At 42.3% G+C, this 66120-nt stretch overlaps 1 protein-coding gene across 2 annotated transcripts; it reads left to right on the top strand.

Annotated features, from left to right (window-relative positions):
* Positions 1-10296: 10296 nt before the first annotated feature.
* On the top strand, positions 10297-48413 carry KCNK5 (potassium two pore domain channel subfamily K member 5). 2 transcript variants are annotated; one of them, XM_035108135.3, is made up of 6 exons: positions 10297-10655; positions 10983-11230; positions 40693-40804; positions 42649-42815; positions 44214-44382; positions 46895-48413. In XM_035108135.3, exons 2-6 carry the CDS (start codon positions 11045-11047, stop codon positions 47710-47712), a joined length of 1452 nt encoding a protein of 483 aa, XP_034964026.1. In that variant the 5' UTR covers positions 10297-10655; positions 10983-11044; the 3' UTR covers positions 47713-48413. The 2 variants fall into 2 exon arrangements, with proteins under 2 accessions (XP_034964026.1, XP_088522709.1); XM_088666583.1 differs by having other exon boundaries at positions 10402-10842.
* The last annotated feature ends 17707 nt before the right edge of the window (positions 48414-66120 follow it).

Here is a 66120-nt window from a genome sequence, read left to right as displayed (position 1 = left end):
GTCTGCATGGCTAAAATCTTAAGAGTTCTCAGATGGTCTCGCACCAATACCATCTTCTAAGTATTCACTAACTGTGTATAGAAAAAATCCTACTAAATAAATTTTCATGTATGATTTATTTCTATTGTTTCTCTTTGGCAAAAGAAACAGAGGAAATTAGAAGTGAATTATTCATTGGATGTAGACAGCAACCTTCTAACAAGAGCAGGAGCGGCTAAAATGTGACTAGTCACCCTCCAAATGTTGATGTTGATATAGGCAAAAATCTGCCTTTATTCCCTTATTGGGTTCTCCATCGGTTGGAGAATATAACAGAGGCCAACCAGAGAAGTTTGAGAAGCAAAGCCTTTATTTTCGCTGTTGCAACAGGGTCCTTCCCCTCACGCAGGAGAACAAGGAAGGAACCCCAAACAAAGGTGTCTTGCCCTTAAAAAGAAATTTGAAATTGGTTTCAGCCCACCCCCCAGAAGCATCATCCATATGTCACAGAAGGGGTGTAGCCCAAGACCCCCCTCCCTAGATTCATCATAGGTACATCATGAAAGGGGAGGTCTGGTGGCAGTAATCTGAGCAGTCTGGACCCTGCCCCCTGCCCCCAAAACTAATCAACAAAAAAGAGAGATATTTACATTTCCCTGTTTCCCAGCCAAGTTAATCACACCCTTTTGTCTGGCACTCAGGTATCAGGATGCCAGGGATTATCACTTTAATTCCTGAGACAATGAGAAGGTTCCCCCCACCCCCCTTCTTCCTTGCAGAGGAACACCTGGTCAGAGAGAGAGACTCAAAATGGTGTCAGTCAGGCCTGTCTTCCTGTGCTGCTTCAGACATGTTTCTGTACATTCATGTACATGTTTTATGAACACACACATATATATATATATATATATATATATATATATATATATATATATATATATATATATATATGACCTCAAAATTCTTATAACAATGTATTCCCATCAGCCCCAGCCAGCCTGGCCATTAATCAGAAATGATAGTTGTAGTTGTAGTTCAGCAACATCTGAAGAGCAATAGGCTGGCCACTCCTGAACTAGAGAATTAACCCTTTCCTTGTTATTGAGAATTATAAGAAGACATGTAAAATGATGTGAAAATCCCTGGGAGACACTTGGGATTAGCAAACCGAATGTCCCTAGATGTACAGTTAGGATATTTCCATGCCTATCTAAAGCCTAAGCATCTGAAACTTACTGGCTGCGCCTAAAATTCTCACAGCAAATGAGCTGGGGACAGGGAGATAATGCTAGTTAATTTTTGGTTAATAAGGTGTGATTTGGCAAACACACTCAAGATGTTTTATTGTGGGCTGCCTCTATTGTATGTTTAATAAGGCTCAAGGAGTAGGGAACTGTTCAACAACTTTCCCTGGAACTGTGTCTCTCTCTCCCCAACAAAGACAAGTCTCTACATGAGCTAAAACAGTGTTTACTGCAGATACTGCTGAAGCAATCTGCGTGCTGGGAAATAGAGGCAGATAAATCTCAGGACATCGTAGAGTATTCTGTATTGTGCTGGCAGTTTTCTAAAGTTCTTCCATGGCAAGAGGATGCCTTCCGTAGACAGAACTTCTGTTATTTTGAGGCATGTTTCAACCAGGAATTGCAGCAAAACCAAAATCTCGCCTGCTTTCCTAAAACCAGTGTAGGCAATCTGCCATGAAGAATGAATGTGGCATAATGTGATCTTAAGACCAAAAGACTTTCCAGGAGCCAAAGGAAAGTCTGCCTAAACACCATTTCATTGGGCAACACACTCCCCTTTACACAAGTGATTTATGACAATAGCTAGATAAAATACAGCTAGATGTATGCTCACAAGCCAAAGATGAAAAAGCAACAGAGCACACAGCTTCTAAATAATCATTACTGGAAATGGTGGTGGGATGATTCCTGAAGGACTAGCGCCTTCAATACAAACTTTCATTGTTCATTTTTCTCATTTGGACCATTTTTTTCATTTTGAACTTTACTTTTTTTAAAAAAAAAATGGTACTGCTGGCATGATCCTTCTTAAATTTGGCTGCAGCCAAGTCATTGACAGCCCTGAGGCACCACCAGTTGAAGTGATATAAAACATGGGCTGGCCATTCACCAAAAGAACTTGATTTAAATTTGTCCTCTACCATGAACACTTCCTGGAAATCCTGGGCCAATTTTCTTGCCATCAGCATCAGTGGCCTTTGTCAGGCTGAATGAGATAGGGGTCCAAAGTATTTCAAACACCAAAACACCCATTTAAGTTTACATCATGATTAGTTAAGTCTCAAGCCATTGCTTCTGCTGCACACCTTCCTTTGCTTGATCTAGAACCATTTTTTTCTGACATCTATTTGTTAATTGTGCTTGATCTAGGAAACATCTGTACAGCAAATATGTCTTAGACACAGACCTCAGCTGAAAGTCATTTCCCTTCTGGACTTGAAAGCCTGAAATTGATGACCTATGCAAATACTGTAGTAAGAATGATTGATAATTGTGGAATTGCTCACAACCATATTATCTGTTTCTACCTCATTGTATTTATAGATATATAAAGGTTTACTTTTAGCTATGATTTAAATGAACCCGACTTTTTCATTAACTCAACTAACAGGAAAAACTGTGGGGCCCATGTGACAGGTGTTGGGAGTGAACAATAAAGGCACTGTTTAAACAGAGCGGGTGAGAAGAAGGCAGGGAGTGGAAAAGGAGGATTAAAGAGAGAGAAGAGGGAATCGTTTATGAGGTAAAGCAAGGCATTTTAAAATCAGAAGACAGAAACAGAGGTGCCCTTTATGGAAAACCACTTAAAGAAAAGCACAGCTCTGAGAGCACCCATGGCTAAGACAAATTCTTCCTTATAGCATAAACTGTAGCAGCTAGGGAAAATATGCCTTGTAATTCGTTCTGCCCAAGACCAGATGAGTGAAGTGAAATTTCCAAAGTAAAAGGCTTTGTTGACAAGAGCAAGAGTAATTTCATGATTATGTCAACAATCACATTTTCTTTCGAAATTTCATGTCAGGAACCAGAGTCAGGAGTAGGTCAGCAATAAAAACATGCTGTTAGTGAAGTTAACTCTTTATTCAAAGAAACCAAAACAGTGCAGGCCTAGTGATCACAGATACTCTTCCCAGTAGGTCTTGCCCCAATGAGGCAGTTGTGAGGACTGAAGGCAGTTGCCACTCTATAAGGCTCCTCCCGCAGTTCCTTCCCCTGTAGTCCAAGGCTCTGTCACCTTGTATCTCATTGCTCTACCCTCTTCATACCTCTGTGTGTTCTGGGAGACCAGCAAGGAGGTGAGCTGGTCACAGCAGGAGGGGGAGACCCCCTGGATTCTTCAGCAGTCTGCCCCTTGGCCCCTCTCCTCTCCAGACTTCTCTTCTACTTCTGAGCCTGGACTGCTCTCTGCCACAGCCTCTTCTTGCTCACTAAACCCTGTTACCTCTTCAGCTTCCTCTTCAGCTTCCAACATTTCCTCCTCCCAGTCTGCTTCCTCTTCTCCCTCTGACTACGCATCATTGTCCCACCACCAATCCCCTGGCTCTGACCCTTCTTCCCCGAGGGGTTCCCTTGGGGGTTCCCCAGCTGGTGCTTCCTACCCAGCCAGCCAGCCTGTGACATTTCACTTCATTCTATCTTGCCTTCTGCAGAACAAATTACAAGGCATATTTTTAAAAACTAAAAATATTTTTTTTGCCCACTAAAATTATAGTTGTTGTTTTTCAAGAGCTGCTGCTATCCTGGGTTATAAGTTTTTTAAAACAACAACAACAACAGCCCTAAAATTCAAATGTTGTGCTATGGATAGTAATGTTTTAGCACAGAAAGAAGGGTATTCATGTTTTGTAGTGCAGATTTTTGTTCAAATGCCAACAGTCTCAGTTAATGCCCATCTTCAGGAAGAACACACCTATAACAGTTTATTTCTTCCATCCTCGAAACTTCCGGATGGGTGGGAACAACCAACTCCAGTTGGGGCTGAATCATAAAGGTCATGGGAGAGCCAAGGTCAAGTGTTAAGGATATGGAAGTTTTATGCAATCCACAACTCAGCTAATTTCAGAATACTCACCATGAAGTAAGTGGGCGCACCCTAATACCTTTTCCTCAGTGCGTAATGAAAGTTTAATATCTTGTGATGAAATGCATTAATAATTGTGAAATACTGGAAGTTCAAATAAACTAAGATAATCTACACCAGGGGTGGCCAACACCCAAGAGACTGCGATCTACTCACAGAGTTAAAAACTGGCAGTGATCTACCCCATTTGGGGGGGGGGTACAGGGCAAAAATGTTGAGCTTTTTTTAGGGGAGACAAAGTTGTAGAGATTCTTTGGGGGGAGCCAGTGATCTACCAGTGATCTACCACAGGTGTTCAGTGATCTACCGGTAGATCACAATCTACCTGTTGGACATGCCTGATCTACACAAAATTAAGCCCCAAGCTCCACAAAAATACAAGAAATGTTGTGGTCTCTCTGTTCAATATTCTGTCGATTTAGTTTGGCTCACATCAACATTTACGATCACACAGGTGGTCATATTTAGGCAATGGGGAGACTCAGCCAGATGGGCAGGGTACAGATAATAAATTATTATTATTATTATTATTATTATTATTATTATTATTAAGGCAAAGTCATAAGTCTTTGAAACCCATTCTGTTGGTGGGTTTTTAGGAGCTATTAAGATTTTAACTGCAGTTAAAAATTCTACCTGACACAATCATAATGCTCCTGACACATAAAGTTTTTCCCAATACCCTAGCAATTGATTAAATGAAAAGTCATACCCAATCACTGCACTAATCACAAAAACAGCTTCCTTCCAATATGTCTTACCTTATCATAATTCCACCAAGGATAAATAAAATTAACTGTAGTTTTTGATCATATCCACCACTTATCTTTTTTTTTTACAGAATTTTTTCTATGCCACTATGTCATAAAATATCAAAAAAATTCCTTCAGTAGCACCTTAAAGACCAACTAAGTTTTTATTTTGGTATGAGCTTTCGTGTGCATGCACACTTCTTCAGATACGAAAGCTCATACCAAAATAAAAACTTAGTTGGTCTTTAAGGTGCTACTGAAGGAATTTTTTTATTTTACTTCGATCCAGACCAACACGGCTACCTACCTGTAACCATAAAATATCAAGGTAGTGTACACTGCTAAAACATAATTTTTAAAATTTAATTTAAAAATAAATATAATTTCAAAATAAATATTTTCATGGATTTTAATATCAATTAACAAAACATACTGACAAAGGGAAAACAGAGCTTGACAGTTGTTCAAGAAGGAAAGGAAAATAACAGCTGATGGTTTTGGTCTTCAATAAAGGCAATCAAAAATATTTGCTTTGTTAGGACAACATTCTTACTGACATTCTTTTCTTTCTTTTTTTACTAGGCAATTGTCCACTACATTAGTTGCTGCATGCAAGTGGAGAGGAATTCTGATCATCAAAATGTACATCACATGTTTTGTTTTGCTACATCTTGGTGGCAGGGGAAGATATAGGACAGTTGTCTGTGGCAAAATGTGTTTGTTTCCAGGAATGTCTCCAGCTCCACCCCGACTGAAGGTCTTCTGTTCACCTGACTCAATTCTTTCTTCTTTCCCTTCCCCGCTTATGCCTGGAACACCTTCCTAACACCTCTATGTGAAGCTGCTTCCTTTTCTAAGTCTTCAGCACAATTTTCATGGCCATGCCCTACTGAATCTAAGCTTAAAGGTAAAGGGACCCCTGACCATTAGGTCCAGTCACGGATGACTCTGGGGTTGCGGCGCTCGTATCACTTTATTGGCTGAGGGAGCTGGCATACAGCTTCCAGGTCATGTGGCCAGCATGACTAAGCCGCTTCTGGCGAACCAGAGCAGCGCACGGAAACACTGTTTACCTTTCCGCCTGAGCGGTACCTATTTATCTTCTTGCACTTCGTGCTTTCGAACTGCTAGGTTGGCAGGAGCAGGGACTGAGCAACGGGAGCTCACCCCGTCGCGGGGATTCGAACCGCCGACCTTCTGATCAGCAAGCCCTAGGCTCTCTTGTTTAACTCACAGCGCCACCCACGTCCCGTGGGTGAATAACTGATCTGAATACATATTGTTCTCCTGTTTACCTTTGCCACCTTCTTGCTCACCTGTGTGAAACCAGAAACTCCTTGGGGAAAAGACCTGCCTTTTTATCTGTTACTCCATAAACTGGCACATTGGTTGCACTAAAATAAACCAGCAAACTTCTCATCCAGATAAGGATCTGTGCATGAAAGCATATTCCAGGCATGTTAGGTCCCTCTTGCTGCTGTAGTGAGTGAACAATCTCACTTGAATCCACTTCTTTCCTGACTGGCTAACCACTAATGGAAGCCTAACACTCTAGCTAGAATTGTTTTCCAGTAGTTGTTGCATTACTTTACAGTTATCAGCACTGAATTCATCAGTCGATTTATTTCCTGGTGATGTCATTTTGCAAGATCCTTCTGCACTGCCTGCTTTGTACTTTAGTTTTTTATGTAAACTGTGGATAAAGGCTGGTTTTTAAATGTGTCACAGAAAACCACTGACAAGAGTTTCTCACTTGCACGCTATTAAGTACGCACAATGCGCTACATGCAATGCCAGGATTTATGTGGGGGTCCCTTGCAATGAATGCAGACAAACATACAGACAAAAGAATAGTTCAAAGAAAATGAACATATTTTCCCATGCTACTTGTCAGTTTCTGACTGAGGCTTCAATTCCATGCACATGGGAGTAAGTCCCATTAGAAAAAGAAGAAAACTGTTTTATACCAAGTCGGACCATTAGTCCATCCAGATCAGTATTTTCTATAGCAGTAGTCCCAGTTCCATTGGGTCCCTGCAGCCACGAAATTCTTCACTGTTGCCCACAAGCAGAGGAAAGAAAGTTATGAATCAAAATGTGCAGATACCCTTCTAAGTAATGCCTGTGAAATGAGTCATCCTGGCTGGTCATGCCTATCAGTCTTTTTCCAGTGAGTGAAGTCAAACCGCTGATAGATAATTGATTTGTTTGGACACTGGGGAATAGGAATCCCCAGGGTCCTAAAGAGTTTTCCCCCTCCTCTTTAGTGCACTTGCCCTGCTTCTGCCTTATATTCTAGTAGTCCATGGAATCTCTGTAATTCCATCTTCCCCCCTAGCAACCAGGATGCATCCTTCCTGTGGTGATTTTGTCTGGGATCAGATACTGTGCTCCCAAGAAGTTGTTTCCAGCAAATACTACAACACAATAAGTGTGGTGCGAATTAAACAATCACCTCCTCGAATGGCAAATGCAAAAACTAAAAACTTTGCAAAACAGCTTAGCCACATACTATAAATGCCTATTTCAGAAGCAAGTCTGTGTTTAATGGGGCATAAAGGTAAAGGTAAAGAGACCCCTGACCATTAGGTCCAGTCGTGATCGACTCTGGGGTTGCGCGCTCATCTCGCATTATTGGCCGAGGGAGCCGGCGTATAACTTCCAGGTCATGTGGCTAGCATGACAAAGCCGCTTCTGGCAAACCAGAGCAGCAAACGGAAATGCTGTTTACCTTCCCGCTGTAGCGGTTCCTATTTATCTACTTGCATTTTGACGTGCTTTCGAACTGCTAGGATGGCAGGAGCTGGGGCCAAGCAACGGGAGCTCACCCCGTCACAGGGATTCGAACCGCCGACCTTCTGATCAGCAAGCCCTAGGCTCAGTGGTCTAACCACAGCGCCACCTGGGTCCCTTAATGGGGCATACTCCCAGGTAAATTGGTATAGGATGGGAGCCTAGGTCTTGCTTTAAGGATGGCATTGGGGAAATATTGTTCTTGTTACTTTAACAGCTGTATCTCCACAATCAGGACCAGCAGAACAGCTTCCAAAGGAAAAATTGAAGCTAGCTGACTGTGGTGATGAGAAGCCTGCAACTCTTTATACTGTAGCTTTCTTTTATCCTTAAAAGTGTGAGACCTCACATATTGGGATGAGAGTGCTAACCTTTTACTTTCCACCCAGGGCACACCTAGCAAAACATTTACAAAGGAAGTGTGGGGAAATCATCGACAGGACTGAGCCCATGCCTGGGGAGGGGGGGGAACTACCAGTACCCACCAAACCTTAACTGTAGTCACTGAGGTTAAAGAGGTGCATTTCAAGATACATCTGATGAAGTGATCTCTAGTCCATGGAAGCTTTTGCCATAATAAAACTGGTTAGCCCTTAAAAGTGCCACAAGACTCAGTTAGCTTTGCTGCTACAAACTAATATGATAACCCCTCTGAAAAACTGAGGTAGAAAAAGCAAGCATGTTTTGTTCTTTGAGAAAATATGCTTACAACCAAATGTTTCATGAGAAAACATTACTCTAGATATGCTCGTTATTTTTATTATGACCTGTGGGAGGGGGCCAAAAATCATTTGTGTGAGAGATTTTAGACCAAGAAACAAAACTGTGTTGAGTATACATATGTACAGGGATTTGAAGGCTCATTTTCTAGTCATTATGTATCTCTTAACACATTCAGGTTACCATCCAGACATGCTAAAGATATACTTACATGCTGTTCTAATTTGTGTTTACGCAGAAGTGCTGAATTTGGAACAAGACCATCTGGGTTCAAATCTGTGCCATCTACGAAGCTCACTGGGTAGCCTTGAAAAACATGCCATCACAGAGTCCTGAAGCGAAAATGAGCCAACCTCAAAGCTCCCCAAAAGGGTACAAATAACTAAATTTATGGGACTTACTAACATGTTAAGTGTGAATAGGATTGTAGCCTTCTGTTGCTTCAGCACTGACTCATCTGCCAAAGTATGCTTGGGCTGTCAGTCTTTCTATGGACACTTGGGATGCTGTGTGTGGATCTGAGAGTTTTCTGCCACAACTGTGTTATGAGATTGTAAGCAGTAGCAGCTTGCCCACTGGGGCAAATGGGGCATTGCCCCACCAATCTCAGTCTGCGCTTAGCCAGCTCCCCACCTGCCTTCTTACTGACATCCAGTCTAGGGGGGTGGCACTGACTGACAGCTTCCTCCTCCTTCATCCCAGTGTTGCCATTTTAGAAGTCACCAAGGAGGAGGTTGGGGACAAAACTGGGGACCAGTTGTTTCTGCCTGTCATTGGTTCTAGCTCAACCTCCTGCTGGCACCCCTGCCTTCTATCCCACCAGTCAGGAGCGTAGCCAAGGGAGGGGGCAGGGGGCAGCTGCCCCCCCCCCAAAATGGGTAAATCAATAAATATACTTAACTAACTGAGGTTCTGCCCCCCTAACATGATGCCTGCCCCCCTTAGCATAAATCCTGACTACACCCATGCCACCAGTCTCAATGAGCACCAGCCATCATTGAATTTGTAAGAGATGCTGGGGAAGCAGAACCTTTGGGTGTCGGTTGCACTGATGCAACATGCCTGTCACCCACCACCTAGAGAAAGAGGGTGAGCGAGCAGCCATAGGTGATTGGACTCTCTCTTTGGAAAGCTGCACTAGGGCAAAGTCAACCCACTTACGCTTAGAGGAAGGCAACCCCACCCACCTGCTCTCCATTGTTCTTTAGCAGCTAGCATGGTGCAGTGGTTAGCGATGGACTCTGATCTGGGTGACCAGCATGAGCTCACTGGGTGACCTTAATCTGGCCGCGGCCTCCCAGCCTCACCTACCTCACAGGGTTGTGGTGAGGATAAAGTGAGGAGGTGGGAACCATGTACACTACCCTGAACTTCCTGAGAGGAAAGGGGGAAAGAAAGGGGGGAAATAGCCCTCTGTCATTTAGTGGTGGGGCAAAAAGGACTGGGGTGCAGCACGGAGGCCCCCACCAAAACGCACTGCTGCCAAAGGAACCAGGCCTGCCCACTACTTTTTGTGTTTTTATCTTGTATTTTTATGCCCTGAGATCTGTGGATAAAGGATGTTATACAATTATTCTTCTTCTTCTTCTTCTTCTTCTTCTTCTTCTTCTTCTTCTTCTTCTTCTTCTTCTTCTTCTTCTTCTTCTTCTTCTTCTTCTTCTTCTTCTTCTTCTTCTTCTTCTTCATTATTCCTTTTCCAGCACTGCATAAAGCGTACAGATGAGCTTCAGCTGCAGAGTAATCATTTTATCTGAGATAAGGAACGTGGCTACTCTTTTGAACTTTTAAATCCACTTTTTTTTTACCAGTGCTGAGCATTCCCTCAGCCCTAGGAGGGCGGGAATATGAGAGTGAAAGACAGACAGACAGACAGACAGACACACACACACACTCATTGTAGGCTCCCAACCAGGTCAACGTAAGAGCAAGCACCTCTCTTAATTGCGGAGGAGCGCAGCTCACCCCGCCCAGGCGGTGGCAGCAGCTAGCTCTGGCCATTCCACGAGCTGGCACCGCGCAGGGCGGGCGCTCCGCTCCTAAATAGCTTTTCTCAGGGCGGGCTGGGGCCACTCCGTGCTGAGAGAGCGGGCCGCCGAGAGCGGGCTGGGAGAAGCTGAGAAAGAGACGGCTGCTGCCGCACGCGGCGTGGCCTCCGCTGCCGCCGCCACCACCGCCACTGCCCCCGAACGCGCCGGGGCACCGAGTCCGCGCGCCACATGGGACACAGGCGGACTGAATGAAGCTTCCCCGCTGCCTCCGTCTCTGAGGCGGGAGAACGGAGCCGCCGCCGCCGCCGGCCAACCGGTAACTGCTCCGCATGCGCCGCTGGTTGAGAGGAGTGGGGGAGCAGAAGGGCACCAAATTCAAACAGCGCCGGAGCTGAGAGGCGAAAGAGACGCAGGCAGAGAAAGGAGGACCGTCGGAAGAACGCATGGTTCGGTGGGGGGAAGCGACGAGGAGGAGGAGACGGTGGGAGGAGAGCAGGAAAAAAGTGAGAGGCAAATAAAGAGAGGGGCTTCGGGGAGGAGGAAGGGGTGGAGAGCAGAGGCAGGCTAAGGCAAGCGAGCGCGTGAGAGTCCCTCGCATTCTCTCCAGAGGGAGCTCAGGTCTGCTCTCCGCTTCCCTCGCCAGGCACATCCCCGCGGCTGCCTCTCCTTTTCGCTGTCGCTGAGCGTCCCCCACTGGGCGCCGCCATGGTCGACAGGGGTCCCCTGCTCACGTCCGCGATAATCTTCTACCTGTCCATCGGAGCAGCGATTTTCGAAGTCTTAGAGCAGCCTTACTGGAAGCAAGCGACGAAGAGCTACAAGGACAAGAAAACGCAACTCCTCAAGGATTTTCCCTGCCTGGGCCAGGAAGGGCTGGACAAGATCCTGCAGGTGAGTTTGGGAGCGGGGGAAAAGCTGCTCTTCAGAAAGGAATCCCATGGAGAAGTTGCTGGGCTGGGCTGGAGTGTGGCGGCTTGTCCACCTTCTGTGAACCGACGGTCGCGTTTGAGGCTTCCAAAGTTGAGGACTTCAAAGAGTACTGTATTATAAAAGCCTAAGCAAATGGCACCTGAGGACATGAACGCACACCTCCAGCACACGAAATAAAAAGGGGAAATACCTCCCACCCACCCCCCACACACAGAGCCGTCCGTCCCCCCACTTACACGGGGGACATCATTGTGTTCCTCCTGGGGGAAGGAGCCAACCCTTTGAATGAAAGCATCGGTTATTGTTTAGCTCTGTCGGTGCGTTTCAAACCCTGCACCTCCTCCCTCCCTAAATTGCACAAGCTTAACAATGCATGAACAAAATTCAAAGTAGATGAACACCAGGAGCGATCCGAGGTTGGGAGTATGTGTTTGCAGAACAAATCGTTCTTTGAGGGACACACACACACACACACACACACACACACACACACACACACACACACACATTAAATGTGGCATTCAACGCGAAGCTCACTTGTAACAGCAGTCTTTATTTCATTCCCCCCACCCTTTCGGAGCCCTCTCATTGTACCCTCTCAACATACAAAGGCGCTTATCTTTTAAGCAGCGTTTAAGAACTGGACTTTCCCCAGAGTCCTCAGACTCAATTGGTTTGTCACACTCTTTCCGCTCTGAAACTCCTCCTCAGTCGTACGTTGCTGGTGGCTGTTAATGTGACTTTTCTAAGGGGCAGGCCCAGCACAATTCTGTGCTGTTTTATGTCAGCAGCAGGTGCTTAGTTTCTCGGTTCCTCTTTTTCAAATGTTGTGCAGATGTTATCAGTACAACATTTAAGCCTGTGAGCAGGTGAAAAGCGTGGAAGAGATTACAAAAAGAAAGGGAGTGCAAACAGGGAGAGAAGGGGAAACTTTGTGATGTGTCCTTGAAACAATGTGCAGGTTTAAGTTTTCTTTCAATATTTGAATGGCAAGGCTTGTATAGTAATAAGCAAAACACCTGTTTCATGCTTTGCGGCTGGATAACTGAGCCGTGTGCTTGTGCGTGAATGTTTTCCTCTTGAAAGTTCAAAGGTGAACATCTGTTTAAATTAATTCGCTGGGAAATATTCCTTCCTGCAACTTCTAGCTTCTCTAGAATGTTTTCTCATTATCAGCTCAGTCTGGATACTCTGGTAGATCTGAATGTGAATAGAAAGATTCCAGTCCTCAAAGAGCTCAACTTGCAGGAGCCCCATTGATTGAGCCACATGAGATCCGGAAACAAAGGATGATGCTGAATAGTTGCTGCCCTTGATCCTTTTCTTTGTTTGCCTGTCTCTTCTTATGTGCTTCATAAGCTCCATTATGTGGAAAGTTTGCCTGGCACTTTTGTTAAGCTCTGGCTTGCACAGAGTGTGAGGCCAGAAAGTAAAATAAAGAACTGCAGGATTCTTGTTGCAGCTGCATAAAATATCATTTAGGTTGAATCCTCACTGAACTTCTAGTAGTAAATAGCAGTGGACATGTTACTGATTCTGGAACAGAGTCTTGCAGCACCTTTGAAGGTTAATCTTTATTGCAGCATAAGCTTTTGTAGACCAGCTTTTGTTTGTCCTATGCATGAAACATTGTCAGTTTTGTAAGCTCCTGAAACTGTAAACTCCTCTGGGCAAGGACCTGACCCTTTCTGTACCCTGTAAGCACTGTGTGCATTGATTATGTTATACCGTAATAACTAGCATATATGCTTGTATTACATATACAGGTATAGCTGGAAAATTATAAAAGAGGGAGGCCAAAATGTCATGAAATACAGGAAGGTTCAAGCATTCTGTGGTTGGGGTGTGTGTGTGTGTATTTGTTTTGAAAAGCTTGTTCTTTCATCTGCTGCTGAAGTTGAAAAGGGCAACGGAAATGCTCAAGGGCCTGGAGACATTCGTCCTATGTGGAAAGGTTGTAACATCTGATGAAATGGTACAGAAGGGGGCACATGATAGAGATATATAATGGTGTGAAGACAGAGAAGTATTTCTACCCTCTCTCCTAATATGAGAACCCAGGGTTATCTGATGATGCTGATTGGTAGGAAACTCACCAGGGCTCTTCTTTATGTTCTTAGTGTTTGTGGGTGGAATTAAACGTGCACTATTACAAACGTTCCATCTGCACAAGCAGAAGGTTTACCAGATGGAATGATTCCACCCCCCTGCACTGTTCTGGAGGTTCTTCTGACACACACACCCAAGCCAATTGTGGGGAGGTGAAAAGCCTGTGTGCAGGGCTTCCACTGAAAGGATCATTGGTATATATCTTATTCCTCCTGTGCTTCATCACTTTGAAGTTAATATAACTGTAGAGGGTTATGCAATAAGGGTCAATCAATTTATACAGCCCGGGCTGTATGACTGGAGTATTCCATGGTCTGTCTATCTGTTTTCACTTGTTTTGGGGATACATGGAATGGATCCAATTTTCCAATTTGAAAAAAGGAAGGACGGGCTTACAATTAATTTACTCATTGTTATCATATAGCATTGCTTTTATTGAAGTCAAAACGAAAATATTCTGACCACTGGATTCACTGGGATAACATTCCGTAATGTGAACCAAGCTAGTCATAGCTGATGGTTATCGCAGAAAACCCCTCTTTTAGTGTGAGGCTGAGCGAAGTAACCTTTTGGTTTAAATTCTTTTGTGCTGTCACTATTGATTTTCAGGTTTCTGTAACTTTATATCTCTGTTGGTGAATGATGTACTGTCATCTAAGGCAGTGGATCATAAACTTGGTGTTTGCTTGTTCTTTGTGGACTTGTATATTCTTGCCCCACACCCACCACATGGGGGGATGCTTGACAGAAAAAACTCAACTACTGCACAGCTCAGTGGAAGTTATTTGTGTGCACACGGAAGACTGATGCATGCAGCTGGTGCTTTCTTCAAAGTTTTTAGAGGAATTAGTTGCTTGGCTTAAGAGGAAAGTCAATCAAGTTTATTAAAAAAAAAGAAAACTGAAAAGTACCTCTTCAGCATGGGATGGAAATTCAAGAAAACCTGTTGGCATTTACCTCCCTTTTCATTGTTTCAGATGTCAGGTTTGGTTACCTGTTAATCGTGTGCCTTGCAAAACATTACAAATGGGTTTTGTGTAGTCGTTGAGCTAAATAATCTCTCAGCATTTTGCCTGAGGGGTCATTGTCACCAAATTTTATAATACTGTAAAGCTATGATCATTAGCCTTCCATGTATAGAATGTTGCACACAGAATATGCTTCTTGATCTTGCACAATCATTGCTACATGTTCCTATAAGCAAAAGTTTCGGAGGCTTCCTGTTCAAGGGACTAGAACTTCCTCTTTCTATTTCAAAGTTCTTCTTCAGAAGAATTCAGAAATGCTGCTGGTACATCTATCTCCTTTCCCGTTTGCTCATGTTGTGCCCCGCCCATGCTTGAATCCCTTCATTAATTTCCACTTGCCTTTTGTTTTTCACAACCGTATTCTGTCCTGTATGTACTGTTATCTGTTTCTCTCCACTCCCTCTATTACAGTGAAGTCTCATGTCAGGTTTCTATTTCTTGTATCCTGTTTTTAGTTAGGGCTCTTCATGTCTTAATTTGAAATTGTGCAAAGTTGCTAAATGTTCATAGGCTGCAATTTTACATGCATTTAGCTGGGAGTAAGCCCTGTTGGGACTGACATCTAAGTAAAAATGAATAGGGTCTGGCTGGCTATGCATGTGTGTTCTTCATTGCTGAGGATGCAACTGAGATAAAATACCCAGTTTAAGGGGATATTTGTCACTTCTCTTGTGACCTGACTCTACCTCTTCTACTGACATTGCAGTATCCATCATGCTGTTATGCCGCACAAAGTGCTACTCCATGGGCTAGGGTGGAAGTAGTGAGAAGTGTGGATTATGCTGACCTGTGAATTTGCAGCGCTGGCTCTATCATTGGGCACAGTGAAGCAGCCAACTCTGAGACTGGCAGCATGGTTTTGGAGGGCAGAGCTCTGTACTACCTGGCGCCTGCCCTGCACACTAAGCTAGTCTGCTGCTCTCAGGTGTAACTCCATCACCAACATTGAAGCAATATTCAAATGCCAGTCCAGCCAGCTTCTGTACATGGCATAGGGAGTGCCATCTGGTCCTTTGCCTTAGGCAGAAGCTTGAACCAGCTTTGGGATTATGATTTAGAACACACATAGGCCTAATTCAGTCTTAAAGGTCTCCACTTACGAATAAACCACAGTGAACATTGTGCTTGCTTCCACTTTTGCACCCATGAGGAGATCAGTTTTATACTAACCACAGTTCTCTGTTATGTCCTGACTAAAGTTTTACATTTGTTAGAACAAACCAGGATCTGCAATCATGATTTAATTCTGGCTTATTTTCACTAAACAAACAATCCACAGTTCCATGAATTCAGGCATAACGAGGAACTGTGGTTTGTTAAAAAACTGCAAGCAAAAGTTTTTCTCCAACTCAGAGGCACACCAATGAAGGGAGAGGAGGGGGTAAAGGTGCAAACTGGATACACATTCGCATAGTGGGAAACCATAGCTTCTATTACATCTGATATTTTACCCCTGTATCGGGGACTGGCTGGATGCAGAGGATTGGTGGAAAGTTAAAAGAATGGGTGATGCAAATCATGTATATGGTAGCACACATAAATTCATTGCATTGTCATGTAGAAAGAGAACCTTCTGTTCCCATTGGATTCACTGAGGGTTACTCTGAAGTAAGCTCATATGTTGTTACAGGGAAGGACAAGTCTATACTAACTGGTGAATTGCAGGAATACATTAATGCTACCCTCCTTATAGAGGTTTTATTACAATCAAGCAATATATGCTCAACACTAAATAAATGCAGCAGAAATTTAACAAAATAATTTGTTACATTTCACATCAGTACTGCAATCACAAAATCTACCCCTTTGCATTTCTTGTCCTTTTTCTTGCAACTCCCCTTGTTCCTATACTCACACATCTTCCAACTGATTATAGTAGTTCATATGCCTGAGGAGGTAGACAAAAAAACTTAGGCCATAATGGATCCTCAATATTTCAGAGAAGGTCCATGTACTTTGGCAATATACTCTGCAGCCTTTGTAGATATTGCCTCTGAAACAGTTGAAAGCTCTCAGCCTCTGATTCCTCATGTATTGACATGACTTTGACTTGTGAAGCTGAAGTGAGAGGCAGCCATAAAAATTATGATTGTAAAAAATCGTTATGAATGCAAAATGGCTTAATTGGGTGTATTAAATCTTGATGGAGTTGATCAGCTTGGAACTCAGATGCAGATCCTGCATTTAATTTTGTTTGCTTGCCTTTTTTTAATTCTTTGTTGTTCAAAGATGCATTGGAGAGGTCCCTGTTACCCTATTGTGTAAAATTGTTTAGCCAAGAATCATAGCATGTGTCCAAAAGGAGTTATACTTCCAAACATAAAAAAATAAGTAGCCAGTAACTGTTTACACACTTTGGTGAGTGAAACAGCTGAGACACTTGTGAATTTTTATTTCCTTGATAATTATTAAGAACTTTGGAAAGTGGAATTGGCTGAGAGCAGGTTTTCTTCCTTCCTTTGCTAACTGCCAAACTAGTATTAATAACTAAATGGGATAAAAAATGAAAGCAAAGTGCTTTCTTCCCTGGAGTAAATACAGTTACAGGAAGTTGAGGATGCACCCCAATGCTTTCATGTGTAGATGTCTGTCATTGCTGGAAAACTTTGGGTTCCACATTTCCAGACACAGACCATTGAAGTGCCACTAAAGCACATTACCCTATTCATGTTATGAACAACCACTGAGTCACAGAAACATGGGTAGCTTGTTGCATCATTTCCTTGGTTCTGTGTCTTGCGCAAATTAGAAATTGTGCACCTCTTGTCTTCTTCTCCCCCCCCCCCGCCTCTCTCTCTATAGCATTTGTCACGTACCAATTTATTTTTCAACAAGAACTTGATTACATGTTATGTTGCTGTGGGAATTAAACAGATGTTAACATCTGCATTGTTGCTGATGGAGGAAGAAGAGAGGAGCAGGCACACCACACTCCCAGTAACAGTGTTTAACCTGCGGCCTTCAAGATATTGTAGAACTACAACTCCTATGAGTCCCAGTTTGCATGGCCGATGGTCAAGAATGATGGAAGTTGTAATCCAACAACATTTGGAGGGCCAAAGAGTCTCAGTTCCTGCCATACTTGCTTTGAGGAATGTTTCCACCTTCATTTATAGCAAGAAGCTGTAGAATGGCTTTCTTTTCTCCCCATCCACCCTCAACCACTCAATAAGCATTTATATTGTTGCTGAGCAAATGAGATTTTTTTTCCTCAGCAAGTGGGCCATTGCAATTTGGAGTGCTGTCAAAATTATTACTGTATAATTATTAAAATGTATATACTGTCATTCATCCAAGTATCACAGGGCAGTTTGCAGTATTCAATGTAGCTCAGCAAATGCCATGGACACCCTTATTTCCTAAATGCATATGCCATTTAGGATTGGAACATCAAGATCCTGCCTACAAGGGGGCGTGTAAGGGCTGAAGTAAATTAAGATGAATACAGAATTTGCTGTGAAACTAATTTGCTATTCCTTGGAGTGTGACTGCTTCCCCTATCATATATGGGAGCACAATTCATCCAGCTTTTTTTTTTTAAAAAAAAGAGTGGAAGTCAGCAAGATGACTCCTGGCATCTTTTGTATTTATTGATTATATAGGTAATGAAAACTTGTCTTTGAATTAAGAGTTGCAGGACTATCTCAAAAGGGATCGAGGAGCAGCATGACTTCATTGTCTGGATAAGCTCTGTCTCTCAATCCCACTACTAGTATAAGCCCCTTTCATGCATGATGCGTAGATATATTCAGTGGAAAGCCTACATATGTAGAGGTCTGTAGGGCTAGCCATATTACATTTTACATTCCTACTATTTTGATACCCTCACTCCAACTTCTGTCTGACATACACTAAAGCAGATTGGCCAAGAGCTGAGCCAGTTATATTTCAGACAGTGAATTAAGGACAATGGCTATCATGACCTTTCAAGATACATACCATTGATTGTCCCAGTTGGATAAGGGGTGGGGGTGGGGAGAAGCAGCTGCAGGAAGCCTAGTTAAACCTAAATGCGAACAACAAGTTTGTGGCTTCTTACAAAGAACAGGATGCTATCTTCGCCAGAGCCGTCTCTTACCCCACCCTTGATTTGCTTCTGGGTACTTTAAAAAAGACATAAGAAAGAAGAGGAAGAAGAAGAAGCACAACATCTATATCCAAGTAAATGTGTGATGTACGTATCTTGTACACTCTTGGTGGAATTGAAGCAACATGAACTCCTCCTGAAACTTGGAAAGATACTGAGATATCTTCAGGTCTAGGACAACTCCTAGAAAGAGAACCACTATTTCTGCGATTTGCACTATGCAATCCATTATTTACTTTATTCATTTACCTGAAATCTGGTTTAATCTGGTCCCAAATTGTTCAGGAATAATGCCTTGGTATTAGCTAGGTATTAGTAACAACACACTGAACGAAGTCCAGTACTGAATAGGCAGCCAGAGCAGCTTCCTCAATACAGATGTAATATGTGCATAACCAAGGACAGGACTGCATTTAACAACCACTGTAGTATCCTGCAGCAGCAGCAGCAGTTTCCAGACCAGTCGGAATGGAAGCCCCCCCCCCGAGAGCACATTACAGTTGTGCAGTTGTGAGGATACCAATGCATGGATCATGGTGGCCAAGCTAGCCCTGTTCAGGAAAGGACATACTTGGTATACCAGCCTAAGTTGATGATAGGTGCTCCTTGCCACAGAGGTTGCTTGGTCCTCCAATGACAAAGATGGATGCAAGAGGACCTGAAAGCTATGCAGCCTTTCCTTCAGAGGGAACTTAACCTCATCCAGAACTAGCAAGCTCACGAACTCCTGGACCTAGCTATTTTGTCAAAACTCCCAGAGAGACTTTGACACATAGTTCCAGTTTTACTTAAAGTCCCCCCCCCCGCCACACACACACACACACACACACACACACACAGAAATGTATCAGTGGCAGACTTGGGCTTTCAAATTTCAGTGGCATCCTGTGCAACACCAAAATTTGGCACCCCCCTGCCTCTCAACATACATTATATAAGTCACTGTTGCGGCGCCCTCTCAGCTCTGCCCCTAGTGTGGGCAAACTGGTCATGCTCCCCTAAGTCCGCCTCTGAATATATGCAGTAGCGCTACATATTTTCTCCAATTGAGATGTACAGCTAAGGTCAATCATGTAATAGTAGTAGTAACATGAAATGTTTAGGGAGTAGCCAAGCTTCCATTTTACAGACATCTTAAGAATGCATATCCAGACCTCCTCCAGTATGGACAGCTGCTTGCTTGGACAGAAGTCCCAACAGCTGCTCTCCTTTTTCTGGCCCACACATCATTGAGTTGATCCACTTTCAGGCTTTATGATGCAACAGCACTTGCAGCTGCACTTGTTTCAAAAGAAGGGTGTTGCATTTTCAGTGGTTCCTGAAAATACAAACTTGGCTAAAAGAAAGAAGTTAGAGAAGACAGCCGTTTCCTGCACTGTTGAGGTGGGGAGGGGTGATATTTATTTGTTTTTGTACTAAGCAGATGTAAAAGCTACAGAAACTGAGGACAGGGAGAAAAAGAGAGCAATTAGTAGAAATTTGCTGCTTCCGGCAAAATGCGCCCTCCTGATCATATTTTTCAAGGGCACGTTTGCCTGCCTTAGCTGCCTGCATCTAATATGGATCTTAGTAAGAGCATATTGTGTTAGTTCTTTGAGTAGCTTATCAGCACATGCAGCTAGGCCTGTCATATGAAGCTCAGCCACAAAGCAGCAACAATTTGTGTGAAGCCTGAAGTTCTGAGTGCAGAAGTATATTCTGCAGGCACAACCTGGTGCTAAAAGCAAGACTGTTCAATACTGCACTCCACCATGGGGTTAGTGGAGGATGTGATTGCATTAAGGTACAGTATCACAATGGCACAGTCCTTGTGCATATGCAGTCTTTCTGTTTATATTCATGTCAGGAAATTGCAAAGCTCACTTGTCACTGTAAGGCTTGGTTCAAATAGTCCACTGAAACACTTTATAGGGCTTTCTGTACAGTGGTACCTTGGTTCTCAAACTTGATCCATTCCGGAAGTCCGTTCCAAAACCAAGGTGCGCTTTCCCATAGAAAGTAATGCAAAATGGATTAATCCGTTCCAGACTTTTAAAAACAACCCTTAAAACAGCAATTTAACATGAATTTTACTATCTAATGAGACCACTGATCCATAGACTGAAAGCAATAGTCAGTGTACTATAAAATAAATAAGACAGTATTGTAGATTATATAAATTTTAATTATTATTTTTTCTTAGCTGCACTGATGATAGTCATTGTTTGGGGGGGGGGAGGCTTCTATCCATTTCTGCAGTCACCCAATCAATCAAACAAACAGTAGCTGAACTGGGTTCCAAAAAAAGCCTCAAAAACAAAAACGCAAAATAAATAGCAAAAGCACCAAACTTAATCTGTTCCATTTGACTTCTGAAAAGTTCGAAAAGCAAGGCGCAGCTTCTGATTGGTGCAGGCACCCCGGAAACAATAGCCGACAGCCTCATCGGACATTCAGCTTCCGAAAAGCACTCGAAAACCAGAACAATTACTTCCGTGCTTTCAGCGTTTGGGAACCAAGGCGTTTGAGTACCAAGGCGTTTGAGAACCAAAGTACTTCCATCAGCGTACTCACCCTGATAAGACAGCTTTTATGTTGAAACTGGTGTGTGCATGTAGAGAAGTGTGGAGAACCTTTGGGCGCAACAGGTGCTTCTGAACTGCTATTCCCATCCCATCAGCTTCAGCCAGCATGGCCAATGACTTTCTTCAATGCCACAGAATATCCCAGTTAAATGTGACAGACTAACCATGATGCAAAACTAAAAAGAGAACTAAAACATATTCTGCCGAGCGCTAACCATTGGTGTACCCTACTTTTTACTGCAGGCTGTAAACTGAGGGCAGGGTCTGTCTTGACACAGTCAAATATGTTTAAATCGAAAAGTTACAACCTACTTGCATTTCTTTTTCTAATAGAAGAAGCTTCCCATCCCATACTTCCTTCCTTTGCTAACTGCAAAACTAGTATTAATAACTAAATGGTTTAGGTGCTCCTCCCTACAATCTTCAGGTTCCCCAACCCCCCATGGTGCTGTAGAGGGAAGAGGGAGGTGAGAAAGCTCCTTTCCATGAGTGTTTAACTCTGCTTTGTACATGGAAGTCAAAATTTAGGATATACGCCAATAGAATTGGATCACTATGGCATTTCAGGTTAGCTCCCTGATAACCTGAACCTAAGTTATTTACTTCAAGATTTATACCAGTATATCATATAACATGGCATTTGACTAGCCTGTTTGTGTCTTTGTAAGAATGATAACAGCATTTCAAAAAGTTTCCGTAGCAATCATATCAAGACTTGTAGCTGGTTACATGTTACCTTTTCTGAAGAACCACAGACGGAAACCCCCCTTTCCTTTTTCTTGCCTTCCGTAGTTATTTTGTTACTAGAACCCATGGCAGCACAGGAAGCAGGTTTATTTTACACAGAGCCAGACCTTAAATAGCATTCTTTGCAAAGCCCCACCCCCACCCCCAAATATTGAAATTCAAAGAAATTAGGGAAATGGCAGTTAGAACTCAAACTACATCCTTGAAATAGTGTATCCTCTTTCTAGACAGAACAGAGTACAGTAAAACCTACTAACTGACAAAATTAGTTAAGTTCTAGCCCCACTTACCTGAGACTAAGGGCTCATCCACACTTGCCTTTTGCCTCACTCTTTCCAAGCAGAAGTACATGCTTTAACACTCCAAGCATGCATTTATTTATTTACCGTATTTATTTATTTATTTTGCCCTGTATACTCTGTACAGCTAAACCAGAGCAAATGTCAATTCTGGTTTTCTGCAGATGGGTGTTTATAAGCCCTAAGCCTTGTTCCACACGACTTCCACACGACTTCCATTTGAGTAGATACCATTAGCTTGTACTGTAAGTCTGAATGTCCTACTAATTATAATGAAACAAACTTGTTCAGTTTTCCCATAAGTTACACCTTGGTATCCAAATGCAGTTTAGACAAACCCTTTGCACTTTTAATGCAAGTTAATGTGTTAAGGCCTCAACATCAATCTGTATTTAAATTATATTAAATTAACATAATTCAATTTAGGGCTATTAACCACATAAAACTGAGAGCAGCACATGACTCATTTGTAAAGCGCTGTTAAATGTCCAAGCAGCTTTTTATTTCTTCTCATTCAGCTTCATTTTATCTAAACTCCCAGGGGAATGAAGATGAGAACATCTTGTGCTTTGATTAGCCAAAGTTTCGCTCAATGAGAATACTATGCATTAGGTCTGATTTGGGCTATATGGAGCACACCAAAGCTTTAGGGGGCAATTCATTGCCCTCCCATGTGCTACCACTAATCTTCTATTGCTGGCAGTCCTCCTGACCACATCAGAGTGGGGCCAGATAAGGCCCTGTCTTTTATGTGGACTTGGATAACCAAAGTTTGATCATAAAGGCTCTATTTTGTGCCGTAGTTAAGCTTTTGAAAAATGTAAGTTCCTGAATATGGAACTTACATATGGAATATGCTGGATTTTCAGGGTGCCATTAAGGTGAAGTGCCATTAAGGTGAAGATATGCAAGGAGGCATCTCTCTCTATCTCCTTCAACAGCCTTTAAACAGAATCTCACTTTTTCTACTTGGGTACACAGATCCACATATGAAACACACACATATGTGATCCAGCAAGTTTGAAGACCCGCTGTGCAGAAGTGGGCATGCCTCTTACTACCACCCGCAACCACAAAATTCTTTGGAGCAGTGTTGGCAAAGAACTGGGATGATGCTACTGAGTTTTATTGTTTGTTTATAAAGTTTAATATCCCACTCTTGAGAACTGAAAAGCCTTGCAGTTAAGGATTAAAAAATGAGGAACCAGTGGAAGAAGATAATAGGAAACAAGCCAAAAAGAGACACAGACTGAAAATGAGATAATTTGCATGTTTAGTCACATGTGAACTAAAACTGTATCACCCATGCAAGTGTTACAACTCCAGATTCTTTGCACTGTAAGACAACATGCTTGTTGTGCAGAATCAAAAGCAGATTACAGTACTTTGGGGTGGGGAAGAGATTTTTCCCCCAGTTATCCATGCTGTTTCTTAAACCACCTGTGTTGACTGAACATGTCTCTTTAACTACAATTATTTAATGACTCCTCTAAAATAGTTATCTAAATTGCTGTTTCATGACACAGTAACCAGTTACTGGTTTGGCAATACTCACCCTTGGATAGTTTGTATAGCTGCTTCTCCTTTTTTAATTATATGGGATGGATGTTCTCTTGGATTTTGTTTGGTTTACATGTAGGACAACTAGATGGAAACTCACTATGAAATGATGAACTTGCTGTTTCAAGTTGAACATAAAGATTTTGTAAACTCAGTGTATTGTACCTACAAGTGGAGTCTACAGTGGAGCATGTGAGTCAGATACCTCTTCTCTTTGAGTGGGAGTGTGTCTAGTTTCTGTGTGAGGTTTAGTTTAGTGGGTGGGCATCCTATGGTTTCCCATATGTTGTTACATTTCATCTCCCACCAGCCTCAGCCAACATCACCAATGATCAGGGATGATGGGAGTTGTTGTCCAGCAACATCTAGAGCAGGCATCCCCAAACTGCGGCCCTCCAGATGTTTTGGCCTACAACTCCCATGATCCCTAGCTAACAGGACCAGTGGTCGGGGAAGATGGGAATTGTAGTCCAAAACATCTGGAGGGCCGAAGTTTGGGGATGCCTGATCTAGAGGGTCACAGGCTAGCCAGCTTTGCTTTAGATACATGTAGTCCAAACTGGGAAGTAAATTCTGCTGGGGTCAATAAGGCTCACCCAAGTAAGTGTGCATAGGATGGTAATTTTAGGTAATTTTTTAAGGAGGAACTACGGTACGATCGAAATTACTGTTCTTAAGAATTCAGTAAGATTCCAGAGCTTTCAGGAACAGAAACCTCCCGCAGCAGCCTGTGTGTGGGTTTGTTTGGCACATCAGGTTAACTAACTCTGAAATATGTTCGTATGCATGAGTATTGACTGTGTACCTTTTTATTTATATTTACATTTTATAGTAGTATACATTGCCTTTCAACCAATACACCCTTGATGTGGCTGTTTAGAGTGTTTTCTCATTTCTGTTAAATTCTTACACCACTTGAATTTTATTTGTTGATAAAATACTAAGAGTGTGGCAATTTCAGGCCTGGGGGGCTTAGCTCTATAAAGTGAGCCATCTTGCTAACTGTTTTAAAACCAAATCATTTTTGTACTTTGCATTCTTAAGTTTGGGGTGATTGTAGTGTTTTGAAGTACGTATAGTAGAAAAGGGCTGACACGAGGGGAAAGATTCTTCTTTTAAAATAACACAACAGTGGTTCTGATTTCCCAGGATATTTTCCCATTTTCTCTAAAAAAAATGAATCCTTGTTCTCCATGCCAAGGGGAAGAACACTGAAGTAATGAAAGTGTGTACTTGTGGATCTTGGGAGGAGTCCTGTCCTCAGGCAGACATGCTCTGTTTGGTCAATTACTCTTCTGTAATTTTCCATGCACCGCCTTTAAGCATCACAAAATTCTGCAAAACTTCATTTGCCATCTGTCTCGAAAAACCAAGCTAATCTTTCTGGAGAACAAATATCTATCTGCTGATGATTGAGCTAGTAGATGTTTGCAAAGCTCTGCAGGGAAAACAAGATGCACCATTCTTTTGTATCTCACTTTGATTTAAGATCACACTATTTCAACAGAAGTTATCAATACTGGTGTCCATTTTTTTGTCATACTTTTTGTTATACTTGGTTTTTAAGGCTGTTAGTTCTCTTTTAGGCAACTGAATTCCAAGCTTGTCTTGGAGCAGTGTCTATGTTTTTCTTGTGTTTGAGGTTTTTGAGATTAACTATAAATAAAATTTTGTATCTAGGAGCACAGGCATCATTTGTACTTCTCATCCTCATACATAGGCCACATATATCACACTAAGTCAAACTATGGTTTTATTAACTCAGAATTTGTGAAACAAGCCAAGCTTAAGCCAAAAACCATCCATCCAAACAGACAAACAAACAACCCTAGGTCTGTTCTGTTATTCATTGACTTGCTTCCTCCCCCCACTTTCCCACCCTCTCCTTGCTCTCCTGAAAGCCATTGAGGTACCCTGCTCCTGCTTACTGGATCACAGAACCCCTTCCCATTGGCCAGCTGCTAGAGAGGAGGTGTGAAAATTTTCTCTTGAGTGCTTCACTTGCTCTTGTCAACAGCTACCGGTAATTCCCCACCTTCCCCTATCAAGGAAATACCTGGAGTTCTTAGCAGTACACAGTTTCTTAACACTTTTACTTGCTCTACTTTGCTGCTGCAATGGTTATCGACTGTATTTCCCCAACTGCACTTTATAGAAAATTTAGAGAAAGTTAAAGACCACAAAGCACATCCTTGCTTAATGCACGCACTGGCAACCTAGTTCACGTAGGTCAGTTCAGGGAGTTAAAGTGTGACATAATTATTGTGTCTACTGCTACCTGTGTGAATTGTTTTTGAAACCTAGAACAGCAGGTATCTGGCACATAAACATGACTTAAAACACTTCCCCATAGGTTAAAGGAGGCATGTAATATAGCTGCATTTAGTTGCAATCTTTCAACAGTGCAATCTTTCAACAGTGCAAACATGGACTAAGAAATTAATTCAAAAAGGTCCCTTTTAAGTTTTCCTCTGCTATGCATGTTGCAGTTGTGAAACAAAAGCCACATTGGTAGGGAAACTGATATTGTTACCAGGCACAGTTGGCAGTGACAATGGCTTAGCACTGAGAGAAATTTTGCTTTACAGCTGCTCTTGCGTAGTGTCTTTGCTTGGTGGGCAATTTCTATTGTCCAATCACACTTAAAGCATAGTTAAGGAAGTCCCCATGTTTGCACGTAATGTTAAATCATAGTTAAGTTCAGTAAGCCAACAAATATCCATGGCTTATCTCTGCTAATGAACCATAGTTAATAAGCTATAGTTAAGGCACTGGGCTTGGTTTGCACATAATTCTAAACCATGGTCCATGCCACATGAATGAGGGTTTTAAGTTGTACTCTGACAAATACGACACTGGGATAGCCACATTTTAATGGTAGTTCATTTAAATATTTTGATTTTGTTCAATTTTATAATGTGCTTTAACACTTTGAATGGAATTCTGTACTGAAGAAATCTGCCCGCACCAAATTGTTCGGCTTTCTGACAGCAGGCTCTTTCTCAAATGCTGCTTGTTTGTCTTTAACCACTGTTGACACTGATTTCTGTTTTCTGTTCTGAAGTACTCTCCAAACTTCATGACAAGGAGATAATTCTTGGCTGTTTTAAATGGGGGGAAATCATCCAAATCTGGAAGGCCATTCCCCACCCCCACTCCAGTTGTCTCAGAAGTAAAACATGTCCATTGTGTAGTTATATTAACTTGCAGGATTAGTATCTGTTAAGAGGACTGGTAATCGGTGATAGCCCTTCTAGTCAAGGATGCTTGTAACTTATTAACTAGAAATGGTTTCTGCAGTTGGGGAAAAGAAATAGAAAGTAAGTTCAGTGTTAAACCAACATGTAAGGATGGAATAATTGTGCTTTCATCCTAGCTTCTGCTTATTTGCTCTGACATCATGGAAGTAGGTCAAAAGTTCAAGGATGACAGTGATTTGCTCTGGGTGTGATCCAGCAGTCTGTGATGCCTGGTAACCTTTTGTTGGCAGTATGGTGTTCATTTGCACTGTAAGCTGCAGGACAACTGACAAACAGAGGACCCAATTTATAGTTGCCAATTTACATGCCATGATTTAAGTTTTCTTTTACCTTTTTTGTTAATGTATGTGAGGGCAGCATGCATAACCTTCCCCTATTGCAATGTCTTCATGAACATAGGTTCATATAGCAATGAGTTTGTGAATGCCAGATCCTTCGCTAAATTCCTGGGTCTAGTGGTTCTTGGAGTTTATTCAATGCTTAGACACCTTAGAGCAGGCATGTCAAACCTGCAGCCCTCCAGATGTTTTGGACTACAATTCCCATCTTCCCCAACCACTGGTCCTGCTAGCTAGGGATCATGGGAGTTGTAGGCCAAAACATCTGGAGGGCCGCAGGTTTGACATGCCTGCCTTAGAGTGTTAATATGGGTTGCCAAGTGTTGAATTTAGCAGTGTCAAAATCATAGCTGTCAAGTTTGCCCTTTTCTTGAGAGGAAGCCTATTCAGCATAAGGGAATTTCCCTTTAAAAAAAGGGAGAACTTGACAGCTATGGTCAAAATACAGGCCAAACCAGTCCCCCCCCCCCCCCCCCGTGCTCAGGAAATCACCTGGGAGAAGAGCCATAATGGATAACAAAAGAAAGGTAATGGGCAACTAAACAAAGCAGATACACTGTGCTGCAGATGGGTGTGTGGCGCGACAGCCATAACCCGCGGGCCTTGGAGAAATCCAGGAAACTGTTGAATCGCGTGTTGGCACGCAAACTGCGTTACATGGAGGGCCATGTTGTGGAGCACCCTGAAATTCGGTTCAGTGAGGCGGCTCTCTTCCGTGATGATGGCGTGCATCTTTCAAATCAAGAAAATGACATCTGGCTAGCTGATATCACACGAAGCATTAGGGCTTGGTTACAGTGGTGAGGGTATTGGCGGCGAGCCCTTTGGCTCGGGTGGCGGTAAGCATTGAAATATGGAGTTGTCTGGTGTGTTCGAGGACTGGTTGTGGCCATCATCCAACCCTCCTCTTATAGGGGTATCCCCTTAAGGGATCCGGCGGTCGTGGATCCCGTCCGACGCCCTGCTGGTGGCTAGGGCCATGGCACGACCCCCGGTGGCACCAGGGGGAGCTTTCAGTTGTATTTGCATCAACAGGCTCCTTCCTTGGGGTGTTAACCTGATATGACCCCCCGCTGAGCGGGGTGGAGTCACGCTTGCTAGAGAGTCCAATGCCTAAGCCAATACCTCTCACTTGCTCTAACCAATAAAGTTGTGGCCTTATTCTACCCATTAACTCAAATACCATGTGTGTCTTTATTTCTCGCGGGGGGCGGGTCCTCGAACCGCAACAGTAGTTAGCAGAAAAAAAGCAGAGCTATATTTCGATTGCAGTTGGTTGGGATAGAGAGAGAGAAATGCCAGGCTCTTAAATGCAGCAAGCTGAACAGAGGGTCAGAGAGACATGATTTCTTTTTAGCTCCAAGGCTGAGCTTGGAAGAGCTTGGGAGAAACAGGACCCTCTTGGAGTGAATGCTTTGAACCCTTTTATCATCATAGGCTCAGGTTGTATACAGTGTTTCTCCTAAAATAAGACGTGCCTCTAAAATAAGCCATGGCACGATCTTTTAAAGCCAAAAAAAATAAGACATCCCCCCAAAATAAGACGTGTTGGGGTACCGGTACCTACCCGACCCTGACGTTCGCGGGACCCTCCTGGGCAGGAGGAAATAGCCGCCTCAACCCTGCTTTGATGCCGTAGCAGGAGACCCGGGAACTCCCCTGCGGAAGAATCGGGCACGTGCGCAAAAAACAAGTAAGCGGCGGCTGATCCTTCTGGCCCCGATGCCGTCCGACGCCACGAGGAGCTGCAAGAAAGGAGCCTCAACTGAAAGGGGGAGCGCGAGCGCTCCAACGCAGCCGTTGCTGGAGTTAGCCCCCAGGCGTCTCCAACCGAGAAGAAGCTCCGCAGAAAGCCCCCTAGGAGGTCAGAGAAAAGGCAGCTTCGTTGCTGAAGCCGCACACACCGCACACACCGCCGCTCCTGAGCGCTCACGGCTTCTCGAGCACTGGCGGGGTGGCCGCGCAGGCAGGGGACTCCCAGCAGCTCGGAGCTGCTGCTGAAGAGAGCGCACACGCCGCACAAAAACGGCACCGTTTTTGTGTGGCATGTGCGCTCTCTTCAGCAGCAGCTCCGAGCTGCTGGGAGTCCCCTGCCTGCGCGGCCACCCCGCCAGTGCTCGAGAAGCCGTGAGCGCTCGCGGCACCGTGCTCTTGCTCCACGGATGCCTGTAAAAAAAAACGCTGCAAAAACAAAACAAATGGAAGAGAGGTGAAGGTAAGGGCTGGTGGAGGAAGGAGAGAGAGCTAAAAAGGGAGAGGGAATCATCCAGCGACGCGGTCGACCGATGATCCGAATGCTTCAGGTGCCAGGGCAAAGCCCCAGCCGCGCCGCGCCGCGCCGCACCGCACCGCACCGCACCGTACCGTGTGAAGCCCAGGGACCCGGCAGCGGGCGGCGCGCGAAGCTGCAGGACCCGGCAGCAGCCTCAGCCGTGCCGCATGAAGCCCTGGGACCCAGCAGCAGGCTCAGCGGGCGGCGCAAGAAAGCCCCGTACCATACTTAATAATGCTGTACCATGCTTACCGGTAATAAAAAAAAAAGACATCCCCCGAAAATAAGCCGTGATGTGTTTTTTAAGAGGAAAAATAAATATAAGACGTGTCTTATTTTAGGAGAAACACAGTATGTGTGTAATTATAATAAAGACACCACAGTCTCCGCTGTGCCTCAGTTCCAAAGGAAACCAGAACCCTGGGCAAGCAACTGGACCCCTGGAATCTCACACCGCTCAGAGACTGGAATGGTGTGCAACAACATGTTGTCAGATACTGCTAGCTTGCCACCACAATGCAATCTTCTTTATGTTTTCTGGTAGCATTTTATCAGTAACCTATGAGGAAACAGATTAGGGAACCATATAATTCCCCAACGAGGAATCAAAAAGAAGTATTTAATATATAGTAAATGTATGTAAAGATATCCTTTGCTTCTAAAGCTGCCTGTAACATTGGCACTGAAGCAGCATGGTTTTAGCTTGTTTTAAACAGCTATTTATGTTGAGTGCCAACATTAATTGCTCCGATTCTGCCCCCAGCTTAACAGTGCAAAGTTCAGACTTGTTCAAAGGAAAACCAATTGCTGCAGATCCTTTAAGATCCAGGTTTCCTTTAAGCTTAATTGTTACAATCTTCACTTTACATGCATATTCTAAAACCTGGTTTATTTGTTTGTTTATTAGATATTTTTTACCCACTCTTTCACCATGGTATACAATAATAGAAACAATTACAATTCTAAAACCCATAAAACCATTCCAAGTGGAACAGAAACATTTGCCTTGTTCATTTTAGTTTAGTTATGCCTCGTATCTCAGATCATGCTTTATTCCTTTCACTGGAGCCTGAGTGATTCCAGCATTCAGTGCAATGGAAACTGCTCTGGTTTTGTGGGCTTCTGGTGAGTCTCACTGAAGTAGTGGTGTGAGATGATACATATGTTTTAGTTTTTACATTTAAAAAAAAAAATTATTGCACTGAAGTTGTTGCTCACCCTTTGATTAATAAATAGTGCTTGTAACAGAGCTGTCGTTAGGAGATAGAGATATAGATAGATATAATTACAAAGGCTGGTGATGAAGCAGAGTATAGCTACTATGAAACATAACTCCCCTCCCTCTCCCATTTCCTTTTTAAAAAATGGAGAAATTCTAAATCTCTGGCAAATCAGCTGGTAGATGATAAAACAACAAAATCTTGGATGGCATCTCCTCCCTCCCTCTCCCGCAGCAATCAGAAGTAAAATGCATGCTTTAGATTTCAGACTTTGCCACAAGCTCTGGGCGCTTTGTTAGGTAAGAAACAGAGGTTTGTTCAGATGGAAGTCTAGGTTGCTGGCACAGTAAATAACAGAGGAACAGCAATAAATGAGACATCATGCCTTGAAGCCCCAAAATATGCAAACACTCAGTAGTACTGTTATATAAATGCTACAAAAATGATCTGAAAGAGCAAAGCTGTTCTCTCAAAGTATGATTTAGTTTCTTGGCGCTTTTTGCATTAAAAAGCCATTATTGGGGAGGAACAGCAGGGGAGGCCTTTTGTCTTCATAGCCAGCTGTAGACTTCCCAGAAGAATCAGACAGCCCAAAGTTGAATCAAAGATGTTGGACTACATACACTCTGATCCAGCAGGAGTTGTTACATATATTTGTGTTGCTGAGATGTAGATTTTATTATCCACTTGCTTATTAATCGGTTGATAGGTTTAACAGGTAGCCCAAATCTAGCTATATTTACTCCAATGTAGGCCCTATGGATTCCAACCAAATGTATTCGCAAATAAGCATCGTTAGGATTGCAACCTTAAATTTTGTGTTGAATGTTTTAACTTCACTTTTCTCTACAGTGATGTTACTCACTTTGGTTCTATAAAAAACGTGTGCAGCACATAGGCCAGCTGATAAGAGGGGGATCATAGCCAAAATTTTAATTTGATTATGGCCTGACTCACCAGGTGGTGAGTGCATAAAGTTTATGCACTTTATGTGGTGCATAAAGTTATCCAGCTGCACCTGTACAGCTGAGAAAAGTTCGCGTTTCAGTGGAAAAATTGCAACAGCACTTTGAACTTTGATTCCATTCCTTTGAAAGATAACTGCAAGTCAAAACAGCTGCTGAAATGATTAAACAGTATCTGCTAGCAACAATCAGTTCTTCACAATAGGCAATAACAGATGAAAACCTGAATAAAGGCCTTAGCAAATTTAAACAGCTATCAAATAGTGCAAATAGTATTAACGTCTGTACTTTGAACACTCCCCGCTTCCCCCCCCCCCCCTGCTTCTCTCTTGCTTGGGTGGAGCAGCAAAACTGGCACCAATTCTTACATATCTCATAGATAGCTTAGTCTTCAGAAACTACAATAGTGTATAGGGTGGGAGTCAACATGCACCTCCTAATGCAGGTCCACTTCATGTGATGGCCCTGTTTTCTCATGCATTTCAGAACTAGATGTCCGGGTTTGGGGGGGGGGAGTGGTGCCACTTGCAGCAGTAAAATCTGAATCCACTCCTGTGAGGGGAGGTGAACAATTTTCACAACTATGTTTCAATGTTTGCAATGAATATCTGGGTGCTAGAGAGGGTCACAAACAGTGTAAGGAATATATAGTGTTTTCCAGGTTAAATTTGTCTGTCCATGAGTAGCTGCTAGCCATGATGACCAAGTCACAGCTGCTTGCATAGGCATCTGATTGGCCACTGTGAGCACAGAATGGGGGACTAGATCCAGCAGGGCCCTTCTTACATTATGTTTGTATGCTCCGTTTCTAAGGGTCATGCTGTATGTAACTACTGTTTGGAAGTCAGCATTTTATGAATATAGATATGATCTGCCAGGACAATATGTGAACTTTCCCTAGTTTCCTGCTCTATTTACCTGGCTCCCATTATGCCTTTGGGCTAATTCACAGTCAAGTTCCCCTATAAGAAATAAGCCAAAGTTCTTTTAAATTGTCTTCAGATGGAGTTAGCTAAATTTATGCTCATTTAATTTTATACTACATCGCTCTGCCAATGAAGCAGAAGAGGGAGTGGGGTTCTAATCTCAAGAGTCTCATGCTCTTGCTACGAATCTTCTGAAAGGAAGTAAGTTACTACAGTGGTACCTCTACTTACGAATAACTCTACTTACGAATGTTTCTACTGTACTTACGAATGGAGCTCCGTCCGCCATATTGGATGCGGTTTAGATAGGATTTTTTCTACTTACGAATTTTTAGATAGGGTTAGATAGACTAACGATTTTTTTTCTCCCAATGCATTCCTATGGGATTCGACTTACAATTTCTTTTTGACTTACGAATGTGCGTTCGGAACGCATTAAATTCGTAAGTAGAGGTACCACTGTATCTTCCTAATATATCAGCTACGCTGGGGCAATGATTCAATTAGAAATAACATTTTGCTCTTTATATGTTTCTCATGAGTAAGGCAACCCATGTATTCAGATGTTTATGCCCCTGTCATTTTGGCAACATTACTAGTAAAGTGTATGATAACCCTTTGCAGGGAGATGGGTGATAAGATTGGATGTTGACTGAGTTATAACTTGGTGATCCAGTTAGATCTCTAAACCAGGCATCCCCAAACTCGACCCTCCAGATGTTTTGGGACTACAATTCCCATCATCCCATACCACTTCCTGTCAGCTAGGGATGATGGGAGTTGTAGTCCCAAAACACCTGGAGGGCCGAGTTTGGGGATGCCTGCTCTAAACAAAGTAAGTAGTCCTCATACCATATAAGACTTCCCATTGATCTCATTTCAAGAGATGATGGCAGACAACTGATTTATAGGGTGTGAGGGGTTCAGTTTAGCTACAGTAGTAAATGTGAAGTAGACTTCCACACGTAATTGATATGTTTCTCTGCCAAGAAGAGGATACAAACTTTGCAGACGACCATGACATGGGCCATGATGAAGAGATCATCAAGATTTGGGGGAAATTGAGTTTAGTAAACAGCCACTTGTGGCTGAAACAGATAGACGTGAAATGCTTCTCAAAACATTGCATCTTTGCTGCCTGAGGCAAAATGGGAAAGTGCCACCCCTGCTGCAGCCTCACTTACCGAGGATTACATGGTGGTGGGTTCCAGCAAGATCTTTTGAGATTTCCTGTAAAACCCCCCCCCCACGATTTCGCCAGAAGCCACTTCTCCTCACTTCTCCAGCAGTGACGCCCCTTGGATTCTGCCTCCTAAGCCAGCTGCCTCAGTCCACCTCATGGATGGGCCAGCCCTGGGATCTGTAGCCCAGCGTCATCTGGGCAGGCCACAAGTTCGCCACCCCTAGTAATGAGCCTGTTAAAAGAATCCCTGTTGATATGGGAATTGGTATATGCAGCTACTTATCATCTCAGAGTATCTCTGGCTTTTGCATATATATATATGATTAATGAGCCACTCTTCCTTCAATGCAAGTGCACATGAATGTTGATGCTGACTCATATCCTGGACTCTTTCACCCCTAACCCGTTCGAATTTTGCTTTTCTATTAAGGTCAGTTAAATGAAAGTGTAAAATTCCCCACAGGTTGCAAACCTCTAGGGTGTTGCCTGCCAGCTTGAGACAATGCAATTCACCTGTTTGTTTTTCTCTCTCCCCCAAAGGTCACTGAGCATTCCCAGAAAAGTCAAGTATTAAACTGAATCTCAAATAATGTTATGAGGTGGGAAGTAAGAGGGAAGCAGAGAGTAATATAACAGCCATCCTAAGTCAATTTCCTAGAGTCCCTGAGAGACTGCTGTGTCAAGTGCCTGAGGCTGCTTATAAGAGTTGCTTGTTTGGCTGTTTGCTCCTGACCCTGGTCATGTGCCAGTAGGTTTCAAGCAGCTGGGGAGGCAGAGGCCAAGTGAACATTCATAACATTACCATTTATGTCTGAGATGGGAAATTGGGATGGGCAGTAACCAAAGGCCTGAGTGTTCATGATTTGGATACACTCTGAGGAAGTCCTAATTCCTAGGAATGTATTTGTTACACACACATTTGCACATACACATCTGGCCTATTCAATGCTTGGAAAGGAGTTGACACCTTAAGCGACGGTTAAGAGAAGTGGTGCAGCTTATCTTCCTCGTTGCATGTGATCTGGTCTTTTGCCCCCTTTTTGCAGCTTTGTTTTTGCTCCGCACCAAAGTTCTTTGCTTCGGTCTCTTCCCACCCTTTCTCTATCGTCAAAATGGTTCCAAACAGAAAGAAGAGGAGAATCCCCTTTCTTGTGTGCGAAGAAGTTTCTGTCTCAGTACTGAGTCAGTGCTGGTCTGTGTTGCTGTTTTTATGTAGACCCATGTGATTATGTTTTATCCAATTTCTGGGTCTTCTTTCTTGTTTGTTGCCTTGATCTCTCCTCCTTCTCTCCAAAGGGCAAGTGATTAAATCAAAGGTAGGGCTGCAGGGAGAGCGGCTGGAGGGCTTATTGTCTCCTACTATTTTGCTCTGTTGCTGCTGGCTTCTGTTAAAATTAAAAAAACTGCTGAAAGAGGAACAGTGATATGAAGTTTCATCCGATTATAAATTCAAACCCCATGCTCCTGGGCTGTTTTGTTGTGATTGGCTAAATCGTTGGTATTTTGTGTGTTCCTGTGATTAGATAACAGATCCACAGACGTTCCCCTACCCTGAAAGAAATTACATAAGGGGCTTGGAAGCAGGCATTAAATGCAGATTCTCATTTCTAAAATTTGAGTGTTTCATCAAATAAGGAAAATAATAGCACAATAGGGTCACATAGGACAAATACACTACATATAACATGGATAACGACATATAAAAAGAGACATATAAAAAAAGCAAACATTAAAAACAAGTGGCATTTTACACTTTAAAAATTACTGGTGTTATTTTCTTTTTTATATAAACAACTATACTTACTGAAATCACATGCAAAAATTGCATTCCTGGGTAGGCTTGCTGAAACAAAAACATTTTTAGCAGATGCCAAAAAATGCAGTAAAAGTTCCTGCCTCATATTAATGGGCAGGGAGTTCCAAGTGTTGGGTGCTTCCATATTAAAGGATAGATTTCTTGCAACTGCAGAACAAACCTTTTGTGGCACTAGAGAGGCAATGCATTCCTGGTTAGTTAGCATTGACCAGAAATCATTGCCATTTATCTAACTCAGCTACTTTTAGCCATCATCACACTGAATGTCTGGTCCCTAATTGGCTAGTGCTTAATTTTATCAGTGCCTGTGCTATTTCTACTTGTGTTGACTTGTAAACAGCCTTGTGCCAAGGTGTATAAGTATAAGCATCATCTGATGAAACCTATTGCAGCAAAACAAGTTTTATATGACCATAATCTTCTGCTTTATCTGAACAGATAAGAATTGTGACTGTGCTAGTATACCTTCTGATAATATTGTGCAGTTGTAAAAAAAAAACACCAAGCTGTTTTATAAGGCTTTAGCTGGACTTGGGAGCTGCCATTTTGTCGGGGAATCAGGTGATTCCTTCGCAGTGTCGAAATTTTTCAGACGTGCCTTTATGATTGAAGAGAAGCTGAGGAATCTGGAAGCATCTCTTTGAAGCCTCAGGAGCTGCTGAAAAACTGGGCAGTGCTTCTATTACCGGTATTCACATGTTGGTGCTTCAGCTCTGCCTTTCTCCACCCCCTTTCGGTTCTTTATGCTGAAACTTTTAAAGCAACCTTTCACAGGCAAATTTAAGAAAATCTGAAGCACATAGGGTTGCCAGACTCAATAGAGGACAGGACTTCTGTGCCTTTAATTGCCCTGCTCTCTTTTGAGTCTGGAAACCTTAAAGAGAAACCAGCAGACCCTTTGTTTGATTTCCAAGCACAACGCTTGGAAACACAACGCTTGCTAGTTAAATTGTTTGAATGACCCAACTAGGTACTTCAGTGTGTTGTGGAATGTCTTCAGCTCAGAGTTGTTACTTTCTTTTTATACCATGCAACAATATTCACTTCTTTCCGGCCTCGTGATTTCTTTATTTTTAATCTCAATTGTTTAAGTCGTGTCTGCTTCAAGGTTGTACATGTATCCTAAGGCATTGTAAGCAACAATTAACATAGCTGAGGTGAGATTGTAATTTTGGAAGAGATCCCTGTTGGTTCTGTGCTCTTAGAACTATAATTTATTTCTTTAAAACTTATCCACCCTAAGCCTTTAAGGAAACAGGGGTTAACAGCAATTTTAAAGTTTGAGGGACTCGAATTGCAGGAGCCATGTGATTTAGCTTTGTGGGTAGGTTACCATGTGCCTTTAAACGTGAGTTGTGTGTATGGCTTCTAGCTATATGCTGGTAAGCATAGCAGTTTTGCTTCATGTCCCTCTAGTACCTAATTACTTAAAGGCTGGAGCAGATGTGGCTCATCATCTATGAGAAGGAAAACTCTGGTCCTAAACCTCTGTTGCCTTGAGAAATATCTTTGGGAGAAGAAAATGCTAAGGAGACTACACTTAGTCCAGAGTGGAGTCCCTACCGTAAGACGCTTGGACGGCACCTCGTACACCTTTATTCCAGCAACTCCTGCAGCCAAGCTGACACCAAACCTATTGCTCTCGGGGAGTTCATGTCAGTGCTGCTAACACAGTGGTTTGTCTTCTTCCCTGGAGGCACACTCTATTGTCTCTTGAGACCAATGGATGACAACCACCACCACCACCACAATAGGAGTTGGCACAAAATATGCCCCATGTACTGAATTATGCTGAAGAGAATCAGAAGAATTTATGAAATAAAAGCAGGTTTCCAATTATTTAAGAAAAATCCTACACACGTGCATGGCTGACGCATGCAAAAAACCACACCAAAAAACAGAAACAAGACTTGTGAGTTTCCATTTCTAAATAAAAATTGAATGCCTTTAGGATAAAACTCTAGATACTCTGATAATAACTAAGCCCTCTCAACAAAAACAAACAAACAGGACAATGCCTGCTCTGTGTCACACCACTTCAGCTTCCAGAAGTGTCCTCAATTTTTATGGCTTGTGTATTTTGAAATGAACTCCATATTGCTTCAGTTCCATGTTGAGATTTATTAAAGCCAAAAGACATGAGGAAAAGAAAGAAAGCTGTGTCAAGCAAGGCCGTAGCTCCTCATAGGTAAAAGCATGCCAATGGGGACAAGAGGGAGGTGCAGCTTTGGCAGAAGAACAGCTGTGAGCGCGAACTTGTGAAATGTTGACACAGCAATGAGAAGAGTTGGCCCTGTAGCTTCTCAGGATATGAACTGCGTTGATATGCTCTTCCTCTCCATCTGCTGATTTATACCTCCCACCTCTTTATCCTGAAACGCAAGCACTTGAAGATTGTGTCTGCTATTTCATATATGAGGAATGGAAGAAAGCCAGTTTGGAAGAAAGTTGTAATAACCGTCACCTGTTAATGCTGTCATAAATCTAAGTAATTTTGAGGGAGGGGAGAAGGTGCCTCAGATTAACAGCAGCATATCCAAAATTCTGTGAGCCTAGTTGTTTCGAGTGGCCTGTTGTAAGATAGAAACTTCCCAGTGTAGTCATCTGTATGCGAGAGGAAGAAGAAACGATTACGCATGTGTTGCTTCACTGACTCTTTGAATTGCAGACAAGGGTATAGATTGAAATGCAGAATTGAACAGAGATTGTGGTTAATGAAGTTATCTGCATAAGATTTAGCATATTGAGCTGTTTCAGACATTGTCATAAACCATCGTTTTACACGGCAGAATTGAGCCACATTGACCCTTATGTTTGCTACCCCCTCCCTCTGGCACAGTCATATGAATATTTCACTTCTGTTTTTTATTATGATTATTAAGCACAGCTGCTTGTTTTGCCCAGCCCAACAAACTGTGCTTAATCTTAACTCTGGTTTTCTGTGCAACAAGCCAAATTTAAGCCATGGTTAAGAAGCTGTCTTGTATTTTTTAAAAAACAAACCATAGTTAAGATTAGCCACGATTAAGGGTTTGGATGTTACACAAAAATGGAAGTGAAAGCTTCCAATCTCCCCTTTGCAACCCTGTCAGAGGAAAGGGGTAGTGGATGAGACCACAGTTTATTATGTAACAATAAATCATGGTTTATCATGACATCCAGGATGGCCTAACAGCATAAGGCAATCAGATTCTTTGATTTTGCTGTGGGAGTCTGAGGTAATGAAATATCACTTGGCCTTAAGAGAGGAGTAACTGGGAGAGATAATGGAATTGCTAGACCTCTTCCTAAAAGGGCTCTGGGCAGTTCAATCAGTCCACTCAGTTGGGTGGAGCCTGCGCTGTGCAGCAGTGCTGCATGTTTTCCCAATAACTTAAATCATGCCCATGCAAACCACATTTGTTCTTGCATTTTAGAGACCACATAGTGAAAATCGCCAAAGTCTTGCCACAAATGGCTTGCCTCATTAGACCATAGTCCTTGGGGTTGCGTTCCACTAGTTATGTTTCTGAGTGCGGCCTTAACTGATTGTGGAAATAGCCTCTTAGCTGGGTCAGCAGTTTGTTAACTTTGTTTATATCTTATCTTTCTTCATCTTCTTGTGTTATAAATACAACGTATGTGCTCATTTTGCTATCGGGTCCTTACCTGCTGGGCTACTTACATTTGTCGGGTATATGCATGACATGGGGCAGGTTTTGACATAATTTCATGCATGTGAAGTTCAGTATATTCACCATTTCTGAAGGCTACTGTTGTTTCTGAAGCATACGTGCACTCAGTTTTGCCCTTTTTATCAGTAGGTTGAGAGTGATTTCTCTGGAATTCAGCAAAAGCAAGGGTGTTTCTTCACTTATGGGGAAGTGTGAGAGTCCTAGTAATGTCACAGACAGTTTGTACTGTGAGACACTAGGTGTTATGTGAATATGCAGGTGCTGAGGTTGGCCATACAATCCACACCTTAATATTTACCGTGAATCATCCCTTTAAAGCCCCAGGCTCCTGACATCTTTCTCCCTCATCCCTGAAAGGAAAATCTGAAGGGATTGCAAAATTCCTCTTCAATTCTCTTAAGCAGTTTTGGTTTTAAAGTTTTGTTTTAAGAAAAACAAAATTATTGGTTCATTGGCTCCAACTAATGCATATCTCTTGCTGGGATCAATACTAGTATATGCAACCTACAATGGACCAATAAAAAAGGTTGGAAGTTCAGTGTGTCCCAAAGCAATGCCCACAGAAAGTCGAGGCCACACTTGTTAAAAACTGCTGTACTTGGAGAAATGTTTAAAACACTGAAATGCTTAAGTCGCAGTAATGGGCTCGTTTGCCACAAAACGCCCAAAATAAATATTTAGTGTTCAAATTGGGACAGCAAGTCTGAAAGTTTCTTTGCACTCAATTCCCTTTCTCAGTTAGCCCTGATAGCATGAAATTCATTTAGGAAATGAGGCAAAGAAAAATAAACTGAAAAGCCTAGTTTCATGGAGGCTTGCCTGAGCACAGCAAGTGTGCAAGCACTCCACTGTGCTTGTACTGTTTTCATTTGGACAGCTTTGCCAAAAGACTCCATTCACCATGCTTACGCTCTGGCCTTCATAAGACCCAAAACAACATTGCTTGTTCTTTAGAGCAACACCAAGAAATCATTCTCAAACTCAGTTTAATCACTTACTGCATTTGAAAACTGGACTATAGACTATCCCAAGTGTTTTTATGACTGCAGAATCTAATACCAAAGATAGCTCTACAGCTTTGAATAGTTACTATTTTAATTCCAATTACTTCCAAAATCTACAGCTATTAAATACAATAGGGTTTTGAAAAATATTATAAGCTGGGAGGTACTAGATTTTCTTGCCAATCTTAAAATTATCACTGATACGTTCACTCTAAAAAAAATTGAACATTTGTGGATGGGGTAAAATACATTTCCATGACTGCATTTTATTTTCGTAATGACAAAAATACTTTTGCAATGAAAGAATGACTTTCCTTGTTTAACTTTCTGGGTGCATTTTGAGTGACCACTGTCGTTTTTTTTTTCTATAGGTGGTATCAGAAGCTGCTGGACAAGGGGTTTCTATTGATGGCAATGACACCTTCAACTACTGGAACTGGCCTAATGCTGTCATCTTTGCTGCTACTGTGATTACAACCATTGGTGAGTATTCGGCTTGCTATTGCTTTCTGAATATTCTCCTTCTTAAAGCTCTGTTGAGCAAATAATGCGTAAGTCCCCATGACATTGTTGCAAAGAAGGTGATAAAATGTGGGTTGAATGAGGTAGCTGTTAGGTGGATTTGTAGCTGGTTGACTGACCAAACCCAGAGAGTGCTCACTAATGGTTCCACATCATCCTGGAAAAAATAGACAATTTGGGTGCCTGAAGGTTCTGTTCTGACCCCATTGGTGTTCAATATCTTTATAAATGACTTGGATGAAGGAATTGAAGGGATGCTCATCATATTTGCAGATGACAGCAAACTGGGAGGGGTAACTAATGGTGCAGAAGACAGAATAAGCATTCAAGAGGACCTTAACCGATTGGAGAACTGAACTAACAAAATGAATTTCAGTAGGGACAAATGTCAGGTTCTTCCCTTAGGCAGGAATAACCAGCTGCAGAAATATAAGATGGGGGACACGTGGATTGCCAGCAGTACATGTGAAAAGGACCTTGTGGTCTTAGTAGACCACAAGCTTAACATGAGTCAACAGTGTGATGCAGCAGCAAAAAAGAAGAAGCTAATGCTATTCTAGGCTGCATCAATGGAAGCTTTATTTATTATTTGTGCCTCATTCGCAACCTAGAGAGAGAAGGAGAGAAAACAGTGTTAAAGGGTTTATTTATGCTGCTTTTTGTTTTGCAAAATTTTTCATGTTGTTAAAAAAAATCTTGTAAGATGTAGGAAAACATCAGAGCCACAGTCTGTTTGTCTTGAGAAAGAACATGCATAGTGTTAGAAAACATACTGACCAGAGTAGGTAGGCATGGGGAGGTAGAAACCTTATTGCATAACCAAATAAAGCACTATGTTCTACTTGTTACAATTATTAAAAATAATTTGAAGGAAGCTTGACATTCTTTCCTCCTCCCCCTGCCCAGAAAAACTTTGTACAAACAGTTCAAGAAAGCAAAAACTGGCTTAAACTTGAATATTCTTGTTGACTTACCACAAGAGGTGGTAAAGCCATGAGGACTGAAAGCAGAAGAGAGTTGTTTTTGTCTCTCTCTCTTTCAGTGGCACGGGACTGAGCAATTTGGTATATGCCATATAGTATTTAATAAAGCTTGGGGTCAGTTTTCATGGCATATATAACCTGTCTGAATCCTTAAACAGAATATCTTCTGATCCCATCTTCCTAACAATGTAGAACAGCACAGAACAGAGCTGTTTTCACAGAGCAGCAGCTAAGTCAGTGGTTCCTCCACCAGCATTGCAGATCAATCATCATGAGATGACAGCCTGGCAAATACAATGTCTTGTTCAGTATTCAGCTCCATAGTTACTGACTGGCTTCTGAAATTTCACTGTCTATCCACTCATTTTCAAATGTCTTTATTAAGGGCTGAAAACTTCACTCGTTTTAAAGTGGAAAGCATAGAATCTTAGGACTCGGAATTCTGAAGCCAGCTTCTGTGGATGCAATGTGTAATTCAGAATATTTTGTTGTTGTTGTTGTTGTTTAGTCGTTTAGTCGTGTCCGACTCTTCGTGACCCCATGGACCATAGCACGCCAGGCACTCCCAGTTCATATCCTATTACTGTTTGCAGTGAGTGCCCATGTGTGTCTGATACGTATATGAAGGCTATGATAATACTGACATGCTACTTACTAAATGATCATATGTTACACAGTAGAGGCAAGTAAAAATCTTGCAGGACGTCGGACCCAAAACTGTCATGTGTGAAGAAGCTCAAAAACTTTCACAGATAATAAATTATTATTGTTTGGTGCTTGAAAATGGCATTGGTAACTTTTTAATACAATGTTCTTTTTCAGGATATGGAAATGTTGCTCCGAAGACTGTAGCTGGACGACTTTTCTGTATATTTTATGGACTCTTTGGTGTTCCTCTCTGCTTAACATGGATCAGTGCTTTGGGAAAGTTTTTTGGAGGACGTGCCAAGAGGCTGGGCCAGTTCCTGACAAAGAGAGGAGTAAGCCTGGTACGAAATGAATTTCTGATTATCTTATTGCCGGCACAGGATGCATGGAACTCTGAAGACCTTTAAAATCAATCTATGAGACAGATGATGCAGAAAACATTTCCTTTATTTAGAAGCAGCTCAGATGCAATTGATCACCTTTCCTTACCGATAACAATATTGATGCACGCCTGAACAGCTTGCAGTATAAATTGGTACTGGGCAGTTAAAACCAAGGCAGCTAAGCAGTTTGAAATTTTAGTGCAAATTCCTATGCATGAGCTACACAAAAAATGCAAAGGATATGTATATGAAAATTACCCATGATTCACATATCAACATATCAGAAACAATTTTAGATGATTGTGAATTTCCCCCCTTGGTAGCTATTACCAGCCTTCCATTCTGCCCGAACTTCCCCTCTTTCCTCTGTTCCCTACTTTCTTGGTCCATCCTATAGTCCTAAGACTGTCCATACATTGCAGCTAGAATACATTGCTCAGATATGGAGCTAGAATACATTGCCCAGATTCTTCACGTAAATTCTAAATAAAAAAGAGTGCAGAACCAGAACTGTCACTGGCTTCCTGCTGTTGCTTAGCAAAGAATCTGAATGAGTGGCATATGCTTCAGAATGTAAAAGGTTGGAACCCTGTCCAGATCTGTTAAAATGATATTTCCTTCCCCTTTGTCACAGTATTTCTGTACTCTTCTGTTTCCCTCTAAATTCCCTGTTTTGAGGGGCTGAGGCTTATCAAGCTGAAGAAATACATTATGTTCTCGTAGGATTGAGCAATCCGCTCTTTCTGCTAGATGGGGTTTCTTTTGGTTTGTTTGTTTCCCTCTTTCTTGGGTGCTGGGTGAATCTTCATTGGCTAGAAAGAACTTGCTATTGGTTTAAACTTCATCACATTGTGTCATATAGCTTTATTGCAACACAGGTTTTGCACTATGTATTTGCCATGTATTATTATTATTATTTTGCTCTGCTGAGGTATTTATGTAAAAGAACCTCCATTTCAAAAAATCTACAAGTTAGAAACTTGAGAGAGAATGGTAGTTACTAAGAGGTTTCTGTGATTTAACTGTTAAACTGTGGGGCAGGATCCACACAAATGCTTCACAAAGCAAAAATGCTATGGGAAAATCCATGGTGTGATGATTTTATGCCAAGATACTTCTTGTTTTATTTACCAGCAGGAAAACAGAAAGAAAAAACATGTCCAGAAATAACCAGAAAATCAAATGAACCTGCATTTTACTTGTTTACTTCCTATATCTACTTCCTTCAGTTTAGCTGCAGTTGCTACATTCTTGCCACAGGATAGACGGTTGTTGTGGTTTTGTTTCATTAATGCAAAATGCACAAGAAGAGAACAAAATGATTCATCTTTATCCCCCCCCCTTCATTTATTGCAGAGAAAAGCACAAATTACATGCACTGCTATCTTCATCCTCTGGGGAGTCCTGATCCACCTGGTTCTTCCTCCCTTTGTCTTTATGGTGACTGAAGGCTGGGATTATATTGAAGGTCTCTACTTCTCATTCATCACTATTACCACCATAGGATTTGGAGACTACGTTGCTGGTCAGTAACAGTTCATGTCACCTTGGCAGCTAATAGCATTAATACTTTGCAAGTTTGCAGCACTTATTAACACAACCGCCAACTGCAAAGTCAGTGGGTGGAGTTACAAGAGTGTTTACCTATACAGTGGAACCTCGGTTTATGAATTTTCGGTTTATGAACGCCGCGGACCCACCTGGAACGGATTAATTCATTTTCCATTGCTTTCAATGGGAAAGTTCACTTCAGTTTATGAACGCTTCAGTTTATGAACAGACTTCCGGAACCAATTACACCCATGCTTCAGTTTATGAACACTTCAGTTTAAGTACTCCGCGGACCCGTCTGGAACGGATTAATCCACTTTCCATTACTTTCAATGGGAAAGTTCGCTTCAGTTTATGAACGCTTCAGTTTAAGTACTCCGCGGACTGTCTGGAACAGATTAATCCACTTTCCATTACTTTCAATGGGAAAGTTCACTTCAGTTTATGAACGCTTCAGTTTATGAACAGACTTCCGGAACCAATTGTGTTCATAAACCGAGGTACCACTGTATAAGTGACTCATCTCCACATTTTATTGGCATTGGCATTGCCAGTTCTGCAAATAAGAAAAATCACATGGGCTGTCATGTGGGTGGTTCTTGGTGCATGCACAACTGACATAAACCATCAGATTACATGTAAGCATTGGAAGGGCAAATTATTAAACTGAGAACAGCAGTTGCAGTCTGTCTTTTTTAATCCCACAAGCAAGCGTATCTCATTGTGTGGTGACACACTGAGGGCCGCCTTTGTCTGAATGCGGGATCTTTTCCCCCTTGAGGCACTGGCAGCTCTTACATTACTGGGATCCCACCCCATGTAAAGAAGCATAGGTTCAGCCTCGTGTTTGGCATTATGTTACTGTGTGAGGCTCAGTATTACTTGAAGGATTGCTGCTCTGTATGGTTATGGTGCCATAGTAGGTTCTGTTGTAATGTTTGCTTTAATGGATTGCTCTTGTAAGTATTTTGTTGGCTGTATTTTGGGATTTGACTGACATTTTGCAAACCAGCTGCTTTGTGAACTGAACAAATAAAATAAATAATACTGGTGTGAGGAAGAACTTCACCCTGATTGGGGAGAGTAAAACACTAACCACAGCACTAACCCTTTGGAAACGCTACCACCACCCTTCCACTACGCTAGTGAGATGCAAGGACTCCCCACTTTCTTTAGGTGTATAATTTGGAAAATAAAGACCCACTTCAGTCACGCTGGGCGTAAAAGTCCACCCATCCCCTCTTTCTTCCCAATGTGCCCACTCAGTAGCTTGAGGGCAAGTAGTTAGACATAAGGGGCAGGTACAAATGAGTGGTCACAAATGCATGCCAAATCCCCAAAACCATTTTATAGATACTTTTGTTAAGAAGAAAAATTTAGAGACTGTGCCCAGAAGCTTTCTGAGTGACAAGATAGCCAACCAGTAGGTCTGAAAGAAAAGCACCATTAACACCTATTAGGGCTAGAAACTGGGCAGCCAATGTGTTACATGATGAGGAGATTGCCTAGGTATTCATTGATAAACAAGATCCTGTACAAAGAAGGCTCCAGTTGTAGATTCAAAGGAGGCAGGAAATTAGAAACGAAGAAGAAACGAAAGCTAAAGGGACCTTTTGTTTTAAACAGGCATGTTTAGGCAGGACAGGTCTTCATGACAATTTATCTTTGTTCAATGCAAGCATTGCTACAAGGAAAGAAGGGTAAAAATGGATGAAATGTTGCCTTGGAGAAACCATGAATGGCTAATAAGATTTGCTGTTCACTTGCTCCATCTTACAATAATGTGATTGGGCAGACACCCCCAACTTTTTAGAAGAGTTTGGATTTGATATCCCACTTTATCACTACCCGAAGGAGTCTCAAAGTGGCTAACATTCTCCTTTCCCTTTCTCTCCCACAACAAACACTCTGTGGGGTGAGTGGGGCTGAGAGACTTCAAATTGTGACTAGCCCAAGGTCACCCAGCAGCTACATGTGGAGGAGCAGGGACGCAAACCCGGTTCACCAGATTACAAGTCTACCACTCTTAACTAGGTCTTTGCACTTCTTACTTCTAAACTTGCTGTGAAGCTCTAGATGAACGATTCATCTACTACCAGTATATTATCTGTGTATTTGTAGTAGTCAAACTATGGAAACATCTGTCAGCGTATTTGTGCAGTTATTGGAATTTAAATATTATGTGACAAGTCTTTTTAATTACGGACACTCAAAGTTTGCAGAACAGACTGTTGAGGTTTGGTAATTGATCTCAGGCACAAAGGCTGACCCTGATCCCAAAGTACCATATGACTATTTTAAGTTATGAGAGGTACTACAATTAGACCATACAATTAGTTGTTCACATTTTTTAAAAATCTCATTTTTAATGGATTGCAAGCACAACTTGCCTGTGTTTCTTGTGAAACATGAAAATGTCAAGCTAATGCTAAGGCATGTATGTATGTATGGTGCTATAATTTTGTTCTCTGTTTTTTTCCTTTCAGGTGTGAATCCAAATATGACCTACCATTCACTCTACAGATACTTTGTGGAGCTGTGGATCTACCTAGGCTTAGCATGGCTTTCTCTCTTTGTTAACTGGAAGGTCAGCATGTTTGTTGAGGTCCACAAAGCAATCAAGAAACGAAGGAAAAAAAGGAAGGAGTCCTTTGAGACCCACCCTCCTACAAAAAAAGCTCTTCAGATGTCTAACCCAAAAGATGTGAACATTTTCAGCTTCCTTTCCAAGAAGCAAGAGACTTACAATGATCTCATCAAGCAGATTGGAAAGAAGGGTCTGAAAACAAGCAATGACAAAATCCTAAATGGAGAGCCAATGAAGCCAGCCTTGCAACATTCTAGCCAAGATGTCAAAGTGATGTACACAAGGAGCAAGTTATTTGACTATGATGAAGTTTCTCTGGGACTCCAAAACTTTCATGTTATGAGGCATCTAACTGATAGGCGAATTGGGGATAGCGCAATTGAGGGCAGTGGGTTTGTAAATCAACTGGATCGGATCAGTGAGGAAGAAGGGGAAGCATGGGACTCCAGGGACTATCGACCCCTGATCTTTGAAAATGCCAATATAACATTTGTAAATGAAGATGAGGATGAAGAGGATATTTCAGATGATGAAGAAACTTCAAAGTCGTCTATGGATGACAATCTTGCAGAGGAACCCGAGTCTCCCAAAAAACTGGTGACATTTTCATCCTCTGATGAATCTACATTTACCAATAATGATTTAGAGATATCTGTGCCTTATGAGCAGCTAATGAATGAATACAACATAGTGAATACTGCAAAAGCTGCAACGTGAATAACAGCTTTTTCTTTTTTGTTACTGGCTTCCTGAAGATCCTTTAACACAGATTTGAACAGATGGACATGCTTGAGGAGGGAAAAGAGGAAGGTGTACCATGTTTGGCATTTTCCACTGCCACCACCTCCTTGCATTAGCATGCTGAAAGTGTTCAACAGCTGGATGTTATCTCTAGTTGTTTGTTACTCAGTTTGATTACTCACTGTGAAGTGACAATTCTAATAACTCGAGGGTTCCTTTTCCCTTTGGGGAGTTGGTCATGCTTGAAGTTAGGAAGAAAAGCCTAGAGTTATTGGGCCTATTCAGTATTTGATTAAGAATGACGTTCTGATTTTGAAATCAGACTGGTTTGGATTGATTGTATGTATAACATGGCTGGTTACTGCACTAACTCTTGATTTCTGAAAAACTGAATTCAGATCATGTCTAGGCGCAGAGTGGAAAATGTTGATTGTTTCATGCAAGCTCAGAATCGCACAATGAAGCTCTCTTTCCATTCTCCTTCAAAGGGATGCTTTGAACCAGAAGGGCTGAGTATCTAAAGGTCAGAGTTGAGATACATTGGCAGTCCTGACTAGGGAACTTGAACAATAACTGCTCAAGTTATGCCAGTTCTGTTGAGTCGTGAGCTGAAGGTCCATGAACAAAAGCACTAACTTAGACACAGAACCAATTTTATGGAGACATTATATCTTCTATTATACAAGAAAATATCTGCAGTTAAACCTGGTGATAATGAAAAGTACATATGACTAATATTTAAAATTTAGTAACAGATTGGTGCGAGATTGCAGATGACAGATTTAAAATGAAGAAAAGCACAGTGGCAAACTTGTGTTTTGTCTCAGAAGTGCCCTTCCATTGTCCATAGTCTACAGAAAATACTTGAATTTCATGTGCTCGTGTCTCCTAAGTGAAGTTTGGTGACACTGCCCTTTTGAATGACTGATATATATATATATATATATATATATATATATATATATATGCGCAAAACACAGCCTGAATACCTTGATGTACATCTGAACAGCCTAATAGCTGCTTTGTTATATTCTCTGATTCTAAAACATTCCATTTTTTCCACTCCATTTGATACTTTAGATTAGATGTGTATTTGTTATGGGCACACAATGTTGTTGGTTTTTCATATATTTCTGCTGTATTTCAACTGCTTTCTAAGTAAAATGTTAACTAGCATTTGGGGAGAGTATGAGAAGACTTATAAAAAGCAGCAGAAGCTGGATGTCATGGCAAAGGGCTTTATCTGATAATTGGCTTTGCATGGCAGAGAAATAAACTCAGTGGTTGGTTTTCCTTTTTAAATTACATTGTAAGTCTTTGGAGGAGAGTTACAATGATGAACAATCTAAGCAAGTGTTGTAGCCTAAGTGTTCTAGATCACAGTCCTAGAGATGTTTGAGGATCAGGTTGTAAGTCACTCCAGTGTAGATTTTAATTGTACTTCCTCCTGTTTTGATCTGAAATGGAAGAATTAGTGGGTGATGAAAATCTTGGGGGGAGGATTTTTGAATCTGACATGGTAAGAAGGGCCAAGTGGAATTTTTGCAGTGCTGACCTTGAATGATTAGATATATTCAAACTTCTCTTTTTGACTACTATTTGGCTTCTGAAGAGTAGGGAAGAGGTGTAGTATTCCCTTTATTAGAAAATGTCTGTGGAAGGACAGCTCAAAGGCATTAGCTGGAAAAGATGGTCTGTTCATTTCTGTTTGGAAATGTATACTGTATATGCAAGGAAGGTTGCAAGAGGAGAAAAGAAATAAGAAGGAACCCAAAACTTCTATTTTCTCACACTTTTCTAGACAGGAAATTGTTCCATTGGATTTGCCAGTGCTATCTTATGCATTATGTAATGTATAGCTGAAATAAGGCCAGAAGGCTAGTGATGTTTCTCTTAGAGGCTTCATGGCTAATTTTTAATATTTAGACTGACCCTTTGCAGGCATGACTTAGTTTTACCACTGTAAAACAACATTTGGCATCAGTTTCACAACTCAAAAAATGTTGTCCTGCTGTTTTTATCAGTGACAGTGTTCCTCATATTAATAGCAGTTAATACACTAAGTATTGAACTGTGTCCCATTTTTGTTACAGAAGTGCAAATCATTTTTATGAAAATAACTTCATAATCTTGAGATTGCATTCTGGTATGTCTTCCATGAATTGAATGACTTAAAGGTTCTCTCTGTACTAAAAAAGGTACAAAATGGTGCACACTATGAAATTTCTTTTAGTGTCAAGATCAGTATAGGAACAGCCAAGAAACAATATACTGTATATGGTAATTCCCTTGAAACATTACATCTTCTTGGTGTGACTGTTGTGTTGTTTAGTGCATAGGCAGGCAGAAACAAAATGATAGGATCTTGAAGCTGAGGTCTCCATCTTAAGGCTCACCTGTACATCTACAGGTGAGCTTGTGTGTCCTGATGAAAACATACCCTAGGTTAGGTACTGCTCTTTAGATGTGATTAACACCTTCCTAGGAAATTTTCTGCATTTTAGGAACTTTACCCACTTCCAAGGAAACCTTATCCTTGGTTTAAGTGAAGACAAATTTGATAGATACAAGGACTTCAATGTTCTGCCTAGTGCCTGGTTAAAATCAAAGTGGACATGTGTGAAGCAGCTGGGTCATCTGGTAGAATCTTACCTCTGAACAAATCCACCATGTGCCTTGCAGTGGGTTTTTTTGGTCATAAAGTGGCCAGCCCAAAAGGCTATATGCATAACCTACTGGATCATGGCTTTTAGCTGCTGAAAGCTATTCATTTACCCTTCACTCTTCTATGATTCTACCCGTTAGTTGTTGGTTTCTTTCTTCACCTAGCTTTCATTAAACAATGGAGTCACCTTAGACTTACCAGAGGACTGGTTTGCCTTAGCATTCTCCCGGTCTGAAGTACTGTCTTCCATGTTTAGTGGAGCTTCAGTCTTTTCAGTCTAAGTCCCTTTGAAGTGCCTTTGACTAGCTTGAATTCTCAGCTACGTATTGAGAAGGATTTGCATAATGTGAAAAACAAGTGAAAGTGTTAGGTTTGGAAACTTCTTCTTCTCCTCTTCCTGACAGCAGGGAATCTCCGCTTTACGTTCATGATAAATTATATAGGTGTTTATGGAAGGGATTTTTTTTTTTAAAAAAAGATAGCTGCTAACCTTCAAAAGCACCAGAGCATCAATCTTATTCATGTGTTTCAGTAGGGAAAGGGAGGAGTCTCTTTCCCACCTTTGTTTACCAAGCTGTGGATCATGAAACCTTGGTACTGCTGCTTTACCTTTTGCCCCACCTCTACCATTGTCACTGGGCTCAGAACAACCCAGGATGCTGGCAATAGCTGCTAAGCTTCATAGTGTTATTGGGAGGTTCCCTAAATTGGACCAAAAAGACCATCAACTCTCCTCCTTTTTCCTTAACAGTGTATAGCAGTGGTTTTCAACCAGTGTGCCTTGAATGATGGTCAGGGGTGCTGCAGGCAGCACTGGCCTCTGTCCCTCTTTCTTTCCCTCTTCCTCTGATGCCCTCTTGCATCTCTGCATCCCAAAGACTTACACAGCTGTTTATTGCAGCAGCTCTGGCTGTAAGCTCTGCAAGCAAATGGTGCCTCTGGGAGGCACCTCTCTTTGGGGCAGGCAGCTCAGACACCAGGGACGGCAGCAGTAAGCTGCCTGGATGACTCCCAAGGAGAGGGGGAAAGAGAGGTGGTCGAGGGAACACCCCACAAGGGAGGGTGTTCAAAAAAAGGTGAGAGGCTGCCAGCTTTACACACAAGGGGTGACACTACTGGACTCCTGAGTCCCACAGGGGTGGCACGGAAAGAATGTAGTTGGTCAAGGGAGCCGTGGACCACAAAAGGTTGAAAACCTCTGGTGTATAGGATATTCTCATGACCAGAATTAGCCAAACATTGGGGTCATTCCTGGGACTGAGATTGGGTATTCAACTATCTTATAGTAGGGTGGCAACTAGGTGAAAATTTGCTCTGAAAAATACAGGAGAAGCTTTACAACCCACCCGCCAGATTGATGTTTGATTGATATGCATATCTACTGCAAAACTGACCCATGGATAGTGTAAATGAGTATATCACCCTAGCTTTTCTTTTAAATGGGCCCACTAAATGAAACTCTGAAACTCTTGCTTAAACAACTGTTATGAACTGAATACAGTGGTATGAAACTTTTAAGCAACATTTTTTATTGGTTCTTCTTAATTCGAATGCATAGTTGACTCTGTTGCTGGCAATGGGTGTTTCAAAACATATAAACTAAAGTTTTTTTGCCCTGAGCATGATTTGATTTGACCCTTATTTTATTGGTACGGTACAAGTGAAAATGTACTAGTATCTTCTCTGGAAAAAGTATTATGTATCCCTGCTGATTTTAAAAGTTGCCTAGAGCCTTTAGTTTTCATGCTTTCTATGCTGCACTGAATTTTAAAATGAGGGTCTCCATTTTCATATGGTTCTGGAAGTGTGCACAAACCTAATGATCTCATCTCTCACTCCATCACATGAATAGATACAACTCCTGTTTCAGTCTGTACTTTTGTTTGCTGATTTGTGTCACTGGAATCACTGTCTGTACATATTAGACTTTGTAAAATGTAATTTATTTTAACTCTTTTTCAATAAAAAGTGATTTTTTTATATATATAAAAAAGAAGAAGTTTTCTTCCTCACACTGAATGGACATTGACAAAAGGAAATGACATACTAGACTGAAGTCAAGAAAGTTGTGGTGGGGAAACATATTGTGTGGTACTCACCTATTTATCTACTTGCACTGGTCTGCTTTCGAACTGCTAGGTTGGCAGAAGCTGGGGCAGAGCAATGGGAGCTCACCACCACCGAGCGGATTCGAACCGCCAACCTTCCAATCGGCAAGGCCAAGAGGCTTAGTGGTTTAGACCACTGCACTACTCACGTCACACTCTCTCGAGTGGAACAAAGCTACTAGCACCACTTTGTGAATTTTATAATCTCAAAAATTTTCAGCAATTTAAAACAGTTATTATGTTCACAGTTACACCAAGTAACTTAACCCCTTCTTAAAGAAGTTTTAAATAACATTGTACAATGTAATGCCCAACCCCTGGTCCCCATTCATTATAATATCCTTCCCTCTCCCACACAGGAGACCTGGCTGCCCCCCACCTCTGCAATGGCTTATTATAATTCCTTACTACAGAGCTTGGACATTCTTCTGCTACTGCAAAGCATTTGCTAGAATCTTATTTCTACAAAATGCTGCTGCTTTCAGGTTGTGCAACATTAGTTGCCCAGTGGAATGGGCGGTTTATGGCGAATGTTACACAACTAGCAGATTATGGCAAACCTCAGAGTTGGGGCAACTTCTTAAAATGAAGACAAATGATCAGAGAGTTGCATTAAAGGAAACCACACGCTTTTATGTCATGCCACTAACACATTCTGATCTTGACTAACCAACCAGCCTGCGAGGTTGGTGCATCCTTAATCGAGGAAATGCTGCAGGGTTTTTTTTTTTGCCTCTTTGCGATTATATACTGGGGCGACTGCTCTGAACAAGCAAAAGCAACCTACACTGGGATCAGAAGAGCCTGCATGCCTTACTCCCGATAGCTGGTTTATGGCCTCATGCCCCACTGATTACATCTGTTTGTACTGCTCAGTCAGTTTCTGGGTGTGTTAGGAAACACTGCTTTCTAGTGATAATTAAAAGGAAGCCATTACCCTTGTATCGGCTGAGTATTGTTTTGTGTTGATTGCGGCAAGGATGCACTGCTGAGCCAGATGACAAAGACAAGGCTTCTGAAGAGACAGTGCAGTGTAGTTGTCAAAGAGTAAGGCTAGGACTAAAGGCAGCTGGGTTCAAATGCCCACTTAGCCACAGGGTGACCTTAGATTAGTATCAGGGGTCAGCAAACTTTTTCAGCAGGGGGCCGGTCCACTATCCCTCAGACCTTGTGGTGGGCCGGACTATATTTTGGAAAAAATAATAATAATGAATGAATTCCTATGCCCCAAAAATAACACAGAGATGCATTTTAAATAAAAGCACACATTCTACTCATGTAAAAACACACTGGTTCCCGGACCATCCGTGGGCCAGATTTAGAAGGTGATTGGACTGGATCTGGCCCCCGGGCCTTAGTTTGCCTACCCATTGATTAGTTACTATGTCCCCAATGCCTAAGGAACATGAAAACTAAACAGGAAATTGCCACTCAGAAATCAAGTGACTATTTAAATTGATGGGTAAAGCTGCAGACAGCATGGCCCATGGTTGGGGATGGTGGGGACTACAGTCAAACAAATATCTGTAGGACCATAGGTTCTCCATCCCTGGTATATACAAGCCAAGGGAGCGGGTGGTGTTGTGGCCTAAACCACTGAGCCTCTTCGGTTTGCTGATCAGAAGGTCGGTGATTCGAATCCCCGTGGTGGGGTGAGCTCCTGTTGCTCTGACCCAGCTTCTGCCAACCTAGCAGTTCAAAAGCGCACCAGTGCAAGTAAATAAATAGGTACCGCTGTGGCAGGAAGGTAAATGGCGTTTCCGTGCACAGGAGTGGTTTAGTCATGCTGGCCACATGACCTGGAAAGCTGTCTGTGGACAAATGACAGCTCTCTTGGCCTGAAAAGTGAGATGAGTACCACACCCCATAGTCACCTTTGACTGGATTTATCGATCCAGGGGTCCTTTACCTTTTACCTTTACTGTATATAGAAGCCATATTGACCAGTGTTTCTCACAGGAAGCTGGCAGCTTATTATCTGAGAGGGGGCGGGAATTGGCATCCCAAAGTATGTGGTAAATGGCACACCCACTGCTGACCTTCATTATGCATGTTCAACATAATAAGGTGATAATAGATGGCATTTATTTTCCCATTCCAGTAACTTGCTGCTGTAGTGAGGATGTTGCATGAATCACGAGGCGCTATGAGAAGGCAAAGACATGATGGTACACAGTCATGTTCCCAAGAGTCTCCTACATAGGTGACCATACAACACCACTCCTCAATTTCTGTCTGCATGTTTTGCTCCCTATAATTATACTGTCATTGGGCCCACAATGAGATATCACAGGATAAAGGGAACTTCATGTCTTGGAACAAGAGAACACACAGATGTCATGGGAATATTGCCCAAAATAAGTAGCCCTGTGGTTTTACACCAGACTTTACCAGCAAAATGCTGGTTGGATTGCCACCATTATGTGGAGAATCTCCAAGTCAAATTAACAACCAACCAACAGCCAAACTAACAGCCTACAAGAAAGTCCAGTTGTGGTGCAAAAGATGCACCACAGATGCGCTGAAGTAAATGTTGCACCTGTAAGAAATATGACATCCCCATGGAGGGTTCACTATCCCTATTGTGCTTCACAGGTGGGGAATGGTGAGCCCTCCATGGAGATGGCACATTTCTTGCAGGTGTAACATTTACTTCAGATATTTCACCAAGTGATGGGGAAGCTGCAGCTCTCTAGATGTTGTTGGACTCCCAGCTCCCACTGGCCTCAGCCAGAATTGCCAATGTTCAGGATCTTGGTAATCATCCAACAACATGTAAAGCAGGCATCCCCAAACTTTGGCCCTCCAGATGTTTTGGACTACAATTCCCATCATCCCTGACCACTGGCCCTGTTAGCTAAGGATCATGGGAGTTGTAGGCCAAAACATCTGGAGGGCCACAGTTTGGGGATGCCTGATCTAAAGGGTCATAATAAAAATTAATTGGACAGAACTTCTAGAGGGCCATGGGCTCCCCATCCCTGTGTTACAGAAGAGTTTTGAAATTCTTGGCTCTTGCAATCCAAGCAGGTCTGTCTCAACTAGGAGATCTATAAATGACTACAGAGCTTCACCTTGTACCAGTGTGAGGAAACCAATGTCACAATCACAGTAATGTGACAGACACCTAAAAGGAGAGTTCTCTTGAGAAGGCTACAGCTCCCCTAACCAATCTTTTGTTGGCAAGATACTTGTCTGGCACTGATTTATTAGGAAGTGTTGGTTACAATCACCATTGTTGAAGTCCCATAGCATGCTAATTTGAATTGCAAAGCGATGTGATGGCTAAACCTGACATAGCCTTATTGCTTGAGCAAATTCTAACATTCCTTGCTCTGTTTTAAAGTCTAATTAAATGATAAGTTAGCAACTATAAACATATCAGGGTTATACTTGTATCTGTAGCTATTTTTTTGCTGTTTCACATTAACTCGTGATATGCACTCTACACATAGTGTATCCTTAGGCCTCTTCACCAAAACATTTCTGGCTATGGGCTTCAGTATAAAGGTAAAGGGACCCCTGACCATTAGGTCCAGTTGTGAATGACTCTGGGGTTGCGGCGCTCATCTTGCTTTACTGGCCGAGGGAGCCGGCATACAGCTTCCGGGTCATGCGGCCAGCATGACTAAGCCGCTTCTGGTGAACCAGAGCAGCACACGGAAACGCCATTTACCTTCCTGCCAGAGCAGTACCTATTTATCTACTTGCACTTTGAGGTGCTTTTGAACTGCTAGGTTGGCAGGAGCAGGGACTAAGCAACAGGATCTCACCCCGTCGAGGGGATTTGGACCGCCGACCTTCTGATCGGCAAGCCCTAGGCTCTGTGCTTTAGACCACAGCACAGTATAGTGTAGTGCTAAATCTACAGACCTGCCATAGTTCTAAGAGTCCATTAGTTAGAGCTCTGCAGCTCATAGGCCTGCAAGATATGCTATCTTAGCCAGAAAAAAACCCCAAACACCTTTCCATAGGCTTGATAAAATTGAAGCATTCACAATGTGCAATGGTGCTCACAACTATGCTGCATAAATGAAAGAATTCTGGTTGGCTGGTTGGGAGGTGTGACTATTATGTCCTTTCCTCCTGAAAGGAGTTTTGCAAATGACGGAAGAGATAGGCTCCAAAAGAGCTAACACCTTTCAGATAAATGAGTAAACAAAAATCAGGCAGTAGAATGCCCTCTCGAGTATATCAGTTGTGCTAGCACATATGTGCCCTGATTAAAATTAGTATACATAATTTAGCTGATAGGCACAATGGATATTATCTTGTGACTTGAGGGGTGTGTGGAGAACCATGTTTCACAAATAGCTGCACATAAATAAATAAATCCCATATTCTGGTTGAAAATAGCCAAAATCCAGCACAGTTAAGTGTGCATAAGACACTATAAAAGTGTGATTTCAGTCCATAGCAGACAGAAACATATAAATCTGAAGCAGCAAGGGGAGATTTTAAAAGAGATGCTTCAAATCTGCCAGAGCACCAGCTGCATAGACAAAGAAGTATCTTTTGATTCCCAACACGTTTCAGCAAAAGAACAACCCTCACTCGTAAAGTAAGGCAGTTAGAGCTACTCACCCATTCAAGAGTAATCCATCTGCCTTATATTTCCAGACTGCAATCAACTCAAGGCAATACAACTGCTCAGACCACAAAACCATTCACTATCTTCAGAGAGACAGTGGCTTAAGACAGGCTTGTGTTTGTGTCTGAAACATGTTGGGAATTAAAAGGTGTGTGTGTGTGTGTGTGTGTGTGTGTGTGTGTGTGTGTTGTTTAGACAGCTAACAACACTCTTGCAGTTTCAGGTGAGGCATGGTTAAGTCCATTTATTTCAGTGAGTTGAACCGTGCCTAAGTCTGTACTGGATTATGGCCACATGTGTATTTCCGCAGGACTGTAGTTTAGTGGCGGAACACATGATGAGAGAGAGAGAGGGGGGGATTTAATAATCTATAATTATATCTTAATAACTGGTGTGTGTGTGTTCTCCAAATAGTTCATAAACCTGAACATCTCTGCATTAAACTGTGAGAACCCCAATCCCTTCACAAGATAGTCCTTATTAAAACAGGTAAATTTGGTCCTTATTACAATGGGATGGAACAGTGGAAGGGATAAATTGCTTGACACAAGGGCTCCTACACACACGACCAAGTATGGTAAAGGCAATAGCACACACAGTTGTGTATATGCTCCCAGAAGAGTACATCAAGGGAGTTTCACCTCCTCCTGTGACACATTAATAGGATTACCATTGGCAGTTTGTCATGAATCATCATGAGAAGCAGACATTTTGGAATTTACATACAATGCCTGTTGAATTCAGTTATCATCCTATCCCATTAAATCTGATGGTGTATAAACACTCGTTCATCTCAGTTCTGTTAACTACAACTGCTAACTGCCTCCAACAGGCGTTGGCCTCAGTGATATACCTATCACTAACAATCGCTATACCAATCACTAACAATTTTTTCTAGAAAAAGAGGTGCCAGAACTCAGCATGAATACCTCCCTCATTCTCTTAGAAAGGGAATGGTGTCCACCTGAGAGGTGCCAGAACTGAGTTCTGGCTGGAAAAAAAATGCCCTGCTAACAATGTTACTACTATCAGGCTGCTTATACACCCACAGCTGCCAAGTCCCGGTTAGAAAAATACGGGATCAGCAGCGTAGAAGCAACTTCTGGTGCCGGCGCTGCCTGATTTCCGGTGCCCCGACATGGGCAGAGCAGCACCGGGGGAAATCCGGGGGAATTACGGGATATTTCGCCATTCAGGGTGACAGCGGGACACGGCTTTAAAAACAGGGGTTTCCTGGGGGAAACGGGAGACTTGGCAGCTATGTACACCATACATTTAAAGCACAATGGATGCACATGACTTCCCCCAAAGGATCCTGAGAACTGCAGTTTACTTCTCATAGAGTTACAATGCCCAGCACCCTTAATAAACTACAATTTCCAGGATTCGGGGACGACGACACTCAATTGCTTTAAATGTAGGCTATGATTCTATGTATGGTGTGCATGCAGGCTCGGAAAAGGGCACTCGGTTGAAAACAGTAAGCAATAATATGAACGAAAGTGCATTTCTCAATGTTTCCGGGGAAACGTTGAGAAGTGTGTAGGTGTTGACAAAATCACTGTCTGAACAAAATGCCTGAAAAGAGACAAGGACTGATAAAATGGTGCTCAGAAGAAACATGGTTGGTTTGGTTTAAGAGATTTCATCAGCTTGCAAACTCAAAGTGAAATGAATGTGTAGTGGTAGCATGGAGTGGAGGAAGATTTTTTTTAAAAAAAGGAGTTCTTGCTGAAAACAAAAGATCTACCTATTATCCCAGAGAAGTCAGTTAAAGTTCCCAGTGAAATCACACAGCACGAGAATGTTGGCATTCATGTTCTTACATCACCTTCCTCATTTCATGTTACATAAGGCCTCTTTGAGGTACTAGCAACATGACGTCACACCTTTCCCCAGGATCCTTAACACGGAAGAAGGTTGCAAATGCCTTTCATTTTTACAAAATGATTTGAACCCGGGACTTCCTGCTGTTGCTGAACTGGATTAGTATGAAAGGGGATGCATCATTTTAAAATTTATTCTTTATATTAAAAATGATTGAATACTGCTGTTCATTTTAACAAAAATCAAACTGATTTAGAACAATGCATATTTACAAACCATTTTTGACTTACGGAATGTATGGACTTTTTCCTATACTTTGGAAAGAAACCTCTTAAGGGGACATTTTGGAACTCACATATAGGCATATTTAAAGCCTATATTTCCACACTTTGCTGCCTATTCTCTGATTTTAAATCTCTGTTGGGGTTCCCACACCAAAGAGTACTTGCCCCAAACTTGGATCTTGGCATCCAAGAATGTTCCTTTTATACCTCTCCCCCCCCGAACCAACAATCTGGGCCTTATTGGAAATAATATATATATGATAAGAATAATATAGGAGAAAACTGGGTATTGAAACTTGCTTAATCTAAATCATATATCCCAGTTTTACAGTGGCCCTTTAAAGTACGCTTCACGCAGAGTATACACAGTCAGAAGTTGACCTGGCTAAGAAAACACCACCAAGAGCGTAGGGAATTATCTCCCTTATATGAAACCCCTTACTAGCTGCACACTTGTAAAAGTATGCAGATGAAAATACAAACGGCTGGGTTTCTTTAACTGAAAAACAAACTGAATCTAAAGAGACTTTAAACTAAAGATAAATGCTTTATCTCTTAGCAATGTTATCTACCCACTTTCCAAACCTCCCACAAGACTTCAACAAAACTCCCATTAAACTGTTGTTGTTGTTTAGTCGTTTAGTCGTGTCCGACTCTTCGTGACCCCATGGACCATAGCACGCCAGGCACTCCTGTCTTGCACTGCCTCCCGTAGTTTGGTCAAACTCATGTTCGTAGCTTCGAGAACACTGTCCAACCATCTCGTCCTCTGTCGTCCCCTTCTCCTAGTGCCCTCAATCTTTCCCAACATCAGAGTCTTTTCCAAGGATTCTTCTCTTCTCATGAGGTGGCCAAAGTATTGGAGCCTCAGCTTCACGATCTGTCCTTCCAGGGAGCACTCAGGGCTGATTTCCTTAAGAATTGATAGGTTTGATCTTCTAGCAGTCCATGGGACTCTCAAGAGTCTCCTCCAGCACCATAATTCAAAAGCATCAATTCTTCGGCGATCAGCCTTCTTTATGGTCCAGCTCTCACTTCCATACATCACTACTGGGAAAACCATAGCTTTAACTATACGGACCTTTGTCGGCAAGGTGATGTCTCTGCTTTTTAAGATGCTGTCTAGGTTTGTCATTGCTTTTCTCCCAAGAAGCAGGCGTCTTTTAATTTCGTGACTGCTGTCACCATCTGCAGTGATCAAGGAGCCCAAGAAAGTAAAATCTCTCACTGCCTCCATTTCTTCCCCTTCTATTTGCCAGGAGGTGATGGGACCAGTGGCCATGATCTTGGTTTTTTTGATGTTGAGCTTCAGACCATATTTTGCGCTCTCCTCTTTCACCCTCATTAAAAGGTTCTTTAATTCCTCCTCACTTTCTGCCATCAAGGTTGTGTCATCTGCATATCTGAGGTTGTTGATATTTCTTCCGGCAAATATCAACAACCTCAGATATGCAGATGACATGAGGTTGTTGATATTTGCCGGAAGAAATATCAATTAAACTACCTGAGAATTAACAGCAAACTAGCATTATAACTAAGCAACTCTCATACTAAGATTCAACTAAGGAATCTCTTAAACTGAGAGAGTGATCTACTAAGAGATGAATCAAACTGAATGATCTAACTAAGAGATACAGAAGGCTTTCTGGCAGAGCCTTATATACAAGGAGCAGAGCCCAAGGCTGTGGGCAATTAACAGAAATCACCTGCACCTGTTTCTCTTAAACAGACAGTATTTACATTAGACCGGCTCTAAAGTAACTTGACTATTCAAAAAATCCAACAGGCCTGTCACATTTAGAGGGAAGACTTTTAATTAGCTATTTCAACCCCAGCTTTGGTTTTTAAAATAACAAACATTTAAAATAAACAATCTCTGTCAACCCCAGAGGCTTTTCCTCCTGTCTTTTGGCCAAAACCAGAGGTTGAACAGGAAGGCATAGATTTGCAAGTGAAGAGTGAGATGAAGATTTTAATCCATTTCCACTGTCCTGTTCCAAAATTTTGAAAGGCAGCAAAAAAGATCCCTTACATATTTTAAAAGAATATCGTTATCTGTAACTAGGGCTGGTGGTGCTATATTGGGGAATAAATTCCACTGAACTCAGTAGGGCTTAATTCTGGCTATGGGATTGTTCTGTAAATTTCTTTTCTATTTAAAAACCTAAAAGCCATGACAGTCAAAGAGCATGTGTTCTAATGAGTCAGCATCGGAGGAAATTATAGGTATCCGAGAACTGGTTACATTCCTTTGCACATGCACACTAATCTTACTTCATTGCCTATAGCTTCAGGCTGTGTGTGCACACCATATATTTAAAGTACATTTCAACCCCCCCCCGCCCCCCACCTCACCAATCCCTGGAAGTGAAGTTTGTTAAGGGTGCTGAGAAATGTAGCTCTGTGAGGGGTAAACTATAGCGCTCGCGTTTCTTGTGGGGTATGTGCAGTGCCATTTTTCTAGAAAAACAGGTGCTGGAACTCAGTAATGAACCCTTTCCCCTTTTATGTTCATTTTCTTTGTGCCAGGAAGTGGGTTTTTTTTAAAAAAAAGACGAAGACGCCAACCCTTTGCAACACTTCAGTCACAGCAGGAAGTGACAGTTTGGGGAAATGTCACATAGTTCTGCTACAGAGCCCTAGCAGCCCATAGAAGCACTGGGCTTCTTTTTTCTTGTGTTCTGTTGAGCATTGTGTAGCTACTGTGTGGCCTGGAGTCACAATTTAAGCATCCTACATCACAACCAATGTATTGTCGCATCTACAGCAGGCATTTAAAGCTTTCCTCAAAGGTTCTTGGGAACTTAGAGCTCTGTGGTGGTACAGTTCCCAGGGGTTTTTTGGGGTGGGTGGGTGTTGCTTTAGATGTACTTTAAATGCATGGTGTGGATAGGACCAAAGTGTCACAGATCAGAGGCTGCCATTTTAGGAACATAGGAAGCAGCCTTATACCGAGACAGACTCTGTCTGGGCTTCTAGGCAGGGGACATTCCCAGCCCAACTTTGAGATGCTGAGGACTGAACCTGGGACTTTATGCATGCTAAGCAGATGTTCTACCACTGAGTTATGGCTCTTCCTAATTTCTCAATCAACATGTCAAAGGTGATGGGGAGGATTTTGATTCAGTTACCTAATTCAGTTATCTACCTAATTCTCTCTTAAAAAAAAAAGTACAGTAACACACTTCTCTGAGTCTGGCCATGGAGTACTCCAGCCAAGCAATGTGAACAAAAATGCACAAACTGGGATAAAGCATCCATATATATATGGAGGGACCCAGGTGGCGCTGTGGTTAAACCACTGAGCCTAGGGCTTGCTGATCAGAAGGTCGGCGGTTCGAATCCCTGTAACGGGGTGAGCTCCTGTTGCTTGGTCCCAGCTCCTGCCAACCTAGCAGTTAGAAAGCATGTCAAAGTGCAAGTAGATAAATAGGAACCGCTACAGCGGGAAGGTAAACGGCGTTTCCATGTGCTGCTCTGGTTCTCCAGAAGCAGCTTTGTCATGCTGGCCACATGACCTGGAAGCTATACGCCGGCTCCCTCGGCCAATAATGCAAGATGAGCGTGCAACCCCAGAGTCGGTCACGACTGGACCTAATGGTCAGGGGTCCCTTTACCTTTGTACACACACACACACACACACACACACCGCTTAAAACAGCACATATTATTTTAGGGGAGATTGCACTGCAAAAATATGCCTATTAGGAGAAATTTACACTGAGGTGCAGATGAATTTTCAAGTGGACTTTTAAAAGAATAAATAAATACATTGCAAGTGGGTGCCTTTATGTGGAGAACTGAATTGGAGGTGAAAACATTAGAAACTGAAAGAAACCAAAATGGACAGATTTGCCCATCCCCAACTGTGTGTGTCATGTGACTTAGTCAGCTTCTAAGTCTGAAACTGAAAGGGGCATCATCTCGTCCTTGGCTTGAACAGCAAAAGGTCTTGAGCCAGCTCTTGGTCAACAGCACAACTATTTACTGAACACACAATGTCACTGAGAAGGAAAACAAATGGAAAGGACAAGGGGGTCAGAAGACTGCTGGCTTGGTGACACAGCTTATGTAAGGTGTTTCCCATTGATGTGAAGAGCTATTTAAAAAAGCCTATATAAGCTTTCTCCATGTCTCATGTTTACTCGTACCAAGGTGACATGTGCTTTAAAAATCCCATCCGTGTGTGGAAGTATTTGAGGTCTGCACTCTTTGCAGGGAAAATAAATGTGTTGTGTTGCAATCCTCCCCTAACAAGGCTTAACTAAACTAAAATATCTCTGAAGATAGTCTCTCTGTATTTGCCAGTTTGATGTCAGTAAGCGAAAATATACTATTTTGCAAGACAGGTGATATGTCATGGTTTCTCAATCTTTTTCTTGCAAAACACGTCATTGAAATTATCTTATGCACACCCCGAGACCTTTTTTCAGAGATGAAAGAGACATAACGCAGAATAGCTGTGATTAGATGTCCAGATGAGGCCCCTCCTCTCTCCATCATTTTAAAGTGACCAGTCACAGGGAGCTCTGATTTTGATTGGAGCATTACAGCAGGCGGAAAGTATTTACCCCACCATTACCAAGCTTCTATTACTAGACTAGCAGCAGAGAAAAACACCAGAACAACACACATACATGGTCTTACAGGAGTTTCAGAAAGGCAGTTTAGAAAATGGCACATAGGAGCCAATTAGATAACTGTAATGTTTTTTAAGTGGGGGTGCCCTTGAAGGCTGTTTGGAAACTGCCATTAGTTCAGGAGACAGCAATAAGATTGCAAACTGGAACTGGATGTTACAATCACATCACACCCATGTGTCATGAGTCCTGCAGCACTGTCAATATTGGTTTGGCAGGCTCTAATAGAGAATGAAGAAGGAGGGGTGGCTGAATGGTGGGAACCGGAGGAGGAGTAGGAGTAGGAGTAGGAGGAGTTTGGATTTGATATCCTGCTTTATCACTACCCTAAGGAGTGTCAAAGTGGCTAACAATCTCCTTTCCCTTCCTCCTCCACAACAAACACTCTGTGAGGTGAGTGAGGCTGAGAGACTTCAGAAGTGTGACTAGCCCAAGGTCAGCCAGCAGCTGCATGTGGAGACATGGGGACACGAGCCCGGTTCACCAGATTATGAGTCTACCGCTCCAAACCACTACCCCACACTGGCTCTCCAGTGAGAAGAGTGGGTCACCCCTTTCCACCCTGACCTGAATCACTTAGGAAGAGGGAGCAGAGATGCCAGACTTTCTTGTGCGGTGGACAGCCTCTCTGGGGGCTTGGGGCAGGGGTTTGGAGCAGCTGAGAGGGGAGGTGGAGCCAAAGGCAGCAATGCCTAAACAGGAGCCCAAACAGGTGCAGTCTTGTCACCTAGAACCAGGTGCTGTTTTCACAGGTGAGAGCAGACACACCCACCATGAAGGAGTGTGTGTTTGCAATCCCAACATTCCTGCAGAGCGAGCAAGTCTCACGAGTAAGTGCACCACACCTCATCTTTCAAAGCTTGGCGGGCAGGGTGTGGAAACTGATTGGGACATCTTTGTTGTATCTGTCCAGTTCTGAACTTCTTGTCCTGTTTGTGAACTCCTGAACGGCAACTCCTCAACCTTGTGTCTGCTGCTGAGCCTGTACCCTTATTTCCTGGAATAAAGTCTGAATTTGGAGAGAAATGGGAGGGCAGTGACAATTCCTTGGTGATGTACCACTGGTGCTACACTGGTGGTCCCTGCAGTGGTGCTGAGCTCTGGAAGCTGACCAGTGATAGCAGGCCTCAGATTATAAGAAGGCTTGCATTTCAAAGAGCAGCAATTAGGATTGTGCATTCTTTTCCATTCTTTGTTTTTTAAAGAACATACTGCATATCCAAAATTTGCTGTTATTTCAGTTTTTCCTTCCACTTGTCTGTCTCATGGTGAGGGAAATAGTCTCTTCCACAGTATCTGACCTTCTCCGCGCTCTGTCTAGCAACCTCTCCTTCCTCCTACCCCAGTGTGATGGATCACAATGTCATCATCATTTCTGAAGTCTGGGAATCCAGTCAGAAAGAAGATTTCTCACGAGAGAATTTAGGGTTTTTAGAAAGGAAGCTTAGAAGCATTTTTATTGCTTTCAACGCACCTGCGAGTGAGAACATCTGCTGCTATCTGGGGTTTACTTAGCTTTTAATACCACCCTTAAATGCAATCACATTTTTTTTCCTGGCTGGGATCCTTGCGGTGATGGCTCCCTGTGTTTTTCCCAAGAATTTTCTTGACAGAAGGAGGGCTGCAAGTTATATATATATATATATATATATATATATATATAGAGAGAGAGAGAGAGAGAGAGAGAGAGAGAGAGAGAGAGAGAGAGAGAGATGATGTGTCTTTCCTTTAATGAGCTTTAGGAAGCATAACTATTTGCCGCAGCCTCCCATTTATTCTCACAACATCCATGTCAGGAAGGTTACATTCTGCTCTCCAAAACATATTGGAAAATTGTATAACAGGACAGGACAGTGTTGGTACATTCATAGAATATTCTATTTGATGAAGTTTGACCAACAGCAATGGAGAAATGACAGCAAGAGTTTCAGATTTTCCTTACATGCCAATACCTTGCAAACCATGAAACAGAATCACAACAGCACATTCAGAGTATTTTAGACCTGATAATGGTGTGGGGATGGGCAGACAGGGAGAGAGAGGATATGTGGAGATTTAATGCTACCAGAAAAGGGGCCCACAGGGAAAGCTCTGACAATTGTCTTATTTGCCTCTGTTAATTCCACCAGTGGGCACTTCTAGGTTGTCACTAGTTTTAGGTGGGATTCAAACACAAACAGTACAGGCAAGTTCAGGTTGTAGAATTAAAGCTGGTTTGGCACTTTTGCACAACAAACCAGCTCCACCTGCCCCCAAACAGAACTTTTTT

The sequence above is a fragment of the Zootoca vivipara genome, chromosome 3, assembly GCF_965207765.1.
Source record: "Zootoca vivipara chromosome 3, rZooViv2.hap1.1, whole genome shotgun sequence".
Taxonomy (NCBI): domain Eukaryota; kingdom Metazoa; phylum Chordata; class Lepidosauria; order Squamata; family Lacertidae; genus Zootoca; species Zootoca vivipara.
The sequence above is the reverse complement of the archived record's forward strand: the minus strand, read 5'-3'. Positions and strand labels throughout refer to the sequence as shown.

What these genes read in the sequence shown, in the direction of transcription:
- KCNK5 (XM_035108135.3), top strand. Translation starts at nt 11,045, where the DNA reads ATGGTCGACAGGGGTCCCCTGCTCACGTCCGCGATAATCTTCTACCTG. An exon ending in GGCTGGACAAGATCCTGCAG is followed by an intron (nt 11,231 to 40,692) that starts GTGAGTTTGGGA and finishes TTTTTTCTATAG; the next exon opens with GTGGTATCAGAAGCTGCTGG. An exon ending in TACTGTGATTACAACCATTG is followed by an intron (nt 40,805 to 42,648) that starts GTGAGTATTCGG and finishes GTTCTTTTTCAG; the next exon opens with GATATGGAAATGTTGCTCCG.